The sequence below is a fragment of the Brachionichthys hirsutus genome, unplaced genomic scaffold, assembly GCF_040956055.1.
Source record: "Brachionichthys hirsutus isolate HB-005 unplaced genomic scaffold, CSIRO-AGI_Bhir_v1 contig_694, whole genome shotgun sequence".
Classification (NCBI taxonomy): domain Eukaryota; kingdom Metazoa; phylum Chordata; class Actinopteri; order Lophiiformes; family Brachionichthyidae; genus Brachionichthys; species Brachionichthys hirsutus.
The window spans coordinates 6,054-77,611 of record NW_027180389.1 but is presented as its reverse complement, the minus strand read 5'-3'; the positions used below and the strand labels follow the sequence as shown (position 1 = coordinate 77,611).

The window sequence follows — 71,558 nt, the reverse complement described above, 5'->3', positions numbered from 1 at the left end:
GTTCCAATCTGACTTGCGGCCTTTCTGTGAGGAGTTTGCATGTTCTCCCCGTGTCTGCGTGGGTTCTCCGGCTTCCTCCCACTACCAAAAACATACAACTTAGGTACAGGTCATTATTGGAAAGAGAGAATTAATTCTCAATTAACTTTCCTGGTTAAGTAAAATAATCACTGTAATATTAAATATTATTGCAGCTTCTATTGGACAAATGGTCAGCCTGGGTCATTTATCCTCATCGCTAGACACAGGAGTGGTGAGAATACTCCTCCTCCTCCTACTCACACCCGAAACTTTCCTGAAACTACATTTTGTTACTGCCTCTCTTTATACTGTCTGAATGCCATCATCCATCTCTACCTCCTACATCTCTAAATCCTCCTCATCTGTGTGCTTGCTTGTGTTTGCATGACAGAGAAGGGCACAGATAAGCACAACAGAAGCATTTTGCATTTGCATTTTCTTTTCTCTTCAATAAAATCCACAGACATACATTAGTGCATTTTCTTTCCCGTCTCCACAGAGAGCCAGACATCTACTTGGAAATGGAATTTGAGAACATTAATTTGCTGCAAAGATAAGATGCCGTTTTTAATCATTTTCACATCACGTGCACGAGAGTGGATGAATTGTGCTTTTCCCTTCCCTCGTTTTACAGTAAGGAGCAATCAAAGCACTGAAAGCCCTTAATGCCCATCCACTCATCCAGCCACAAGAACAACATGGCTGTTGCACTGGGCAGCATGCAGGTATCTACCACGATGCTCAATTATTCCAGTCTCGAGTGTGAAGCAGCCTTAATATGACCATATCTTTAAACATAAGATCATAAATATGTTTTAAAAAAACACAAATTGACCTTTAAATGTAATGAGACTGACGCAGAACACGCCGTTTCCTCTTTATGAGCAACACCTGGCTGCAAATGGCACACGCTGAGCAACGAAGCACAGTCACTCTGGGTGCCGCTGCCCACCCACTTCCATCTACATCACCCTGGAAACGGGATGCTTCCAGGATAATCCTCTGCACAGATCATTAACAGAATGCGGCTACGTTTACGTTTGCTGCAACTCTACTTTAGGTTTGAAGCACTTGACATTTGTTGACTGAATTCAATCACAATATGACCTTTTGAATCACGCAACTAACTAAATGGTTACAAGTCGTCAATTCCAGGAACCATTTCTAAAATTACACTTCACTTAGTCACTTATTCGGCATAGTAGCTTTATTTGAATGGCCATTTTTCACTTAGAACAGAGTCACCTTCATCTGAACAAAGGTTTCGGGGTTTTACAACAGCAAAGAACTCGTTTCACAATAGAACATAAAGGCAACAACAGTAGATCGAAGCAGGGAAGACAAAAATGTCCTTGTAACACACTTTGTAAGCCTTCTAGACTTGTACATTTATGTGGATTCATTTTAAATCTGCATGGGGTTGTTCAACGTTTGAAAAATAAATAAATTTTGAGATTCGTCTCACACTGTAAAAACATTTGCAGTTGACATACACCCATGCTCATAAGAACAATATGCAGAAAATAAGTGTAGAAATGCATAAACCTAATGGACCTTGATAGTTTACAATAAAATGTAGAGATAGAACCGATTGCTTCATGCAAAAAAGTGAAAATATGAAAAACGCAAAGCGGCAGATTTGCTCAGTTAAGGTGTAAGTTTAAGAAATTGCTATCAATGACTCTATAATGACTTAAATAATTTACAATATATCTGTAGAATTCTATTTGAAATTACAGCATGTACAAACTTTCCACGATATATAAAACATTTTAACATGATACTACACAAACATGAAGCACACAATAAAATTAAAAAAAAGACTTTACAGCTGATACTCAGTCGCTCGATCGCATGAGACTTTTCGAAATGGGACAGTTATTCACAAGACACACGTTGAAATTCCTGTTTTGATTTTACATTACCAAACTAGAGCACAATGTCATAACAGAATACATTCTCTGCAGAAAATGCCACACTGACCATCAGTCGTGCGGATGTTTGACTATCTTTTCTTTTTCTTTTTTTCCCCTCCATGCATAATGTTTAAAACGTTACAATAAAAATATTTCCATTGTCTCTCTGGGTTCCATTTCAACTGTAGTCTAGCAAAAGTAAAGAATAAAAATATTATATTTAGCGATATACATCATGATATTGAGAAATGTTGATATTCTGAATGCATTCAGAAACATGAAACACCTAATAAAAGTAGACACCTAATAACTACAGATAGATCTTGATAAACACAAAGACCTCTCGACTGTGAGGTGACCTCTTCGACCTCTGTGCCCTTTTCTGACTTCTGACGGGTCTCCGAGTGGGCATTAATCAACTGATATTATGAAGGATAACACCGTGACACATTTCGTGATGACTCATATATATCCTGTACTACAACAGTAGGTAGACACACAGAGGAAAGCGTTCAGCAGACACTCTTGCACCCAGATGTAATCTATTTTTATACTCGCCTGTCACGACTACACACCCACCACAAAACCTAAAAAATCTGTCACGTTGGATTCCTGCACGTTAGAAATGAGTCGTGTCACTGATTGCACTTCTAGCTGTCCTACACAAATTACTGTGTGGAAGGTAACTTTTAGTTAATGCATGTTTTGAAAGTTTAAAAAAAAAACACTGACAATGTGAAAATTATAGTTCGCTTTAGGTGCACCAAAGGCAAAGCCCGCTTGGTACATTTTTCTCAGCTTACCCCAGCTCTACTTTCTCGGTTTGGAATGACTGAATCAGGGATTTCTTTTTTTTTTTTTTTTTTATCTACAATTGGTGTCTGATTCTTTCCTAGCGAGCTGACTTGACGTATTAATGGGCTTCTATTGAAAGGAAACAGCTCTTATTTTTCAGAAACCCGTGCAGTGATCTGACTTGGGATGCATGTTATTAGAAACAGTGCTAGCTACTTACACTAGCCTACATTTTAACTGGTTTACAGCTACACAAACTTTTTGTTACGCAAATTCAAAAACAACTTCTGGAAAACAGTCAATGTCACTAGAGTACCAGGAATGTTGGAGTAACACGTTAACCAGAAGATTGATATGCTCTGAGGAATTTACCTTGAGCGGCGTGGCGGGACTGAAAACGGCGCATCCGCTCCGTTGAACTAGCGGTTATTTTTTTACAGCCCAAATAAACATCTCACTTGAAGAAAACTATTCTGATCCCTAAATAGGAAGCAAACAAAACCTCATTCCCTTTGTGCTACAACCAGACAACACCGTCGCGTCGCTTCGCCTCAAACCAGACTCTCTTCCCTCAACCCCCTTTCGTCTTTTGACGTCTCACTCTCTCACTGTAGCCCTAAATAAAATGAAAGAAGCAGTGCAGCTCCCCTCCTGAAATAAATGCCAACGAGAAAAGAGCGAGAGCAAAGTCAAATCTGACTGTGCTCCCCGGCGCCCCCTGTGGTCTCTCAGGTGGCGTCATCGTCATCGTCATCCAGGTGATAGTTGAGGGTGATGACGGCACTGATAAATTCGCCGAGCTCCACAAAGTCAGCTGTGATAATGTTGATGCCGCTCTCCCCGGGTCGCTGCGATCTGATCCACTGCATCATGCCAGGTAAGGCCCTGGGAGGACACACACATCACGCAAAAGAGAGAACGGGAGGGGGGGGTGAAGTCACTAAAGATGTAGAGATGAACATGTACAAAAGGACGATTCACGGTCGACTGGTTGAACAGAGAGGGTCACGCTGTGCGTAAAGTTCACTGCAACGCAGCGAGAGAGTTCTGAACGCCAGACGCCAGCTGCGAGGATGACACTGAACACACCGGACACACTGGTTCACGCGACCCACGCACTGGGGAAGGGTGCAACTCCCGCAGAGGCATCGCCTAGTTTTATTCACTCGCCTCCTCCTCCTCATGCCGGCTTCCTTGTTCTGTCAAGACCGTGACTTGCAGCCCGTGCGGCGAAGCGAATGGAAGGAATTTTGAAAAATGCCTACATGAAAGTGGTGAACGCCTAGTGAGAGTGATAGTGAGGGCTGATGGCGGAGTTATAAAATGAATAATTCATGGCAGGAAAACGCACAGTTTTGCTGCCGAGGCTTTTGAAATTGTGACATTAAGAAGGAGTGAAATATAGACAAAGCTGAGGGTAAATCAGGAAAAAGGAAATCTGAACGGGAACTGAGAAAGGGAAAACATGTCCAAAAAAAATACCGAGCATACCGCATAAATTAGTTTTAAAGACGACAATTAGTCTATGTGTTCATGATCATACCCATGACTGCAGTATTATGTTTATTCTATAGCTTTCAGTGTCTGAGCTGATGAGTGTCTCATCAGCATTGTATTGAATGTGATTATAATTATTCTCATTCACGCATAAAACAGGCGTACGCACCTTTCTGTGATCGTCTCTCTCAGTCCACTAGCCACGCCCTTCATCACAGTGCTGGCCTTCGGGGTCAGAACCACCTGAGAGACAAAGAAGGTCCCCTTCCTCCTGTAAAGGACAAAAAAAAGAACAGTTTGGTTATGTTGCAAGTAATTATTTAATCTGATTATATACATAAAAAGATAGATTTGTGTCATATTTTTCAGAACAATTTCCAGTTACTGTCATCCAATTTTCTAAAATCTATGAATGAATGAGTTTTATGGGATAACGAATGTAATAATGTGTATTTCACGCCACTTCTCATGGCTATTTTGATGGAACAGCAAATTAAATTGTTATAGTTGGTGCCATTATGGCCCATCAAGGTCGGGTATTTAGACAATTGTGGCTCTGTCACAGATAAAACCTCCAAGTTCAGTCAATAAAAACAGAATTTGCGCAAATGGCATGACAGCATAAAGAGCTTTTGTCCCATTTAGCCTAATGTGTTAAAGACTCAGAGTGGCCACAGAGGAATAAGGCAGACCTGCGATCAGTGACAGAAGCCTGGAGAAACTGAATCAGCTTCTCCGGGTCCGTCGTGTTGGCCCAGGGAGAGGGCATCATCTGGCCTGGCCACAGAAAGGGCACCTCCAGGGCCATGGGGTGGTGGTAGAAGACGAGCACCTGATACTCCTTCTCCCACAGATACTGCAGAGTCACCTATGAAAAAAGAGGCAGGAGGTTATAGAAGGAGAAATGACAAAGGGAGAAAATATGTTGGGGGGGGGGGCACTGTAAAGGGGTTGCAAGAGAACAGTAGAGTATTGATAGAAAAAGGAATGGAGGAAACACTGACTCTATTGAAAGGCCTGCGCTGGAAAACAGGTGCAGAGACACACATGTAACTACAATCATAGCGTGGTGGCAGCGGAGTGGGACACAATGACCTCAGTGGGAGGGGGGAGGGGAGTGGAGATGCGCCAGGTAGCGCAAGGTGAAAGGTAAAAGCAGCATGATGACAAGCCTGAGAATGGCAGAGCTTTCCTACTCAATGCGGCAACAAGCCGGGACGGGATAACGGTCATTTGCATCTCGCGGGAGCAAAACCCGGGAGCAAGTGTTGTAGAAAACAATAATCATCAAGAGCCTCGTCTTCCTGCGTCTTAAAGGTGCAATAAGCATCTGAAATAGGTGTTTCAGCGTTTAACTTAATAGCTTTGTTTCTTACGCACACACACACACACACCCTTTGACATTTAGTGTTTTTGAATTGCACAGTACCTCTTGAGCGAAGACAACTGGGCAGAGTTTCTCGCCAAAAATCACTTTCAACATGGCCACCAGTTTTTCATGGTGCATGTTCTGCACACCGTAGAAGTGGTTGAAGTCCAGGAACACCACCTCTCGAGCGTGAGCCGACAGGAAACTACTGATCTGCTCTAAACCCTCCCGCACCTTAGAAACACAAATCACAACAGCATTAATCGTTTACTTCACGGCCACACAGGCTGTTAAGGACGTAAAGTCTCCGGACCTTGAATCACTTGCACGCACACATAAATATGCTGACACATGCAGAAGAGCACAAACATCACCGAGCAACCACAGGCGGCGCACAATATTGATTACTTCAAAACGCCATGCTGACCGTTGCACTGAAGAGCCCGTGGGCGAAGAAGAGCTCATTGTCGGGGTCACGAGGTTTGGTGGAGATGCGCAGGTCAAAGAAGCGGACCCCGGCCTCCATTTGGCTGGTGAAATTCATCGTCTGCGTGGCTAGCCACTTCCTCATGAGCTTCTTGGCCACTGTGCCAAAGACAGAAACAAAGTTCTGCACGGTCTCCGGCTGCTCGGGGCCCACCGGAGACGACTCGTCGATGTAGAAACTAAAGGAATCATGGGAACCTGGTGGAGACAGAAAAACGAGCCTTCAGGCAGCTTGTTTATTTCATTGGGGGGGGGGGGGGGGACCTGCTGTAAACCTGTTTGCACAAATGCAAATATACACTTTACAGTGGCTAGCATGGCTTCGTGTTTTCCCAGTGATTCAATTAATCCATATCAAAGCCAATTTAAATTGAAAAGTAAAAAATATAGATTTTTCTGCACAGTCATTTGATTAATACAACATTAAGTCGGCGTAGGAAGTCCATTATTGCTATGATCAATTCTCTGGCATAGAGGGCCCATATTATAAATATCCTAACACAACAGTAACATGGAAAGGAGACGCTGGTCAGATGATTGAATAAAGTAAGGAAATATATTGTTATATTTATTGGGAAATAGAGGAATACTGTTTTTACTAATAGATAAAAAATAATCAGCCTTATGCAACATCATGTCACTGGTGGTGGTTAGGGAAAATGAGGCATCGACTAATGTTTAATGTTGTATTATGTCAGTGTCAAGTGTTTAGTGGTTTGGATGAACCCGTCTTCAGAGAGCTGCAACACCAGAGGCTGACCGACCCAATTTTTAGGCACCTTTTGAAAGAACACTTCAACGGTGCTTTCTCTCCTCTTTTTCTCTCCAATTCAAATCACTCCCACTGTTTGAGAGAAAGAATCATGAGCCGGCTCATTTAACCAAAGCACATTGTGTTTCTCTGATGCATTTGATTAACAGAACCACACAAAATTAGCAGTTCTAAGATGATATCTGAAAAAAAAAAAATAGCTGTAAAAAGCATTGATGAAATTTAGTTTAGGGGCGGATCTTGGGCAGAGGAAGCACGGAATCAATTTTATGGAAGCCAGGCAAGGATGTGGAATCTGGGTCACAAATATAGAAAGGTGGGAGTGGGACCTTGATTTAAAAGAAAAATATTTTAACAATATTGTGTAAAAAATATAATGTTCTACCGCGCTGCACAATTAAGATGAGCTTTTATTGTAATTTATATGTTTAACACTTTTTACAACAAAATTCCATTTACAACCTAGTACAAGGGTGCCTTGCTCAGGGGGACCTCAGCAGTGCTTTGATGGTAAACTGGCCCCTCCCTAGCAAGCCGCACACATTCCACATTTAGTCTGGGCTGGGAATTGAACCGGTGGACCCACTGAGCCACTAAACAATGTGATGCTATGTGATCAAAATGTATATTTGAATTGAGTGACATGGCAGAGACATGTCTGACACCAATATGTAGCTGAGCTAACATGCTAATTTGACTGTGTAAAGTAGGATCTTAAACATGAATGAAAAATACATCCAGATCCACCATCGTGGAAAACCCTACTTGTGATGATCACTATTGAAGCATTAATGATAGACAGACACAATTTAGAAGGAATGAACCATAAAGGAATCAAATGATATTGATTTAGCATCCGAGTAAAGCAATGCAATCATCATGACATCATCACAGTGTGTGTGTTACACCCTGGGCACAGTGACGCAGCAATCGATGATCTGACACACTGATTGTTCTGTGGCAGAGGCCTGTTCGTGTATTAGTGGCAGTGCTGTCGGCAGCGGTACGAGCTCTCCAAGTGCTTTCGAGTTCCATTTGTGGCAACCATTGGATCAACTGTGAGTATCAATAAATGCATTCCTTGGTGGCACAACAATAATTTCATGTCTGACTGAGAAGCACAGAGGAGCTGAAATGTGCCTGAAACCTTTCTGTCAATTAAGCCGACAGTAATTCTTGCATCCTGCTCTCATCACTTCAAATTAATTTCTCATCCACTTTTTTGTCCGTTCATCACATTGGTTCACGCTTTTACACAAATAAGCACACACTCACACACAAAGGGAGACAGCGAGCCGGAATTAACCTCCAGTGCCGGGTCTCTGTAATCGGTCCGGAGAATAACCATAAGCTGGGCAGACAGCTGCATCCTCGGGCGGGATGCAAAACAGCCTCACTGCAGGCTGAAGCGTATCGCCAGGGTCACGGCATCCCGGAGTCTGACTTCAAGCAGCTACAACCGCTGGCTACGCTATCGTCTTTGAGAGAGGCTCTGAAGGTTGTGTCACACAATTACTTTCATTGCCCACAAAACTATAGCAGTTTATTTCCACACTCACTACTCGGTCTACGAAATGTCAGAAAATTTGAAATCACAATTTCCTAAAAGGCAAACACGGTGTCTCCAGCTGCAGAGTACAAATTTCACAACACTGTTGTAATATGTCTAATTGTGCGTAATTGTATGATGCACGCTTGCGACATTAAAGCTTCTTCTTCTTGTTCTGCTACTTGTTTCAGCCAATGTGCCAATTATTTTATATGATATATAAAAAAAAGGAAAGGAAGACATTCCTCGTGTCTGAAAGGCTGAAACTAGGTGATGTTCCAATTTATTTCAAAAGAAAAGGCAAATCTGCTGACAAGTGATCTTTGTGCACAGGAAACAAAGCATACGTATCTCATGTTTAATCATGTTTTCTGTCTCTCTACACTTTGTATAACAGCAAGGTGTTTTTCCAGCATTTTTTTTTTTTTAATGGCACAAAACCCATTTATTTGTGCAAATATGTTGAAGTGTCCTTTCCCTCTCTATCAAATGCATATCTCTCCTTGATAAAGACCTGCAGAGTTATTGTGTTTAGATCTCTTTGAATGACTTCTTCTTGTAAACTGAACTGAACTGTTCACTCTAAGGCTGTTTAATGGTTTTAAACTGTCCCAGCAGCCACACAGAACAAGACCTGAACAACAAGTGCAGGATATGAACTCTACTGCAACACAATCATAGCCTCTATTAAGGGCATTCGGGGTGTACACAGCCTCCCCCCCCCCCCCCCCCCCCCCCCCCTCTAGATGGATAGAGCATACCGGTAAGACATGACGAAGGTGTGAAGATCGCTGAAAAAGAAAAGCAGAGAGACAGATGATGCCTGAAATCAACGGAGGCAAGAATGTTGTGACTCATTTAAATACGATGATGGAGATAATGAAGGCAACGAGGAGGTTGTTGGTGGTGGGTGATGACTCCTACCTTAAAGAGAGGAGTGGAGAGAGGAATACAACAGGGAGCAAAGGAGCTAAATGATACCGAATGACGGACTGCATCCTCTCTCCTCTGCGCTTTCCCTGCGTGGATCTCTCTATGTGATTATATTGTAATTATTCCACCTACTTTATCCATCCCTCTATTGTCTGAACTCTGATCGCCTGTCCACTTTCACTGTCTTCCCATCTCGCTGCTCTTTTCCATACAACAGTGCTCATATGCTTCTGACCAAATTGAATCATTAAAACAGAATCTCTACACTATACCTCAGGTCCAGACTTTATTTGCTTTGAGTTTCTTATTCCCTGCCTTTCATTGGCTTTCAGATACCAGATTTCATGCCCTTTTCCAGTGTTTATTAGGGCATTCGATACCATTCAACTTCCTCGTTGAGCAACTGAAGTGACAGCGGAATGATTCTTGAGAGACCGATGGACAGATTCAGCTAAAGGTCCCGCACGGGTCTTCCTTTTCCTCTACCTGCAGGGACTCCACAAGTCTGAAGACGTCTCTTTGGCACTGACTCGTTTTCATTAACTGCAGGGCCATCTTTATTTATTACAATACACATGCATTCCCCCTGGAAGGACTAAAAGGTATGATAGTCATCCCTTAACTCTGGTGAAGCCTTAAACTGTTACCATGATTCTTTAGAGAGAATAAGTACTCAGCATCTTCATCTCCACCACTTCTAGCTCCACCCCCTGTCTTTTCCTCAGAGCCACTGTCTCTATGCCGTCCATCATGGCTCTATTCCTTGTAACTTCACTGTTCCTCCTTTTCTAGAGCAGACCTCCACTTCTCTAAATTATCCTCTACCTGCTCTCACTGCAGATCACAATGTCATCTGCAAACATCATATTCCAAGGGGCTTCCTGTCTCACCTCATCTGTTAGTCTATCCATCACCATGGCAAACAAAAAGGGTCTCAGAGCTGATCCCTGGTGCAATCCAACCTTTACACTACACTCACTGTCTATTGTATACTTAATGGTATAAAGCAGTTTGTTAAGAAATGCTTCAGGCATCTAGGTCTGAGCACCCTGATGCTGAGTTCATACTCAGTGTGCAACTATGTTGACCAAAAATACACTCAAAAAAGTATACACACAAGTATACCTGCACATTTGTAGCTGTCACTCTGCTAGTAGAGAATCTGGTCGACCGTGCAGCTCGTACACGCTGATACAACTGATGCCAACACTGGGCTTATGAAGCTTTGTAACATCTTCACTTCTGTCCCACTCAGCATGCATTTTTTTCTTCCTCATCTTCCCTCTGAATCCAGAATGCGGCTTACACCAGGTTTTATTAGCCCAATAACGATGACTGAAGTTTGAGCACTTTTCTTCAGCATTTGTAAACACCTCACGGATTGGCTTTGACTTAAATGATAAAATGAAATCACATTTTTCTGCACATTATGTGCGTGATGTTCTTTAGCTCTCTCCCTCTAGAGCTACTGAGACCTGATACATCGATTAGCACTTTGAGGAGAAGTAGAATAAGCTTAAACTCAAAGTAGTCAAGCCAGACACGCTTGCTCCGAGCACCATCTGCTGGAGTCATTCATTCTGACTGGAAAAAGAGTAATTGTAAATACATTTTGTTGAAAATTGCAAGACCAGTTAACCCAAACAGCATTTAGAAATCTTGAATGCCTTTAACTATTGTACGGAAATATAGGACTCAGACATTTGCTTCTACTCCAAGTTGTACACCTGCAGGAATAACATTTTTTTAAAATAACATTAAATTGACATACTAGTGAAATTCTCATGAAATTCTGCCATTACTGTCTCCCCACTAAAGCTTGTTTCACGGTGACGAAGCCACAAACAATCTGACATTATCTCTGGCAGCACACCTTTCCCGGCCACCATGCAGTCAGTCCGTTTTGCAGCACTCACCTAGCAGATCTAACAATAGCCACAACAAAACAGATCTGCTTGAGGAAAGGAAAGCAGTGCCTGCCCTGCTCCCTCCTTCGTTTCCTTTAATGGCCTCCATCTTTGATTTGCAACCACTTCCTTTCATTTTCCACTCCTGCCCATCCCTTCGCCCGTTCCCCTGTTTGTCATTTGATAGGTATAACTACACACGAAGGGACTCAATTGGCAGCAGTCGTGAGGTGATGCTGCCTGATCAAAAACGAAAACCTCATCTAAATCTGACTGCGATCAATTACGGTACCTCATATCAGCCCTTCTTTATGGACAAATATCAGTCAGGCATCCCAAAGCCCTGCACAGGTTGAGAAGTCATGACATTTTAACAGAATTCAATTTCAAGGTCTGTCTATTGATAAACGTATTGTTACATAGAGTCCATGCTGTATGAAGGTTATATCTTTGATTATATGATAATAATAATACATGTTATTTAAAGGGGCCTTTCTCGGCACTCAGATTATATATATATAGTTTTAAGCAGATGTGTTTTGAGATGTGATTTGAAATGTGGGAAAGAATCGATGTTTCTGAGTTGGGGTGGTAATGAATTATATAGCCTGGAATATATGTGTGTGTGTGTGTGTGTGTGTGTGTGTGTGTAGCAGGTGTTGTACCTTGACAATCTATAATGTCTTTTGTCTGTAGCCACATATGGTATTTATTTATTTACCCGGATATACAGTTGCTGCTAAAACATGAACGTCAGATTATAATTAACTCCTCTCTGTCAGAAGGAGACCATAACTTTTATTTATTGCCAGTCATACAGATAATTATGTGTACTAATGAGTACATCAGGGCAATAAATGCCATACTGGCAGCACTCTAAATGGGGATCTTTTTTGTTTTCTCTCAACAGCTGAGAAATCACCAGGCATCACATCGACACTACGTGAGACTCCAGACTGACAGAACTCTTTGACCAGGATCATGGAAGCCGCTGGCTATTGAGGCATAAACAAGCAGGATCGTCAAGTAGGAATCTAAGGTGATGAATGAAATAATCATCCATTCAGGTGGAAAGTCGCATTTACTCGTCATCTACCCCAGATTAAAATGAGACAAATAGATGTGACATAACGCACTAATGAAAGAAAGTAAGAACATGGTTGTCACTAAATAAGAGATTGTTAAATGCTCTGGAATATGACATTTATTTCAACAAGGCTTGTGCTAAATGTACACAGAAAGTACACAGAATCGGAGAATGTTTTATTTGCGGAATCTGCGCCAGAATGGAGGATAAGAGGTGTGGTTGGGCTGTAGGGGGCGGGGCCAAACTCAAGTAATGACAACTAATTAAATGCAACAGATTATCAGTATGGATTAGCTGTAGCATGACACAGCACATGATCCAATGAAATCACAAGCATGAAGTAAATCAGGATGCACGTTTGTCCTAAAGCTGATATTTGATTCGAAAGAAAGGGACACTAAATTCCTGACCACATCCTTAAGAGCTGTGGTCAGTGCTGGTGGACGTGCCACGCCTCACTGGACTCAGATGCCATCGATGCACATGGCAAGCCTAAACCCGCGGTCCATCGGGGCAACAGCCAGAGAGTGAGGAAGAGAAGGGGAAGGAGGTGGAGAGCACATGTGATTAAAATACAAATGATTATGACCAGGCAGCGGATATGGAACCAACTGGCTGCTAATAAGCCATTCCATCAGTGATGGGCTTCACAAGCAGCGTTGGAACCGAGCTTATTGAGACCTGTGCACTGATTGGCTGAAGGTCCAACAGCTCATTTTCTATGAGACGCAGCATGTTAAATGTGGATGCACACATTGGACTCATCCCACTCAACATTCTCTTCTCATTTGGCCACCACCCCGGTGCAAAGAAGTCACACACTACACATCACCGAGCAGCGGCTCCTCTGTCTGCTGTCTTTGCTCTGGCAGTCGCCATTCTCCTCCTTTGGGGAAACTGGGAGAAGCCACAAATCATCCCGGTCATATTAATAACACCCTTCAGACGGCCGACCACAACTGAGCCAGCGTGCACTCCACTTGCGCAACAGGTCTGGCCAATTGTGCGTTTAAGGTTTACCATTGCATGACAGCAGAATCTGAAATTGCAGGAGTTGCACGGGGCATAAAGAAAAGCACCAAACTTTCAAATATTTAGCCTACTGACGCAAATGCTATGTATTTATCCCTTTACGCATGAGCGAGGCTACATGAAATCCACGCGGACAGAAACACGCTCCTCACCAGTCACACTGGGACCTACCGGGAATAGCCAGGTTGGTGAGCGGAGTCGTGTGCATGCTCCGGGGTAGACTCGCCATCCAGTCCGCGAACCGCAGGTCGCTTCTCCCGTGAGACGCAGCCATGCTGTCGCTGTGCACAACGCGCCGTTCTCCCGGTGCTCAGTGCGCCTTCAGTGCGCCTTCAGCTTCTCTCTCTCTCGTCACACACGCGCGTGCACACGCACACACACGCGCGCGCACACATCAGAGCGCCAGTCAGTCCACGCCTCTTGAGCTGAATCTGCGGGTAACACAATCATGACTTCTTTCTTTTTTTGACAGATCTAAATATGGAAACATTCCGAGGAAAGCTTCACGGCGATGACACTGCGAGGAGCACATTTCACGTTGCCTTCATTATACAACATGAGATTATTTCTGTGAAAGAGACATAACCATCGGTGGGGTTTACACCCTTTTTTTGGGGGGGGTAATAATCATTGTTATCGGTGATGGTTCTGAAGCAGCTTCGTGGGACTGTTTAATGTTCACGTTAACAGGTGACGCTTTATTGAGGTGTTGCTTTCGGGGCGTGCGCGGACAACATGCGTGAGACGAGACTGCTGGCCGTCTGCTTGAGCTCGCCATAATAATTCACTGGTTACTTTTATATTCATTAATTTTTTTACACATTGGACTTAAATAAGAAACAGGATCCTAAAATAGAGCATAGATTTTTAAATATAAATAGCATTAAATATGATTGAGCCAAACGTAGGATCAGTAGGTTTATTCAGTGTTTCATGTTGTATACTTCTACGCCATATTTGGTTGTTTGGTCTGCGTTTACCTCCAACCTATTACATAAACACACCCAGTTCATTTCCACCCATTGGTCTGGGATCTTTACTTTGTCGGTTTAATTACAACTCCTCGTATGAGCCCAGAGACCGGCCCGAGCTTTCTGTAATGTCTACAGTCATACAGAAATGATGATGATGACATTAATAATGTTTTCAGCACAATTCTCTGCCGTTTTTTATTTTACCTTTATTTAACCAGGTAATTTAATTGAGAATTAACTAAATAAATAAACATGTGTGCGTGTACTGTGTGGTGAATGTTGGGTGTCCATGGCATTTTAATTTCACCATTTGGGGATTAATAAAGTGATCTATCTATCTATATTTCTAATTATCTTTTTCAATAACGACCTGGACCTAAGTTGCATGTTTGTTAGTGGTGGGAGGAAGCCGGAGAACCCGGAGAGAGCCCACGCAGACACGGGGAGAACCCAGAGAGAGCCCACGCAGACACGGGGAGAACATGCAGACTCCCCACAAAAAGGCAGCAAGTCGGATTTTGAACCTACTTCGTGTATTCGTGGCATGAGAAAAATGCTGTGGGGGGGGGGGGGATCTCTGAGCCCCCCTCAGAGATCTGACCCTAGAACCACCCCTGGTTAGAACTATCCAATTTTATTTTTCTCCTTTACCCCCCATGGTGACCAGAGCAACCGCCAGCATGTTAAACAATCTTGTGGAACGATGCAGCTTGAAGGGTGCAGAGACTCGACGCCCACATCAATAAGAACTCTGTTCCTACATAAAAATCTACCTGTCAGACCCTGAAAGTACATGAATTCGTGTCTTCAGCCAAATACGCACACGTCCTCAGGTGAGACGCGTGTATATATAATTACACAGGCTGGCTTTACAAATGAAGGTCTCATTGAAAGCACTGTTAACTTCAGATGCTGACGTTAGATCGAATGAATCGACCAACAGGAGCACGTCAGGGGTGATGCACGAGGATGACTGAGATACACACTGCATGGTGCTGATTCATTATCACCACAATATCGTCGTGACAGCCACATAAAAATTCACAATGGTTCAGAGCAGTAGAATGTACTACAAATGCTTTAGGTATAAAGGTATGCTTCATATATTTGCATTTATGTAGTACTTAGTGTGAGAAGAGATATACTGCAGTAGTAAAGGTTTGTCATATTAAAGTAACCATCGGTGCATAAAATTAATGTCTCATGACCACAAATTAAACTAATGCTTTTTCTATAGATATCAACACTAATCACGGTTCATCATCATCACTGATCACCTTGCTGATCAATGTCTCAATACTGTAAATGTTCAGATAATGGCAAGAACAATGATACAACTCTGCAGAAAAGAAAACTCCATCCCTTCATCCTTTTCCTATGATGGCTCATCCTTCCTTGGTGTTTGGGTGTCCTACCCAACACCGGGTGATAGGTGACAAACACCCCGGACAAGTCGTCAGTTCATCACAGGGAGACGCAGAATTCAACCACCCATGCTTCCATGAGCAAGACGAGAGTTACAAAGTCACCTTTAATGCATGTTTCTGGGCCGCGAGAGGAAGCTGCAGCAGGCGGAGGACGCCCACGCGAACACGAGCACAAACAAACTCCACGGTGAAAGACCCTTGGGGTTGGACTCGAACCAAAAACATTCTTGCTTTGCAATGATTGTACCGTCTGCAACCCCCCAAAGCAAAAATCTCATACATAAACAAGCCTAAGAATGACTAAAGCCGGCCCTGATTGGGTGACACTAAAAATAGTGTTAGTGCTGGTTTGGTAACTTGCTAACAGTCCAGCAGTTTGATATAATTAAAAAAAAAAGTTGATGCCTGACTGACTATAATGGTCACAACGAACACCCAATTAATCAATCAATCACTTCAATCTGTCTGCTACTTCTTGTAGCCATTGCCATTTTAACCCTACTGCAGTTTACCATGTCTAAACATGGATTTGGCTATTCGTTTGTGTAAAAAATCTGTGACAGTTTCCTTTAATAAAAAAAAGGAGGTTAATAAAACAAGCTTAAAGGGTTACACTCTGTTTTGACTCATGAAAGGATGCGGTGGGCTAACATAACAGCCGGCGGCAACAGCCCCTGTCACTTTATTCAATTTTTCTGCTTGATGATCCCATCCAGTTGATCTTCTTGAGCCCAAAAGCACACTGGTTGAATCCTGCTGTTATGCAACGGCCCTCGGGTCATGGCAGTGCCTCTCTACTTGAGTGGAGAAATCACATCAAGAATGTCAATGCCAGTGCACCAGCCATATATAGAAAGCCATAACCTGTGGAGTGTCACAAGCAATCACCCTCAAAGTAATGTGCTCTCCTTTAGTGTCATTTGGTGAGAATATCAACTGTTGTTGGTTTTTATAATAATTTTCATTAAGAAATCACGAGTTAAAGGAAAAAAGAAAATTACTTGCTTCACTCAGGACACAAGATTGAATTTTATTTAATTCAAAAAGGCAAAAGGACAGCAAATGTCTCACAAAAGTGTGTCGTATAATCAAATTTGACGTAGTTGCTTGATTATTGTAAATATATAGTAACAGTCAGAACCGCAATTTTACAGTTACTTTATTTTCCAGAGAGAAAAGAAAATCCTGAATTAGGTGATCAATCGTTATAAAACATGGATCTTAGTTCACACGTGCAATCCCATTTTAAAATTACGGCGACTCTTTTGCATTTAACGTCACGAGCCGCATCTCAAGTAAATCCTGCTACTTTCATCTACAGAATCCAAACAGCCCTGAACGCAGCACTGGCATTGCTTTCTGCCTCAACCTATGACAATGCGACTTTACACCACACAATTCATTCATTCACTCATTCATCTTCTACCGCTTGGCGGGTCATGGTAGTTGCTGGAGCCTATCCCAGCTTGCAATGGGTGAGGACCCCGAATGTGTTGCCAGCACGTCGCAGGGACCACACAACCGTTCACGCACACACTCATAACCCACGCAGACACGTGGAGAACATACAAACTCCGCACAGATGGGATTCAAACCCAGTACCTTCTTGCTGTGAGGCGACAGCGCTAAAGTTGATCAATGCAGGGAAAAAATCTTGACAGATGATTGTGATTTCAATTCCACGCAAAAAAAAACTCATTTTGTTTTCTAAATAAATTAAAGCATCTCGTCAAATCCCGTTTCAGTAACAAGTCCTTCAAAATTCACGGTCAAATTATGTGTTTCGGGTGGATCACTTGGTAACAGCTGCAAAAATATTAGGCAAATCTTATTTGTGTAATTGGTGACAATGTTTCCTGCCTGTTAGCTCAGATCAGGGAAAAGAGGACAATGAGTTAAGTTAGGAATAAATCTGCTGATCACCCAGAACCCAAAGCAGCATGTATGTTTCATCAGCTGAATTGGGAATTGTTTGCTGATGCTTTTCATGAGTACATACGTATATATCTCTACAGTTATTATTACCAATTGTTAGTCTTCCATGCTGCTGCTGCACAGGCCTACAATTGCCCCTTGGGGATAAATCAAATCTTTTGAATTGAATTGACCGATGGCGAGCTGTTTCCAACGCAGATGTCTCAGCTCCATTGCGAGCTCCTCTAGGTCTGCTGCATGGTCCTCAGGTTTGGAGACACCTGGACGATGGCGGACAGATCACAAAGAGGAAAGACAGAACACACGGTTATGGTGATGGAAGTAAAGAAAATAACAACAACACTGTGCTGGGAGCCAAACTTACCTCAAAATCTGTGCCGGTGCAAGCCTTGATATCCTCAGAAGTAAGCCCCTCCCCCACTTCTATCAGAGTCAGGCCTTTTGTCTTATCTACATCAAACACAGCCTGGCAAACAGAAACGGGGAATAAAGGGAGGGAAGGAAAAAGGGACGACATGTTTAGAGCGAGACAGCGATGGCGATGGGTGACGAGACGGAAATACACAACAGGACAAATAAGTATTTATAGTAATAGTACCACGATGGGTGTTCACAGATTATTCAAGTGACGTAATGTGACGAAGTGACGAAATGTCAACCCCTCTGAAAATACAACAGGGGGGCAGAGAGCCACTTCAATGTTGCCCATTAATGACAAAAATACTGCAATAATATTGGTTGCTCCCCCCCCCGAAAGAGCCCAGAGAGCCCAATTACATTTTTTACTGCTGCACTACTTTCGGACAGTTTCAATAACAAGGAATAATTCAATCAAGTGCAATGGACTTGGAATATAAAACGTTGGATGGCTGAAAGTCATCTATCAACTATTCAGCTGTGGTTACAAATAGCATTGTGCATTTCCACGGTTACCTGTTAAACTGCGATCGCACTTTGCAACACTACAAACCAAGAGTTTGTGCTTCTGACCCACGAGAAGTTGTTCTCACTATTATTCCGTCACAGGCAGAAACGAGAAAGTGGAAATCATCCACCGTTGCGCCGGTGCGCTGAGGGCAGCGTCGGCTACGGTAAAGTTGCCGTGATGACGTCCCTGTGATGACCTGCCTCAGGCTAAATGAAGTAACACCACTTAATGTCTTGACTCAGTAAACCTGCTCCCAGCATTTGGAATGTTGTTCCCCGTTATCATGACTTATAAAAGTATTACTCTCCACAATGAAAGATAAGGATTTATTTTTCCTATTCTTATCTATTGCAGATTCATGAAATCCATTTGAATGACTGCATCGACATGATCACAGATGTATCATGTCTCTACCATTTCTATCAGTCAGATACGATACGCTCCAAATATCTATTCTGCTCTCCCAAATCTAGATAAGAAGAGAGTAGAGTAGAGCAGAGCAAAATCTGTCTGTGCCATTCTTTTTTTTTCCAATATTGACCGGCTTATCTTTGTTTGTCAAGATGTCAGTGAATATTTTCTTTAAAAATGTGTGTGTGGTTATTTTAAAGGCTCCATCTTGCAACGCGAAAAAAGTTATTCAAAATCTGATTGCGACTCAGATCCACCTCCAAAAAGTTTCATCAACTCTTGCATGGTCCAAGAATGGTTATCAGAATCTGCAGAAACTCTCTCAGTTCTCTTCTTGTTGATTCACCGATTCAGGATTTCTGCTGTCTGTACAACGCTGCAACACGCAGATAGCAGCAGGCAGAAAGCAAAGCGCCCACTCCCAAACTTACAATCATCCAACTAATCAAGACAATGCCAACAAATCAATAGAGTGATGTAGCCCAGTATCCGGCTATAGGTGGACTCGGTCCATTGTATTGTTAAATACTATGAGATGTAATGATGGTGTGAATGGAGACATTCATCGGTCATTTCAAATCTGGCTAACAGAGCATTTCATATTTATAGCTCTTGGGGCAGATCCCAAGTGAAGCTCCTACAATAAAACTTTAAATACATATCTGGAGCTGAACATAGAGCTGCACTGGTTCCTGCTGCTTCCCTCAGCAGTGACTGATAGGCTGAACCACAGTCGCATCCAGGAAAAGCCCGTAAGGACTCTGAGCTCATTATGACCACACACACACAGTAGCAGGGCAGGAGGCAGATCTCTCACTTCAATATATCAAGACAGATGGAATGTCACAAGGAGCAGGGGGCGAGGGATAACACAGACGGTGATAGGAATATCTCCAATTGTGACACATGTCATAGGTACAGGAGGAAAAGAAAATGTTCGTCCAAAAAGGTAGTCACCGTGGCTGCAACAGCGGTTTGGCTCATGATACGGCGGGTGCAACGTACCGCCAGCAGTTTGACATGCGGCTACTAAAAGGTAAAGACCAGACACAAAAGGGTCCGGATAAAAGCAACGAACAATCAACGTAACCTTGTGTGTGACAACGGAGCAGCCTTTCTGTTGTGAAACTGTCGAGTCACGTTTCTTCACAGGCATCATCATCATCATCATCAACCACACTGACGCAAGTCAGGCTTTGAGAAGCCGCCGGCCCACCTCGCGCCATCTGGCAGAAAGCGGTCACCTGACAGTAGCGTGCCATCGTCACACATTTAGGGCTACAGACGGAGGCGAATCTCATTCACAGAGGGGACAAAGATGGGGAACATTCTATCCTGCAACTAAATAGATTTCTTGAAATGCATTACAGTAGGAGTGGATTGTGAGACTTGTTGAGTTGCATGAGGACGTTTGAATAATCCTTCAGCTTCAGTCTTTTACTAAAACAATTCTCCCACAAAACTGAAAGAGCAAACACTTCATTGACTTTGCAGACAGACCTTTATGATGGCAGGAAATCACTGCACATATAATGAGCAGAAAACAATCAATTTCTTCAATGACAGTGCTGCGACTGGACAAACATGTGATTACGGGCGCTGTGGTTAAGAGAGCAGGATTAGTGAAATGGCGCCTACAGCGGTCCGGCTGCACGGGAGGGGCAGCAGAGACGCTGCCTGAGGCGACAGGTTTCCAACCACACCGGGCCTGAAATCATAGAAACACTCTTCAGGACGGAGCCTGAATCACTAACCCTGCTAGCCATCATCAGCCAACAAGTATGCTGCGTCTGTGATGATATATCGTGCATGTCAGCGTGGAAGGAAAGCAATGTTTCATTGGGGGGGGGGGGGGGGGGGGGCAGATTATTAGAGACTGAAGTTTTTGCTCTCGCTTTTGAAGATTTAAAGATGACAAACCGAAATGAAGGATGTTGTTGCGCAGGAAGGGACTTCGAACTGGGTTTAGAGTCCCTCTTCTCGCCGGCTGTTTCCTCCGGTGATCACACAGAGTTGTGCATTCGCTCAAGAAATAAAGCTCTAATTATTATGGGCTGTTCTGCTTGACATAAGACATACATTCCTAATTGGCTTTGTGGAATTGTGGGATATTGCAGCCAGTCAAATACTGGCTGGAATATCCCACAACACTTTTCCAGGTCTGTGATATTGACCACCGACCACAAAATAACTTACTTTCGTCAGCACACTTTCAAAAGCATGTGAACTTTTTGAGTTATCTTGCTAACAGACGGATGGATGGAAAAACGGCGATTACATAACCTCCGGCTCGCCTCGGCGGCGGCAACAGGCCATCGGGTAACCTGGGTATTAATTAATATGAGAGCCTCAATCAAATCAACATATTTGGGCTGTTTGACAGGAGAAAGAGAAACAAACAAACATTTTTTTTTTATCAGTGCAAAAGACATTTAATCATAGAATCAATTCCATGGAGATATCTGCGGCGGTGGGAAGAGCGGTATGGACAAAAGGATAAAAGGAAATTGTGTGTGGATAGAGATGGAAAGAAAGTACTCCAAATGAGAGTCGGTAGGAATTGAAGTTGTTACAAAGGCAGTAAAAAGCTGCAGATGAAATAAGAGAAGAGAGTACTAATGGACAGAAAGCGAGAGAAAGCAGCAGGAGATGAAATGGAGATGGTGACTGGGTGCTGGGGGGGCAGGAGAAAGAGCTGTAACCTTTATAAATATTGACTTAAGTCTCCTGGCTGAGAAATATTGCACAATCACAATGTCAGCTAAGCAGAAAAACACAGACGAGGGAAAGAAATAAAAATAAATAACTTTACCACCGACAGGAACCAGCAAATGCACGAAACATTAGGGGGATACAAGAAATTGGGCTGGGCACAAGAGGGCATGAAAAGCACATCTTGCCCATGCATTACTGCGTCGCTACGGATTTGATTTCTTTTCTCTCCCACACCTTTTCATTCCAATCAGCATCCTCTCTTCCTCCTTCAACACCCTTTCCAACCTTGTACTTCCGATTATCTCCTGATTATTCCAATTCACTTTGAGAAGAAAATTCTACCTATTTTAACACAGCAAGCTTCACCTTATGTTGGTCACAGTCGTTTATAAGTGGCAGCCTGGTGCTGCACATTCACTGTAAAACATCCGGTGACCAAAAACATTCCGCAAAGCAGACACAGAAAGAGTCCCTTTGCTCTGCTGCAGGGGTGCAAACATTATGTCCGACATTGAAATTGTACATTTTGGTTTCAGTCAGTCACTTCTGATTGGAAGGTGAACAAACCAGCCCGAAGCTCAAAACATTCATCAAGATCTCGAAATCAATGTTGCACCAGGTTATTGTTTCCAGTTGTAAGAACCATTAATGTCCTGAAGTTTTAACCTCAAGGCAAAGGCCCAGTAAGTCCAATGTGTTTAATCAATCAGACACAATGATTGATGAGGTGGCTTGATTGGAGGCCAGCCGCATCTGGATACATTTCCAAGAACATAGTATTATAATAATTTACAATATTATATATATATATATATAGTAACACATTGCTGGGCCCCGGTTTAAAAAGGTTCCAAACTTTAGATGAACTTGTGAAAGGTTGTTTAGGTGCATGTGCCTCCCCAGGGCAATATCAGGGTTAATGTCTGCATTAACAAGCACTGGCTATTAGAAACCAAGATGAAAGTACCTTTTCTGTGATGATCCGATCCACACATTGCTTCCCAGTCAAAGGCAGGTTGCATTTGTCCAATATCTTGTGTTTCCCCCCCTGAAAGAAAGCGATATCAGGTTAAGGAAGAAGTCTTGAGCTGGAGGCCCGTCCCCGAACTCGGCCAGTGAAGACCGTCAGTCTCCTTTAATCAGAATCAGAATACTTTAATTATCCCATAGGGAAATTATATCAGCAACATCGCTCCACTCAACAAAGAAACAGAATAATTAACAGTATGTACATAGTGTAAAAATAAGAAAGAAAACAATAACATATGCAATGGTAGTTTAATACTCTCAGGGATGCTTCTTAAATGTTTAACATATCCATGATGCAGCTAGTCCTCCTGTCTCGGGTTCCCAAACCATCTCTAAACTCCAAGAGCGGCCTGAACTGCACACATCATAGATCACACCTCCCCCCCGTCCTCATTATTAACAAAATACCGGCTTCAGGACAGCAAATTTAAGCTCACCTGCTGAACCATCTGGACAATAGTGGGGCACCAGACAGGCTCCCATGAGCTAAGAACAGCATGCTTCTGTGGACAATGTTATGATGCCCTTGCCTCATATTTTTCTGGACTTTTGAAAGAGTCAACTTGTTCCATTACCCTGTGGCATCATCATCATCTCTAGCTCCAGAACCAGCCCCGCTAATCAGCTCTTTCCAGTGGACTGAGCTTGATCCCAGGCTTGTATTCCATTAGCCATTAAAAAAAAAATATACAAGAGAAAGTTTTGTGTTCAAAAGCTCATCTGGATGAGCGCATGCTCTATGGTAAAGTGGCATTCAACAAGCCATTAGCCTAATTATCCCTAATCAGTCCTAACACAACCACTCAGCGTTGAAAGCAGATACAAGGTACGCTGTGGAAGGTACCAGCATGAATGGATTAATTATGGATTGTATTAATTCTGATTTCCTGAGAATGGAATCCATCTTTTTAAGGACATTTTGTTAACATGTAGTAAAAGCACACGCGACTGCTCGAGCATGAATACACACCTTAGCCGTGTGCTCCATGGTGACCACCACCTTGGTTCCAGCACTGGCCACCAAATCCATGGCTCCTCCCATTCCCTTCACCATTTTACCCTAAGAATGGAAGGTGACAATTTTGACAATGATGTTCAAAAAAAAAGCCTTTGCGTTAGGAACACGTGAAAACAATAGCGCAAAAACTAAAATGGCAACAAATAAAATGACATCAGAATGTTTTTCACCCCAATTATACTGTAGGTTTTCTGAAAAACTCCTACTTCATTAAATATACATAAATGCGTGAGAAGCTTAAACTCCTCACTTCAGTACAATTTTCTAAAGCTTGGTAGAGCTTAATTTTATTCTTTCACTAGTTAGACCCAGAAACACTTCACACTCTGAGATAACACAAAGAAGCGATTAGGCTGGATCTCCGCTCTTAAAACTGTGGCAGCACTGCAAAGGTTGAAGTCCATCAAAAATATAAATAGTATTTTTTTATGTGTTGTTTCCGCTTGGGGAAACTTTTAGCAGTTTTTGTCTGTTACTCCTATTCCAATGGTTTTTCCACAAAAGGTAAAACTTAATTGATAAGAGAAGTGAAACAACCAGAACATCATACAGACTAGAAACAACTTCAGGATAGCAAATTCAAAACAAACATTCAAAATGGAAAGGAAGACCGTGAACATATCCAGTATCGCTTAAAATAATCCACTACACTGCGAAACAGCTTCTAATAGGGTCCAATTTCTGCAGCAGAAAGTAATTTTGCGGAAAGCACTTTCGTTGACGGTATATTTGAGGATTAACCAGAGTAGAAATGAGGCTGCTTCAGGAAAATGTTGCTGTTTAATGTATTCAATAGATTTTATTTCTAAGGCTCGGATGCCAAAAAACTAAATTGCATTCGGCACCTTTATAATGAGGCACCAGCAGTAATGTCACGGGTAGACATGCGAAAGGCCGAGCAAATGAAACTAGAGTTATCTGCATGAATACGTACCAGTGGAGGCAGGTGAGAAAATACGCCTTACATGATTGCAAAACCGTATTTGTGTGAATAACACGGCTAAAGCTTGTATTTCTGTTAAAGGTAACAGTACTTAATACTATTCAGATGGATTATAACCATAACAGGTGCTTGGCGCTTTCCTGGAGCGTGAACTCAAATGCTTGTCACAAGCCATCGAGCATCTGCTCCGCACGAGGCATCCATGGATCGAGATGAACTTTTACATGCAAAGCTTGTGCACAATGTAGCCTTACAGACTGGGGCAACAACGGAATTATTTAATCCCACTTTGCAGATTTTTGGGAGCATATGCAACTAATGAAGTCACACCATGGAGCCCTTCAAAAATCGTGTTTAAAGATCAGCTAACATTCACATTTTAAATGAGTTGATTGGATAAAATGCTTAAAAAAATAAATAAAGGAATTCTGAAAGAGCATCGCAGCATCTGAACTGCGAGCAGGGTCACAAATTATTTTCAATACAGAAGCTTTCTAAATAAGAATGGCTGACATGCATATCTGGCTACAGGGTGACGGCTGAGTAACTGAATTAAAATCCCATTTGCTCATCAATCAAGTGAAGAGCCTGCTTTGCTTCCCTCGCCACTCCATAACCAGAGGATGTATAAGCCAAGCGTGGGACATCATAAGGATGCGGGTTTCCTCCAGGGAGGCCAGCTGGGTGGAGAAGATATCAACACGGTGCAAAATGAGGATTGGGAGTAGGGAGGTGTGGGGGGGGGGGGGAGGGTCGCAAAAAAAAAATACATGGAGAGTACAGGATATGAAACAGGCTACATATAATTTTCAACTAATTTGTTAATGAACTATCTTTATGAACACAAACTGAAAGTGGCCCCTGGAACATCCTCAGATACAACCACCAAAATCTGGGTTTGGCCTTTCAACACAACCTTTACTTTTTTTCCTTCAATTAAATTTAACACATTAACTTCTGAAAATAATATGAAATAAACTGATGCGGCTTAGGTCAATACACGATTGCGCCGATTGACAGCCTCTGATCTCCATCTGTGTGATGTAGAACACAAGCAGGATGAGAAGCTGCCATCCTATGCCATCCTCCTCACCCGAATTATTTCATTTAATCTAATCAAACCTTGGGTTGGTTGTCCTGGTTTTCGTCAGAATGAGCTTTGGTTGCTAGGTTTCTGTAAAGCGGGTCAGCCGACCGCCACACACTGGATCCCTGTTGTCTCTAAATATCAGAGGTTATTGGAATACTACTCTGCTAAATCAACAGCTGCACGGAGGCCGCGGAACCAGGAGACTGTAGGAGCATTTGGCTTTCGGCCTGGTCGGGAAGGCAAGTAGACATTTAATTAACACAACTTTGATGATGTTAACCTTTCTGGACTGGCTGAGGCAGCGCATGTTTTTAATCTTCCACCACTCTGATGTCCAATTGGCTGCTATAATCTGCACCACAGAGACCACCGAGAGTCTGCAACTCGGCACAGACGCGAGAACCAAATTAAAATGTGAAAACAAACTGTGGATCATTTTGTCTCCTAAGTAATGCAATCTTTTTCCTCATCGATGACATTCATGCCATTCCAAAGGGAATGTGATCATTTTTTAGTAATACTTTTTGATCTGGAAAATATATATAATATTTCATGATCAACTTCATTGATTACTGTATATATATATGCTTAATCTGAATTGAATGCCAAACAAAAATAAACAGATACATTGATGATATTATCAAAAGTAAGAAAGCGTTCACGAGGAAAGTTAGGGTGAAGCATGTAAAAAATCTTACAAGGATTCTGGCAAGTTTATCTAAACTGCTGTCTGCTATTAAATGCATTTTGTTTGCAATTGGCAGCATTCTGTTGTTTTTTTACAGTGTTTCTCACATTAGGGCTGTACACAGCTTATCAAGTGAGCTGTTGTATTCTTATGTAATACAACCTAGAAGACCTAATTCAATTTAAATGCACAAAATATGCTCAGTCACAGTTAGGTGAAATAATCCAAACACATTTATGCAAATGTTGTAGCTATTTATTTTTCTGCTTGACTTTAGATCCAGTAATGAGAAAATCTTCCACAGATGTTCCTTTTTTTTTCTTTCCGAAGCAGCAACAATTTCATTTCATTTCATTTTCATCATTTTTATATATATATCTTTGAATTAATCCTTGCCTACAGCGATATACAGTAGCCTACCCATATGCTAATTAAATGGGTGTTTTATAAAATTAACGATAGAACATGCTGTATATTCCTATGATGGCTTACTGATATGCAGTACCCGACGCGAATGCTAATCAGAGTTTGAAACGGTACATCCATTCTTATAATGATAATGTCGGGGACTGCAGGGGACAGCATCAGCGGCGCAGAACGAGGACAACGCTCTTCTTATGGTAAAGCTCTGCTCAGATGCCGCCTCTCATAACATGGATAACACAATGACACACACACACACACACCATAACTAACGTGGTGTGAGGCGTTTCATGGGCGTCAGAATGGAACAGAAATGAACCCATTTCATGCTGTGATTTTGTACTGTTGGTCTTTCAGATTGAATCAGAAGCCAATTGTTTCAGTGACATACAGCAGGACGAGCCTTCCAAGATATGCTGCTGCAGCACTAATGCATGATGAAAGCATCATGGAAAGCACAATTTGACTCGCAGAGCATTTCCCTCACTGGCCCGAGCGGTTGGATTCATTTCTTTTGTGTGTTGCCATGGTGACAAAAAAAAAAAAAAGCTTCCTCACTTGTTGCACAAGTGTTGACTTTACAGTCTGTGGTAGAAACAGAGGAGAAATAAAAGCCCCTTCACAATCCATTATTTCATATTCGCCAAGTGGCCTCCTTTCTGCCCCACATGTTCACTGACAATGTCTGTTGTCTGACGCGGTTCTTTATTTAATAACCTAGCGTTCCTTAGCCAGACAGCTAATGACAACAATTAAAAAAAATAGAGAGAGATACTAGACTGACAGGAAGATGGATGGAGAGTTCAAAGTAACTGGAACACTTTTCAGCATATGGCAATGATGACCAATGACCTTTAAATTAAACTGAGCCATGGTCATATTAACATTTCCTCACAAACATTAGAAAATATAAATTCTAAAAGGGCTGAAATGTGTAAAAAAAATAAAAATAAAAGACAATATAGATCCAGATTCAAAAGATTATTTGCAGGATTTTCATGTCATAAATAAATAAATGAACTTTGGTGTTAAAATGCTGCCTTCAAGGTCTTAAATGGTGAAATGATGACAAAGTAAGTGGGGGCAAAAATAAATAAAAAAATAAAAATCCTTCATCTACCAACTGGATCCACTAATATTCCAAAACACTCCCACCAAGTTTCACCAAAAGCTGTTCTTTGTGAAATCCCGCTAATAGTAGTCAAACAAGCAAGTAAATAAACCAAGCTGATTACTTCACCTCCTCGGAGGAGGAGGTAATTAGAGAAAGCGTCATTAAATACTACTGAAAATGATCTATCAGCCGATAACAGATCAAAATGTTTTCCAGGCACTAATAATCCTAGAAGCGTTAGTTTAGGCCTAAATGGTCAGTGGCGCTCCCCATGCACACACACACACGCACGCACACACACACACACACACACAACTCCTGTAATGCATTTAAAAATACACAGAGACAGTGATCAGTGATATTTAACTGATATAAACTGACAAACACGTTGAGGTAAAAAACATTTATGATGCAGAAGGAGAGCAAGTTCAGAGGCAAAAGGCACTTAAGCAGCTCCTTCATTGAAGATGCCATCAGGCCATATCATGAGCATCTGCTCAAGTAACTGCATTTTAATAGTCGGCAGCTCGAGCTATTGCAGCACTTACGCTGCAGTTAGACCGAGCCTCCGGGGACTGGAAATCTATGTCTTACGCAGCAGCTTGTTTTCTCCACCCCGAGACCATCAAGTAAATTCTGTTTTGTTAAAGACAAAGCTGGCATTTGACTGAGCAGACACAACTTCATGGTTTAAGTCAACTTAAATCTATTCAGTGTTCCCCTCCCTCACTGATGACATCTGCTTATTACTGCGGCGAGGGAGCAAGCGAAAACCAAAGCGGTCAGGAAAACAAAATCCAAGTCAATGCGCGTCAAGTGCAGTTCTGATTTTTAAGTGTGTGTGTGTGTGTGTGCTTGCAAGGCGGGATCCATGTTTGCCTCTCCAGTGAACCGCTGAGTGTGAAAGAATCCTGCGATTAGAACAACTCAATTCATCTCAGAACAGCTACAGGACAAAATAGCACAACAAATCCAAAATGGCACCCTTTATTCTATTATCCCTTTCCACCTATTGTTTTTCCAGATGTTTCAGGCTGAGTGGGGATGTAAAATCATTTCAAAGCCTTAAAATCAACATGATCACACTAAGAGTAGCGCATCCCCACCCCCCCACTCCCACGTACTGCTTTTCCAATTTCACGCCACGTACCCATCTATAGATAGTGGATAATTTTCATTATCAGGAGATGGCGTTGAAATATAATTCTCTTCATCCATCCTTTCAAAAGAGGAGACAATGAAGATGGAGCGTAGGTGCTGATGGGGGGGGCGTCTGTGCTGCAGCATCATTTTGCTGCTTGAACTGTCCGACACGAGAAAAACCGTATAAGAGCTTTCAGTATCTGCATAAATTGCTTATTCATGCACCGACCGACGTGCAAATGAAGAGGCAAAAAAGAACATAAAAACTGGCATTTAAATATTCAGAGATCATCACCTATTAAAGTATTCCTGCTTAAAATGATTCATACTAGATGTAAGGTTTAAATATTCATCTGAACATGATATTTATCGCCATGGTCTCTCAATGTTAGCATTTTCATCTCACTGTGTATCCACTTGGCTGCTTCGAGGAGATGCATTTATAAAATGATGTCCTGGCAGGGGCAACCTTGAATGCACACGTCAGTCAAGCAGAAAACAACTGTGTGCCGGGGGGTGGGGGGGGGGGGGGTCATTCTGAATAAGCCCTCCCACATTTTGAAAAGGCTTTTAATGGGTTATTGACCTTATTAATCACTTAGAAGGACTGTGGCCTAAAGAACAATTAACCTGATGAGACATTTGATGATGGCGTCCACCCATGATATTCTATACCAGCAAAGCAACCGTTCGAGGAGACCAAACGGAACCGCAGTGCAAGCCTAATATCACCAGAGACCAAGCATGAACTTCACAAAGATGCATGTGGAGCGTGTCTGTTCTAGTGATGATGCTTTTAGATAGAAAACCTGACTTTGGTAAAAAGTAATAGATTGTGTCATCACAACCAGTCTTACTGGGATCATCCAGTTGGCCAAGTCTCCGTATTTTGAAACCTGCATGGCTCCCAGCATTGTCAGGTTGAGGTGACCCCTAAAGAGAACGGCACACCAAAAGAAGACAGGTGTCAAATTGTGAACTCATCAGATCACTTTTTTTTTTTAAAAACAACAAAGTCAAACACACAGTACTGACCTGACAGACGCTCAAAAACGCACATCTTTCTCAATGACGACCCCTTTCCTTTATCTCTTTTTGAAATACTAGTTTTTGTGTGTGTTTCTTTACCATTACTCATCATGATAGGTGGTTGAAGTCTCACCTGCTCCTGTTGCTACATTTACATAGCAAATATACATGAACTGCATTAGCAAAATATGTCAGTTATTTCATCTCTGTTCTCATGTGAGCCGCATCCTGGGCAAGCAATTCCATTTCCCCATTTCTTCAAAATGGTATTTAGAACAGGCAGGGGAATTTACGAGAAAGATCTCAATAGAGTAAGGTAGATTTAAATGAGGCCCGATGGACCCTGCAGAAAAATCATAAGTGTTTCAGGATCTCATTTGGAAACACACAGCAGATGTGAGGCAACACACAAACAACACACAGAAAGACAAAGAAGTGATAGAAGAAAGAAGAAGTACACGTCATCACAGTAAGAGATGGCGCTAATGCAGTATTCAAGGGAACTTGGCTTACAATCAACCAAATGTTGACTTATTCTCTCTCGGCAAGTCTGGATTCTTTACCACGTTTGCAGACACACACACACGCACACACACACAAATTTCCGTTTGGACCCTGCCTGTGTAACTGGACAGCTCTATTTATGAGTACTATTGAATTTCCACTGGGTGGACAGACGGAACTGGTGTTTCAGGGTGTGCGGGTGGGCAATCCCAGACAGCTGGCAAATCAATGAGAACCAGGGACCTTTGGGCGTATTGGAAAGGCCGCTGTTAATTTGAACTGGTGACAGCAGGTATTTGTTAAGATCCAGTAATACAAAATCATGGATATGTTCTGTGGTCAAGTGCCTTTTATTATTACAGAGATAATTACTTCAATAAAAAGCTAGTTAATTAAAAGGAAACATGCTGTTAAATGGTTGTGTGTGTTTTTTGTTTTTAATTTTTATAATCCATAAGAAAAACGCATGTGCTGTGGTCTTACCCTCGGATCATGCCAAATGACTCATCACTGGAGAAATAGGCAGCTCCAGGAAGCACGGTGACGGTCTCCTTCCCTGCATGGTGGACATGTTTGATTTCAGATTTTTTTTTTTACTTTGACAGCACAATTATCAAAAATTAAAGGCAATATATAATCATAGATCAATGAAATGTCATAAAAAAATATGAATAGATGAATGAAAAAAGAGACTGAGTCCACTGAGTGTCGTTGTGAGTGGGGTGACTGAGATGCCAATAAAATGGTTAGTACAGAAAAGACATCATATTCATCTTGCCTCCCAGTTACACGAATGCTTTCAGAGCTTTCTCACCAGCGTTAATCAGGTCTGCATCCACGACGTCCTCAGTGGGGTACGGCCCCTACACAGGGGTAAATAAAGGTAAGCAAGTAGCAGGCAGTCACAAGAACACAGGCTAACCTTGCTCTCTGCAGGGAGGGAAGGACACACTAGGACTTTCTGATTAGATGGGGCATTGATTTTCTTAGTGTTCAGCGAGGAGAGGAGATCATTTAAAGCGACAGGCATAATTAAAAGAGTCTTTGACAAATAAGGCACTGGTGACTCCGTCCTCCTGCCAACGCGACTGGTGAGGCAGTCATTCCACAGCACAGTCAGCAGCCAGCCTTCGTTGAAGGCTCGGCCACAGAATAATAAGGATTGTGAGAAAGTAAAAGACAAGAGAAAAGATCAAAACGGCACCATTTCAAAACTACAAATGACATTGTTCAAATGAATGCCTATTCATCTTGCCTACGGGCTTTAAATGACAATTAGAAAATGTGGTTCTTGTTATAGAAGCTTCATTAGTTGAGATTCAAACCTGATGTGGAGCAAAGCTCTCTGTGACTTACCAGTCCCAAAATCCCATTTTCACTTTGGAAGTGGACGGTGATGTCTGGTTTTATGAAGTTGCTGGCCAGCGTGGGGATACCAATACCAAGGTTGGCTGGATGTTTATTTGTTAAAGATGGTAATGTAGTGGAAATCTAACATCAAACCATTTATAGTATGTAGAATAATTTAACAAGCGTTTACGCACACTCGGGCTGGTGAATAATCAGAGAAAATTTGATGCGTCTTTGATGCAACAGAAATTATAGATCTCCCATCGCTTAGAAATCAAATACTTCAGGCCGAATAATAGGGGAATGAGAATTAATAAAATAAGTTAAAAAATCAGCAGTTAATTACAGAACAGCCAGTCAAAAGCTAATCTTTTATGAAGAAGGATGTTATTTCAATAACTTATTGATGTAAAATGCTGAGAGAAAAAAGTATCATCTCCAAGACAATCCAGAGACTCTAATTAAATATTTTATGACTACGTTGTCAAAAATTCCCATAGATACGGTAAGTAACATTTCCTTTCATCGGGTACACCGGCTCGGAGCCCATAGACAGGCACCGTCCTATTATCGCTAAATTTGAACACTTTAAACATAAAGAACTGTTTAAGAGCAAAGGATAAATTATATATCGACAACCAGCTATACCGGCTTTCATCAGAAAAAAAGTTTGTTTCCCGTTTATGTGGTTATGCAAATCTACAAGGCTGTGTGCAGATGTAAATTTGTCGCTTGATAATCCTTCCCTGATTGAAGTTTGTCCCATTGTTCCTCAGTAAGATATTAATTCATAAAGAGCGGGGAAAAAAGGATGTGCATAATATTGTAAGTCCAAGGTTATAATTATTCATCGTCTGCATTGAAAATAATTTATGAAAAGCACAGCTCTCCTTTTTGTCCATGGCTTCCGGCCAGCACTTTCTTTCAGTGGACGTAAACACAAAGTTTTATAATTTTCTCATGCCTAGTTCAAAAGGATACCGTACATCCCATCCTCGAACTCCAGAGCGGCTCGGCGAATGATTCTCTCTCGAACAATGTCAGAATCCTTTTTTGGTTTGGGTTTCTCCTCTTGGCCTTTCTTAACTGTTCGTTTCTGGAAGCATATAAATATATGAGAAACAGGGAGGTAGCTTCAGGTCGAGGTCAGCCATGGTTAACAGCTCGTATGCATGTTTCTGAATGACTTACTTGTACCGGTATTTACTTCAACGAGGGTTCAGTCAGAAAGTGTTTATAGCTACAGTTTTTTGTACCTCTATTCTTTTCTCATAGCTGTCTCCCTGGACAACCCTGTGGACGTAGATGCTAGGTATGTGGATGTCCTCTGCAGCAAAAGTTCCGATATCCACCACCTCCTCCACCTACGAAGAGACAGAAGGATGAACTTTTTCTTGTCACTGTGAAGCGAGCGACTGAACAGCACTACCTGTGAGCTAAGCAGGCTAAGCACCAGGTATCACCTTAATTTTAGATCATCAGGTAGTTACTGTGACATCAGATATTTTGCGCCAAATATGACCTCACTGGTTTCACATTTTTATTCAAACCATTCATTTTTTTTAACAACTCCCCTCCCCTGACGAACCACGCATGCGGAATGTGGCTTGATCCTGGGCTCAAAGGCGATGGGGAGATTTCCCCTGTTTGGAACTTAGAGAACTCGGGGACAATACACAAACTACACACAGAAAAGCCTCTGGTGGATTTAAACCCGGGACCTTCTTGCTGTGAGTTAGCAGCGCCATCTCGGGTTGATTATTGACCAATGTTTATGGAATAGACACGGTCATGTAGGGTGGGGGGCCTCTATCCCACCACAGAATTTCATCTGAATCGGATCCAGAATGACATTAGGAAAACATATTACATTTTAACATTGAAAACTCCATTTAAGGATTCAAAAATAAACTCCGATTCACTTTCCATGGTTGGTGTATAAAGATAGCAAGAATAATTTAGAACATTTTGGTGCTGTTCCAGATCACCATGTGGACGTTTAAATCTAATTATGAAGGAAATGAGCTGCTCGGCGGAGGAGGTCTTCGCTCTCTGAGTGCTTTTCTACCTACTCCTGTATTTCACATAACAAAAGAGAAATAAAAAAAGCAAATAAAACCTCATGCCTATTTTATGGGGGGGTGCCCCACCTTTATGAATACCTACCAGAAGATTGGCCCACACCAGATTGGCCCTACCAGAAGATTGGCCATTACTGATATAGAAATCCCAGAGCAAATGCACCTGCTACCTCCCTCCTTAGATAACATTAAGAACTGGGTTAAGCCGAGCCTACAGCCTCCACTTATACAGATCTTCACGAGAGCTGCACTGCATGTGTGGGCTCCAGTGAAATCGTGCTGCTCATTTTAGTCTGTTTGAGCTCCAGAAATGTACAAGTCAGGTTAATTTTACATTAAACTGTATTATTATGCACAGAAGATTTCAGGCATGCGTCAAAATCAAAGTACGGTGGAAAGAAATCAGAGAGAACTGACTTTGTTTTATCAATCACGAAAATTCAAGAGGGATGAGCTTTAAAAAAAAAAAGATTTCTACCTTGAGCAGGGGGGGAAAGCGCTTGAAATGAAAATATTAGAAAGGAAAAAGAAGTACCATAATCAAAACCAAATGGGGACTACGATAACAATTCTCACGCTCGCTTCCGCGTCTCTGTGCGTCACTCCTGTGTTGCTCAGAGTGTAACCTATTTATTCAGTTTACATGAGGGGCAAGCAGCCATTCGGAGCAAATTTAATTGAATCCTTCCTTATCTCCAGTTCCTCCCCTCAGCACTGAGCGCTGACTGAGAGGAATCAATGGCTAAGAGTGAATCCCATCTTAGCGTTGTCATGGATACACAGGCTTTTGGTCTGCTGTGAGCTCAGGCCACTCAGGACCATAAAGTGATTTTCAACTCTTTCTGGTTCCTTCGGTCGGGTTATGGCAAGTCCCTGATGCCTCACGGTGAAAAGGAGGCCAAACAAGATGAGATTGGTGGCGCAATAGAATTGATAGAGCAGTCCCACACCGTTCTCTGGAGGGCTCACTCTGCCTTTTGTGAGAATCGTGATTTCCATACACATCCTCATCAAGGAACGCTGATCACATCTGATTATAAATTAGCAAAGAAGTGAGGTTGCAGGAGAATCGCTGCAAATATCTGGTGGCATTAAATCCAAGGTTTACGCTGAACTGATTGAACCCGTTTTTTGTCAAATTGTATGAGACCTTTCCCGTTTGCTGGTCTCTTTATATGACATACAAACAAACAAACCGTGTTTTGGCTCAATTTTCAATTAGATGCCTAAGTAAGAGCACAATAACAGGCTCATGCAATTTAAATGTTCTGCGCATATGAAAAAGCCTCCGATGCTTTCATCTAGGTGAGGCGACCCAGCTGCACTGCCGCTTAGATGCAACTCAGACAGGAGGATCAACGGACGAGGATCGATGAATCATTTAAATATAATGATTAAAAACACAGACAAATGAGCAGGTGTGGCAAACGAGTAAAGAGGCGCATGCACGCACACACACACACACACATTGATGGTCCTTTTTCTGCACAGGGATTTTCACATCAATAAGAACTGGGCAAGGCATGAAGTGAGCTGGTAGGAGGATAGAAGGAATCAAAGTGCTCTCTAGGGACAAAACCAGTTTAATTTCTTTTATTTATTTATTTTTGTACCTTTTTAGACTGTGGAGCTTTGTAAAATCTTGTTAACCCCACACTGATTGAATCACATTGCTCCCAGATTCCAGGAATAAAACCACCAACAGCTGCGCCGCAGACAGTGTTGTCTTTTCTAACCATGAAAAATAAGGTGCTGGAGATATGCCATGCTTATAACGGTTGTGCTCATCCAACACAAAAATAAATAGTGCTACGTTTACAGTTTAATGACTCTTTAAAAAAAATATTAATTTAAAAGCAAATGTGATCAGTCGATGAAAAATAGAACCATGCAGAAAAATTAAGAAGCAGAATGAATGCTCTCTGAGAGACGGCATTAATTTGAGCAGATTATAGACCGTCTGGTTTACATTCCAGTCGGTCAATTAATAAACAAGATCAATTGTTTGCGCCCCCCAAAATGGCAATGATACTGTAAGTTAAAATGAATTTTGGCAAGCCAACATCTCATAGCGGCTGCCATGTTCATAGCACTGCTGATTATAAAGGCAGCAGCCAGGATGGATTTAGAGCATCCGAGTGATGGGTGTAAAACTAAACGGTGGGGCCATCTGGTCACTGTAGTCACAGTCGCTCCTCAATGTTTCCTCCTTAAAGATCAGAAACAGGAAATGTAGGTCTTACATGATTATATTAGTGTGCCCCCCCCCCCCCCCCTTTTATAGCTGAAAAACACTTATGCCTCCCACCTATCAATATTATAATAAATTATTAAATGTGGTAGAACAGAATGGGGATTTATTTTTTTCAATAATGTGATGGAGTGTTTTCGCTAGGAAAATTCAACCGCTAGAATGTGGCAAGATGATAATTGGCCATTTTTATTTCTGACCAAGGTGTCAGGTTGACCCACTTCTCTTATAACTGACCTTTATTAAACTGAACTGCATACCATTTTTCATATTGTAGTTCAATTTGAAATCATATTATCATATGCCAGATATTGCAGATTGTAAAACTGAAGTCAGTAATAATATACGTACAGTAATTATGGTGTTTCCTGAGCTAAAAATAAAATCCACCCGGCCAACGTTTTATTTGTGTGCTCATATTTTGTGCACGAATTAAGATGCAATAGTCGAGAGAAAGAACGGCACGTCTCCAACAACATAGCATGAGGATGTCAGCAATGCCACACTCATTATCCTGTGTATTTTTAGCCTCCCCATCTTCCTCTCAGTGAGTTTCTGAATTCGGGCAATTGGCCATATACTGCCTCCAGTTTCGGGGCTCGTCTCTGGCTCTATACTCTAACCCAGAATACTCACAACACAAGCAAGCTGTTCCCTCTCAGTGGAAGCTCGGATGGTCTATGACAGCTTCTACGACATCGGGCGCCAGCCAGCCAATGCGAACCTTGACAGCATTACAGGAACTAAAAATACTTTTCTCACAAATAACACACACACACACTGCACAGATATCTGCACTCCCAGCCAAATCCTTACTCTCTGAATAACGCATGAAGCTCCGTGCAATGTGCTTCAGATGATAGGCAGTCTGAACTTTGAGTATACAACATGCACCCTTATTTTATGTTTATCAAGAGCACAGATTTATGCACCAAGGTTCATCGAAATAAATAATCTTAATATACTTTCAAAATATTTACTTTATTATTAATGTAACTCAACCAGCAAAGCAGACTTTCAGATATCAGAAATATTTCCACAAGTCATACTTCTTTATTCACCAGAGTAAATTCATGAGTGCAGCTATTGGTCACGTCTCTCTTTTTTTTTTTAAAGGCTTACAACAAATAAATTGTGTTGCCCTGTCTCGCCATCATGTATTATTTATACACGAATTGATCCGAGGCCTCACGTCTCAGTATGGTCCTGTTGGGATGTCTCAGCACATTATTGACCCTCTGTTTGACGGAGACACATCTGTTGCAGCAAGTGTCTTGCGGTTGTTGCCCCAACAGTGATGCGCTTACCACCGTTTGCTCTTGGAAGGTTTCAGCTCATAAATAAAATAAAAACACAGAACACGGACTTTGTCGCTGTCTAATGCTATACAGGTGCTCCTCGCTTACCGACGTACTCATTTAACGACAACTGGGGGGCTACGACGGGCTTTTTGGAATGTAAAAGTATGTGTTTAACGACAAGGAATCGCTGTTACAATGAGCGGAATGCACTCGCAGCGGAGTTATGAGTGTGTACGTATGTGCAGTATAAATGGCCTAGACGTATGAAAATATATATTTTTTAATTCATTCATCGATTTGTTTTCATGTCCGCTCTATCCGCCTTCCGGCCCTTAGGTGTTGCTGGAGCACATCCCAGCTTTTCTATAGGCAAGAGGTGGCGTCGCAAGCACACCGCTTTTTTTGATGATATTCATTCTGCAACTTCTGCACATTAATTCATAATTCGCTTCAGGTAGGAAATGATGGCGAGAATGAGTGGCTTTCTAATGACTTGCCAACAAAAGCTTGAGTAATGGAAGGGTACTGAAGGGCACAAGTCAAGAAGAAGGCACAACAACTAACAAGTAACATTGTTGTGAAATAGTATGAAAGGTGTGGGTTACTAGTACCAGAATTACCTTCAGGATAAATAAAGCCTCCATCCATCTACGTATCTAATAGGAACTATAGCAGCACACACTGTAAGCAATAAACGAGAAACATTATCTACACGCTAGTTCAAATTCACAATCAATGACTAAAATCCAATCCGTTTGAGTTCCCTTTTCTAAATATGTAGTTTTCTGGCTGCTTTTGTGTCGAGACAAATGTCCAATGGAGGCTGAACCCCCCCCGAGGCTAGAGATCATTCATATTCAATCAGGCCTCTATCCCGGTAAACAGAACGAAATGCACTCGCACATACATTCGTTCGACTCATGCGCGACTGCTTGGTTGTGCGTGCACACCAACGCCCACAGCAACGCTGCACTGTCACGGTAACAGAACACAGTCGAGTCATTTACGGTGACTGATGGTTGAACGACAGTACAGAAAGCACCGCTTTGATTACGCCTCTGGTGCATTGTAGCCCACAATGCACTGGGATCTAATCAATATATCTGCGATAAAGGAATATCTGGACCAGCTGTGGAACATTCGACAATTGAATAACAGGATTTGGTAGCCTAGCAACCGTGGCCATTGCTGGTGAGGATCTGGTACTTTCCAAAATGCTTTTTTTTGTTATCTCATGCAGTGACACCCCTTTCCTGCCGCTTGTAGTTTACATTCAGCACAAACATAAGTGGGGGGGGGGGGGGGGGGGGCAGTAGGAGGATGGAAATATTCATTCAGTCATTTTCTAATGCTTTTTCCGGGTCATGGGTGTTGCTGGCGCCTATCTCAGCTTGCTGTGGGCGAGAGGCGGGGCACACCCCGGATGCATCGCCAGCGCATCGCAGGGCCACACAGAGACAGACGACCATTCACGCACAAGCTACGGACAATTTGGGGCAGCTAATTTACCTAATTTGCATGTTTTCGGAAACCAGAGAAAACCCACGCGGACACGGGGAGAACATACAAACTCCGCACAGATAGGATTCGAACCCGTTACCTTCTTGCTGTGAGGTGACAGCGCTAACCAGACTAAACTAAAATGACCTGTTACCATGGAAACCGCTCATTCATAGATTCCAACTGTATTTACATTTTGATTAAGTTACTGTGTATAGTTTGTAAGATATGATCCCGACAACGATTACAGGCCAATGGACAGATTGATGCTACTCTGATAATTTTAATGTTGGGGGGCAGGGACGAGGGGGGGGGTGCAAAACTAATTACACACATAAATAACCAGAGATTGTAATGAAATTATGACTTAAAATCTGACAGTCCAGTTTGATATACTGTTAAATTAAAAGCCAATAGGACGGTGGTTGCCAATTGTATACAAGGATTCCGTGTTGCTGACACAAAAATAGTGACATACAAAATCTTCAAAGATGAGGCTGCACTCATGCTGCAGTTTGACACAAACTCACTACGGCATCACGTATTAGAGGGATTCATTTAAGGTGGAATGCAAATGCAGAGCTTTCCTTCCCCAAAATAACATGATTTGTGTCACACTCTGGAGCTGAAGTTAATTGACTGGCATTAATTCCTTTACAAAAATAGGCAACTTTAATGATGTCTTCAGGCTGCAAACATGTCTTTCACCAAAGAAAAGAGGCTGTTGGTACAGTGTCCTTATTTGAAAAATCAAGTCAGGCAATCAGTTCTGTGTTCCATGCCACTCTTCAAAGGCTGAGAAGTGTACGAAACTTTTCTCAGCCTTGTTAACTGAAGTGTGTCAGGTGAATCGTGGAAGCTTGTGATATTGTGGGATCTAAACCTCCCTTTTAACTTGTCGTCTCTTTGTTTCTGTCTCTTTCTTTTCTATCACTCCTGCCACGCCTGACTGTAAGCAAGAAGAAATGCCCCAAAAACTATTTTAGAAACGCACCTAGAAATTGAGAGAAAACGTCTCCAGCCTACTTCTCTAAACCCATTAAACAACTGTTTCATCCTGTCCACCCCCCCCCCCCCCCACCCCCTCAAAAGCAGATGATTTCGAGTGCAGAAAGTTCAGCATTAAATTCATCCAATTATTCTGGCATCTCATGAAGTGGCGCTCTGTGCAGAGCTGCATATCATTCATGTCTCAACCGTCTATGTCTCACGCATTCGTTGTTGCTCTCGCCGCTCTCGTTATACCTGCAGAAGGAAATTGGGTAATTTCTCCATAAATTAAATTTGGAGAGAAGCGACATCCATCACGGTCGTCATCAGCAAAATACTCTGGATTTTGGACAATGAATCTATTGGAGTTTCCACATTTAGATCAGACACTTATTCAGCAACAGCAGCCCAACTTCTCAGGTCCAACAACCATCATATAAATCGCAAATGCACTTCGTGGAACGCTGGTAGATGTGTGAGGAAGGCTTCACTACTGATGTATTTTTAGACGCCACCTGTGTTTTAATGCGTCCAACGTGTAGTTTTCCCTCCCTGCTGCTCTGTGAATCAAACAGCATCTACATGGGAGGTGTGAAGCATTTTGTGTGTTTGTAAAGGGGTGGCGGGGGAGAAGATGCACACACGCACGCACACACACACACACACACACACACACACACACACGGCTGTACGATTTAATGATGGACAAATTGAAAGACAATCGGTGGTAATCAGGCAGCCGAGGGACAGCAGGACATTCTCACTCCATTTTTGGACCCACAGACGGAGGATAAATTCTGATAAATGATCATCTATTAATAATGTTGGAGGTTACAGGGTTACTTTTGGAGGAACGGCAGCTATTAACAATTCGAGGGACATTCTTCAGCCCACTATTACAATCTGGCATGGAATCGATCGCCCATTTCTAACACTGCTTCTGACCTTGAGGGGGGTTCAGCTGCCTGCCTTGTCATTTGAGGACAGTTGGATTCGGTACCACTGATTTGAAATGTGTTTATTTGAGTCACTGGCAATATTGTGTTTTGGTGACTAGCAGATTAGAGTGGTTGGGGTCAAATGCTTGAATTCTTTACCCGATAGAGCCAGTTTAATTTGCTTGCATCACCGTGTGTAATGACAATAAAGTGCTATTCTATTCTAAAATGTGACCAAGTCCAGGAGGCTGTTCCAGGTGTTGAAAAATGGATCTAATTTGCACAGCACGTGGAGTGCATGAATTATTTGTGTTTCACTCCAGCCGTTTATCAAATTTTTACACTTTCCCTCGAGGCTAAAGGGGTCAAAATAACTCCATTTGAAAATTGAGTGAGTCAAAGTAGATATAATGCATGAAAATGGGTAAAGGACACCTCCAGTGAACACACTTGAGGTGCTGACTCGTCTAACTGATATGTATCAGTGGACACTTTCAAGGATTGTAAGCAAATCACAGTGCTACTGGAACTGCTTACCTCAACTATGGTGGTTTTGGCTGCCTTGCACATGGGCTGGTTGAAGTTTCTGGCTGTTTTCCTGGTACAAAAGAGCAAGAAAGACGTGATTTAATACAAGCAAAAGTTGAGGAAATAGAGCCTAGATTCCGAAAACTTTGGGCTACTGTGGAAAACAAAAACAGGAAGTGGTTATTTCCAGCATCCAGAGCTGGGATAGGCTCCAGTATAAAAACAGCGCAAAGATAACGTCACAGAAGTTGGAGAAATCTCCACAAATAAGAGGCAAGAATGAAGATCAATACTTCCCTGCATTAACAACCGACAAGAGTCCATAAAGTATACTGCACTACTACTTGAAAAACAGTCAGTAAACACATCTGAACAATGCATCCACAAAATAATGTTAAGTCTCTATCATGCAAAGAGTAAGTATTGCATCCACAACATCCTCACGCTGGTGTCCTCTGGGCTAAAGGCAAAAAGACTGTTAGCAGCACTAAAGTCAATCACTGATGATGCAGCTGATGGAAGAACCTATGGCCTGGGTAACTTTCGTAATTTATGCAGGCACCATTAATGCTGGAAAAAAATAAAGGTTTTGTAAAAAAAACAAAAAATCATGCCACCCAGACGACGCTTTACAAAAACACGGCTTCAGAGTAAGAGTCCAAAACTGACCTGCCCCCCCCCCCCCCCCCCTCCCCCCCCGGAAATATGTGGTGCTGTGGTTGCAGAACGACCAAGGTCATTCATCGATAAAGAATAAGATGAAATTCTTATTCAACAATTAGTGTCTCCCCCCAAATGCTTGCTGAATGTTATGAACAGAAAACGTGAAATGGAATGGTAAACGTGAATTTTCCCAAACATGTTGCAGGTATCAATTTAAGAATGTAAATGTTATAAATACACAGTATATAATGAAAATTCCAATTTGAATTGCAGATGTATTATTATACAGAGAAAGACGAGGGAAAACAGAAGCTCTGTATTATCCCTGAGCTGCCAGTTTACTGAAAGACACCGCCCTCTGGTGGAAGAAGACTTCACTCCATCCACATCCATCAATTTCCACCACTCAAATAGGTTACTTATTCAATCAGACTGCCTTACAAATAAATAATAACAAGGATTTCCATGAATGGGTGCAATGATTGTTTACATCTTCGTAACAAGTCTGGTGTTTGAATTGTTATATTTGGAAAAAAAACTAAATATTTCTTTCTGTGAATTCCAGTTTCATCCCATACCTGAAAACAATGTTTCCAGCCTTGTCAGCTTTCCATGCCTTGACTAATGCAAAGTCTCCAGTGATGGCCTTTTCCATGATATAGTGTCTGCCATTGAACTCCTTCACCTGCGCAGTGTGACAGCATATTAAAGGCTGAGCATGTTCTAATGGCGTTCTCAACGTGCCAAAGGAAACCAAAGTCACCCTTCACCTCTCTCTTCTCGCTGGCAATAGCGATGCTACCATCTGTATTGTACTTGATGGGAGAACCGCCTTCTTGGATCAGCGTGCCGTAGCCAGTGGCCGTGAAGAAGGCCGGAATTCCTGCACCCCCGGCCCTGATCCGCTCTGCAAGAGTACCCTGTGTAGAAGACAGGTGAATATTGATATATATATATATATATGAAAAAAGACTGATGTATTAACGGGGGATGGGCCGTTCAAGTTATTACATAATACTGAGCACTCATGTGAATTGGTTTAACTTGAGTGTTCTTAAAAAAAGACTAAAAAAGTCCTCTGGACTTCACAGGAGCCAACAGCAGCAGCATTCAGCATTCTCATAGCGAGCTTGCAAGTCTTTTCTGCTCTCGTAAAACACACGGCAGCGCATCCGTTCCACTGCTTGCTAGTGAGGTGGTTAAAGATGACCCGTTATCCGTCTCGCTGGTTTCTCCCCGTGCTCATAATGTTTCATCTTCAAACTAATTACCTCCGCCGAGGCCCGAGTGCTTTCCTAGTGAGTGAACGTACTATTCATACACAGTTTTCCAAATGCTAACCACTCTTATCTACTGGTCACCATGCTGCATGAAAAGATTGAACGTTATCTCGTGCAGATCTATGATTTTTGCAATATGGGTCAATTGATCTAAAATATATATTTAACAAATAGAGTACAATACGGTGGCTGAAGACTGACATCCAATCAAAGTCGCCCCACTTGTTTCCTGACTGACCTGTGGTGTTAGTTCCACTTCCAGCTCCCCGGCCAGATACTGTCGTTCAAACTCGGCGTTTTCCCCGACGTACGAGGAGATCATCCTCTTGATCTGCTTCGTCCGCAGCAGCAGGCCCAGGCCAAAATTATCCACTCTGAAGAAGAGACAGGCATGCAAAGTTCAATGAGGAGAGTGCACAAACCGATCTGTCGACCTCTAGCCCTGTTCCCTGGCAGTTCCCTCATCAGCATCCTTCTACCGATATAGTCCCCGTCTCTCCTCTGGACACGTCCAAACCATCAAAGTCTTTGTCTTAACTTGGTTAAGGTCATAAAACAGCTTTAATGAAATATCGCCTTAAAAAAAATAATATCGCATAAAATTTCTTATTAATCACAATTTCTGATGAAGGTATCTAGACCCAATGTGTGCAGGATGCCAAAGAAAAGAACACACACACACACACAACACTGGCTAATTAGAACACAACATAGGTTATGCAATTATTGTGTGCATGGAACTGGTGTGTAAATAAATGCTTTGTGCGAGTACTAAAACCCAGTCAACCAGTAGCTATTAACCCTTTCATGCTGACTCTCCTATCTGTCCTGAGGCAAACGTTAAACAGAAAGTTCCAGGAACTTCAGCTCGGCCACAGATCAATCATATTTTCTTGCTTACAACCACAATCCTTCAATTTCATACTATGCTGAATAAAGAGCCTGCTGTATTTGGGTCCTACAAAGTCAAACGCCAATGCATCTCTCTCTCCCTCTCTCTCTCTCTGATCAACCAATCGCAGAGAGACACAAAAGGAAAATATTTCCAATAATGTCACAAATTCAGTCTCACCCACTTGGCGAGGAGACCTTTTTGTAGAACACGCAATTGGGGAAAAACCAGTTAGATATCAAAATGGTGGAGCGACGACTGTTCAGGGGAAATGTCCCGGCTTAAGCAAACAATCAAAAAGAATCAACATTCAACAAAAATCGAAGTCCGCTTCAAAAATCCAAACGTGTCTTTGACAGACATGTTGTCACAGGTTCACACCCTGCATCCTGATATGGACGGACGCCACAAGCCCTTGTCAGGTTGGTCCCAAATTCCCTCCACAGAAGTGTTGACAAATGGATTTTTCTTTTCTTTTTTTTTTGAATCTCCACCCAGGCATGATATGTCTGGGTGGAGATTTGGTCTCTTCCACACCTTACCCTGCATTGTTGCTGACAGCAGTGAGACCCTTCACGCCACTCTTTAGCAAACTGTTGATAAGATTCTCTGGGATGCCACATAATCCAAAGCCTGTGGGGGGAAATGGCAGCAAACAAAGAAAAACAGGTATATAGGTGTAACAGGTATATAGTATTGTAGTAACTGTTGGCTCAATAAAAAATTTACTATATGTGTATAATGTGTTTATTTCAGTTGTCACAGCAAGAAGTGTGACCCTGGAAAATATTTTAAATTGATTAGGCTTGTAGGGGGGGGGGGGCAGCACGGTGGCACAGTGGGTAGTTTGCATGTTCTCTCCATGTCTGCATGTCTCCAGGTTCTCCAAGTTCTTCCCATCAACACAAACATGCAACTCAGGTGGATCGGACTCTCTCTTTGTTCCCCGCAGTCATGCAAGAGAGATTTGAGCTTCATGCACTGTGCGTGCGTGACCTGGATGACTAAACCTCTCCACAAACATTTAACAATGGCACTCCGAACATGCGGTGGAATCCGTGCGTGCTCTTTATGTGGATGCCACCATGACAGATCCTTTGGTTATAAAGTGGTCAATGTCCACACATTGCTGAACGTCTTGCAGCAGAAAACTAAACCGGTTTTTCCAGGACTGAACCCAAGGTGCATCCTTTATGATTTTGTCTGTGATATTACCTCCCACCAGAATTGTGGATCCATTTGGGATATCTTTAACTGCATCAGCAGGATCCGAGTAGAACTGCAAGCTTCGCTGGCTGGAGGTAGAAAAGTAACAGCCACAGGTCTGCAGGGAACAGAATACAAAGTTGGAAAACATCCTTTGTTTTCCTGAACATGCTCAAGCTGCAATGAAAAAAGGCTGAGACGACAATGGATGGACAGAATTTATAGTATATATAGTATATCTTTTAACACATCACTTTTTCCGGAAACACCTTTTTGGCCAGTTGTGTACATGACCAAAAGAGATGCATCGATGCAGAACAGGCAGTATTTACATCACAGAGCCGGTGTTTATCTTTGTTTGGGAGATCATTATGCAAATAGTATGATACTGTCACATTTAAAAACAGCAATGCAGTCATATTGAACCTAATAACTACGTATGAAGGTCCAACTATGGGTTTGACCAAAGTGCCTTTTGCGTCAATGGTCCATGCAAAACATGACCTCGAAAACCTGCAACCAAAATGTCTATTGCTGGCTCGATGAGGTTAAGAATCTCTGGGATTCGAAAAGTTCACTTGAGGGAAAACTACCGACAATTAAATTCCCTTTGTTCTGAAAAGTTCGACCTCGTGTGAAAAAAAGTCTTTATAATACAATGACCTTTAAATCTAGCCGAGCCTTTTCTCCTTTCATATTCATTATCCTTACACCCGGTGCTCTCTCCGTTTAAATACCTCACCTTGTTCGATCTGGGATATTCCAAGGTTAATTTGACTCTGCTAAAACCTGAGAGGTTTCTCAAGAATATATCCCGCGCTCTGTGTAACGCCTTGAAGGCAGCCATGGTTAATCTAACAGCAATCTAGATTAACGCCGCAGGTTCTCTGGCCGAAGAGCGGACTGCGCTGGACTGCATTTTACATACGCGCTACGTCGACACCGAGGCCCGCCCTCCTCTTCCTCTGATTGGTTGCGCATTGTTAATGACGTTCTAACTTGGCCACTCACCGCAGCCCGTTCACAGTTGTGTCGATGACCTTTGCACGACCGGAAGTGTTTTGCTGCTAAGCCACGCGAGACATTCCCGTTTTTACTTGGTGCGCGTTGTCAGGAACAAAATAAAAGTATCGTAATACGGAAACAGGAGCATAATTCGATTCATTTTGACTATACATTTGAGTTTTAACAAATTAGTGGATTTGAATCCGTTTTAGCGCAATCGCTTCTGCGATATCAACAATGTAATGAGTGCAATTTTAACTGAACTATGAGTCCATTCTGGCACTTTTATTTATTTACATCATCCGTAACATCTAACCTTTGCATGGTTCGGGAGCCTTGCCCATCTGGAGAAAGGGGAGGGGGGGGGGGGGGGGGTACATCCTGGAAAGGTCACCAATATGTAATAGAATAGTACTTTGTCATTACACACAGTGTAGCACTGAAATTAAAGGGGCTCTGCGCAGTGCACTGCAGGTCAAAACAATACAAATACCTACAACGGATAATGATAGGTACATATTAAGGTGCAGAGTGAAAAATTACACAGTTATTGAGGTAATTGTGTAAGGTAAGGTAAGTCCTTGATTGTGATGTGGATGAGTTTGATGATGATGATGAATATATGTATTAGATAGAGTGTTAGAGTACAAGTACAGTCAAACAGTAGCATGTATTACAGTACAAGTACAGTCAAACATCCTGTCTAAGAGGAGCATTTCAAAAAAGCCCTTGCGGTCTTGTTTCCATTGAAAGTCTTTCGTACATAAATCATCAATGTTTAACAATACCAATAAAAATAAAAATAAATTACTCCACAGATGCAAAATAACAATAACTTAAGAAGACACATATGTACAACGTAGGTGGACAAAAAAAAAAAGGGGGGGGGTATTGATCCGGAGAGAGTCGTGATGACTATCTCCGTTTCTGCCCCCCTGAAAGGTGAGTTTTCAGGGCCGTTCTGAAGGAGTCCAAAAAGTTGCATGTTTTGAAGGCAGGAGTCAAACAGTTCCACCCTTGGGGGGCAGTATTATAAAAAGATGATTTAAGTCCGAAAGGAGGCTGTAACCAGGTTGTTGTTTGAGCTCCCTCTAGTGTTGTGGCTGTAGGTGTCACTAAATCTTTATTCAGGTTGCATGGATTGAGGGGCCTGAGGGCGGAGCTGCATTAACTATTTTAAATGCCAATCCCATTTTGAGTTGTTTAACCCTGTCTTCTACCCTGAGCCAATTGTTAATATAATTAATTGTTATATAAGGTTAGTAAGTATTGGAAGGTTGGCCGTGAGGTGCAAAACACATTTACAAAATCCCGAAACACTTTTACACTATTTAGAAACAAAACAAGCACAATAAAACAACTTCAAAGTGATTCCGATTATCAAATGGCACGCGCTGTATCAATAGCCACGTCAGAATTGATAGATTTATGACGGGCCTCAGGTGCGTTGGACGCAGAGACGCTGCTCTCCGTTTTCACGAGCGCGTGAGCGATCCCGGGCTCACGTCACGTGACAGATGCCGAGTCATGGCCGACGAGTACAGGCGACAAGGTTTGGAGTTGGAGAGAAGGATATTTGAGATAGACATCAAGTGTTCTTCTCTCAGATCCGAAAAGCAAGGTATCGATAAAAAAAAAATGTTTTTCCTTTTTTCTGACTTGTCGCTATTCTACACACTTAGTTTGAGCGGCTAACGTTTTTCCATTTTTTTTTTTTTAGCCCGATAGCATCTCAGCTAACGATATCGAGCGAAACTTAACCGCCGCAGTCTGTTAGAATATTGCATGTTGCCAATAAATGCGTATCTATAATGAATTATCATTCGTTAAAATAACACGCTAGCGTTCACTCGCTACTTATACGTCTGATTATCAAAGTATTCGAGCTATTGGCTATCCGGGAGTTTGCTAACATTAGCCGAAATGTGATTGTTGACAAACCATTAGCCGCTGCTACTTATTACTGAGAAAATTTGCTATTACGCCTTTATATTTTCCGTTAAATGCTAACATCGTTACGTTGTAGCATAGCATCTTTGCATATTATGTTGTCGTTTAATTAATTACCGTGTTCGATTGTGGCGTAGGTTGAATTGTTTGTGTAAACAGTCTAAATGCGAAGCGAAATTAATCAAATTAATAGCAACATGTAAAGCCGAGGAGCGCCCTCTGTATCTAGATACGCAGGCGATAATATAATGCCACGTTTCTCCTTTGCAGATGATGACTATTTACAGAATGCATCTGCCATACTAGAGAAGTTGAAAAGCTATTACAGACAAGGAGTGGAGAGTACCAACCTTTCCAAGGTGCTGCAGGATTATACACAGGTATGTATATATTCACATCAAACTGTAATTATTGTATTCAGCTGCAGTAGATGACTTTAATTTGTTATAGATGTATAAAAACATCATTTCTATTATTTCTATTACTCATTTGGTTTATGAAACATCAGAAATGAGTGAAATCACCCACATCGATCCTGTTTCGCTTGATGAATGGTTAATATACACTGCCAGTAAAGATTACATTTTGAAAATCATTACCATGACTTTAAAAATGTAGAGGTCAGACAAGTTGCTTACATTGAGGAAAATTAATGCCAGTGGTGTATATGAGTCCATGGTTGGTAATGGTTAATAAAGATAAAATAGTGCATAGATTTTATTCACATAGTATCATTTTTTTGATGTGGGTGTATATTTGTTTTTCATCCTTTTAGGTAATTCTAGACATTACATTTTATGAAGAGAATAAACTGGTGGACCAGGAGTTCCCTGAGGATTGTTCCCCATTTAAAATCCAGCAACTGCTGCAGGACCTGACCGAGCCAGAAGTTTTGGCTGGGAGGCTAACATCAGCACAAGAAGTGTGTATTTCCAAACTATTTTCTATGGTGATGCAAATGTCTGTCGCTTTCATTAGCATTATTTGACAATGAGGGAGACCAACGGTTCTATTGGCCCTTTGAAAAGTACACCCCCCCCCCCCTTCTATATTTTGTTTTCATTGATTGTTGGGTATTTATAGTCTAAAACATCTGTTGTACTTCAGTTTTCTCATTTATGGTTTTACTGCCGTGTAATTGTGTGACAGCCTTACTCATGTCTCTGGTCCATTACAGGTACAGTCTGTGCTGGGACTGGAGCTATTGGAATGCCTCTATTGGAGACGGGGAGCTCTGCTGTACATGTACTGCCACACCCTTCATCAACGTAAACAATGGATTAAGAAAAACAAGGACACATTCCTTAAGGTATCACATTGTGAACGGTTGACCACTTCTTTCATGCAAAGTTGATGTTTTTGATGTACTGATGTGAGGTGTAGCGATCACCTGCCTCTCCTATTTTTAACAAAGTGTATTCAGGAAGGGGTGCGCTACCTGATGCGGATGCTGCAGGTGAGGAACTCTGTAAAACTCAATGATGGGGTAGTGCTCCATGACACTGCTACAGCAAACTTCCTTTCTGAAGGTAAGCATGTCATTTCATGTGAATTCAATTCTGTAGCTGGTGTTTTTGGTCATGCTCACGACCAGTTTGTGTTTTTGCCAGGCATCTTCTCAGACACACACCTGTTGACAATGATGTACATCGGTGAAATGTGTTTCTGGGCTGTCAAGTATGAGGACTGCAGTGCTGATACTAAGGATTGCAAAGGAGATCGCCTCCAGTTTCGGGACATTGGCACACAGATCCTCAACAAATATGTGCTTGCCTGTGAGGGCCCTCTGCAGGGTCAGGGTTGGAACACAGAGAATGCCAAGGAAATCCTTAGTATTTTACAGTGAAACAAGCTTTTGTGTTGATGTTGCCCCCAGGCACAGATCTAAGCTCAGTATTAAAACATTTGACAATACCCCCCCCCCTCCAAAAAAAATAAAAAAAATGGAACCCTTTACGTGGGGTGTAATGTCGTGGAAAGTTAAGGGGAGGCACAGGTATATGAAATAAAAGAGATTGGGTCTGTGTGTCAGCAGGCATCCTCTTCCCACGCCAAACAGCTTAGGCAGAAGCGGGTCAATAATAGGTCAAAGTGTGAGACTGATGGTGTAAACTGGCAGCGGCTGCAGGGGAGATGGTTGATTTTGTTGTTTGTTTGCCCTGTCCTGTTCAAAAAGCAGTTATCATCCTGACTTATGACTGGGGGACATATTTTGTTCTGAGAATGTTATAATAATAATATAAAATGTGTATTCATAAAAAATAAATTGACTTTTTATTTTTTAATATTGTTACAAGTTTGAAGATAATCCATCTGGAAATGAGACGTTGCACATTAATACTTTATTTATTGTTTTGTTGCCCTTTGTTATGCTTTTAATATAATTGCATATATTTTATATGTATAAGTATAAACATATGCTAATGGTAAGGAAAGATATTTACAGACAGTTTGACAACGCTGTATTAATGACCATCTTGAGTTTAAGATCTGTTCACACTAGCTTCATAACGCACCACTTGTATTCTTTTGAAAAGCCCACTTGAATAATCTCGATAGTATAACTATTATAGAGAATATGTGTTGTTTGGACAAAAAAAATAAAGTTCTTTTTTTTATGTCTTTGTTGACAATAAACACACGTTGTTTAAAAAAATAAAAAGTTCATTTTCACCACACTTCGGGTTTGGACGTCTGGCCTACAATACCCACAATCCTCCGCTGCCGCCAGCAACAAGGAAGTGACGGGACCAGAGAAACGTCAACATCGTAGACTCGCCTCGTCTGTCTCAACGTTGGTTTTTCCCATCTGAAGTCATGGCAGGAGAGACGCAGCAGCTCAAAATGTCTGTCGTTATTCGCGGACTCCAGCAGTTCAGAGAGAAATATTTCCGAAAAGTTGTCAACGATGACTCGAAGCCTCTTGACGTGCGAGAAGAGCTTGGATTTCTGGATGGTTTGCCGGTGAGACAAATACAAACACAACTTTTATTTTTCTCAAATGCCCAAAGTCTACTTTTGTAGAATTCCTTCTTTACTATCTGAAGATGTCAACGTCGAGTCGGAATTAAACGTACAAGTACAGACTTCATACTTGATTCATTTATTGTACTTCATACTATTTAAGAGGGAAATATTCTGCTTTTCCTTTCCTACTACATAAAGCGTTACGCTTCCCAAGTCTGATATTTGAGTTTATTATAAAATATAAAGTATTAAATTACCCCAGTTTAGTAAAGTCTCAGACAACGGAACCTAAATATCCAAACGGAGGCCGAGCAGTAGAGATATATTTGGGAAATACCAGATTGTTGTTACCTTTTCTATTTTATACTAATGGGGGATCACGTTTTTCATCCTTCAGGTGGAGGTACAGTTCCTGATACTGACCTTTCTGTCTCCTGCCGATATCTTCTGCCTGGGAGCCACCAGTCATTACTGGAGAGCCTTGGTCAGAGATCCATTGCTATGGAAGTACTTCCTGCTCAGGGACATGCCGTACTGGCCCTCCATCAATCATGTGACCATGCCCAAATTGGATGCGCCACTAATCAATGAAGATGAGCGTGCGGATGATAGAAAAGAGGGGGCAGACAAAGGGACAGACTCAAAATGCAACTACATGACAGAGTAGGTATCGTTTTCTTGCGAGCTGTGACCTGTTTTTTTATACTGCTGTCCTGAATCGAGACCATCCGGTTAAAATTTGTCAGGTAGGAATATTTTACCGCTGTTTTTTTTGTTTGTTTTTTTGCTGTGACCAGATACCTGAAAGGCTTCCCATCCTGCAGACAACAATGGGTTCCTTCGCAGTCAGCATATGAAGTTGTGAGCTCGTTATTTCAGTCTCTGGTGGCCTCTGCCAAGCCGCGTTATGCCATGTTTGGCCCTGGCTTGGAGCAGCTGGAGGTCTCTCTGGTTGGAAGGCTCGTTCATGCCCGAGATATTCTTCCTATGGCAGACGATCAACACAGACAGACAAATGGTGAGATGATGGGCAAAGATAAGTGACATTTAATCCTTTCCTCATCAACAGTATGCCCAGAACCTTCCTGAATGGTTGATTCTAAAGGTGCCTGCCTGCCAATCACACATAAATTCAATAAGAAAAATAAAAGAAAGCTTCCTCACTTGAGGCGGCGCAGTGGTAAGCGCTGTTGCCTCACAGCAAGGAGGTCGCGGGTTTGAATCCTGTGAGGAGTTTGCATGTTCTCCCCGTGTCTGCGTGGGTTCTCTCCAGGTTCTCTGGCTTCCCACCACCAAAAGCATGCAGCTTAGGTGGATTGGTGACACTAAATTGCCCGTAGGTGTGAGTGTGTGTTGCCCTGTTATGAACTGGCGGCTTGTCCAGGGTGTACCCCGCCTCTCGCTCATTGACTTCTGGGATAGGCTCCAGCTTGGCCCAGACAAAGTGGTTGGAAAATGAAATGAGCTTCCTCACTTGTTGCGAATGTATTTTTTTCCACCTCCAGTAGGTGGCAGTATCAGCCCACAAGCCTTTCAAATAGACAAGTTGACAAAGACAATGTAACCCGTCTCTCCTTTTTTCCAGTTCAAGGTATCGGGTCCGGAATCAGTTACATGTTCAACAACAAGCACCAATTCAATATCTTGACCCTGTACACAACCAACAGGTGAGCGTTCGGTCCCTGCAGCTGGTCCTTTGTTCTTTGTTCCCCCCCCGAGCGTTCCCGTTAATAAGGCTGAAGTCGTTCAACTCTTAATGTAGGGCAGAAAGGGAAAGAGGCAGATTTCTGCAGCAGTGGAGCGCCAAAAATAGACTGTTTACCTTTGAAGGAACAGATGACTCGGGCTACCCAATCTACAGCCCTGCTCCTCAAGTTCAGCAAGTGTGCCAGGTGGCGGACGGATTCATCTACGTAGCCAATGCAGAGCCTGGGAGAGGTGAGATAAGAGAACCGCTCTATTTCTTCGTCTGCACCGCTGCTACCAACCCTGTTGTCTCGTGTACTTTGAGTTATTTAAACCATCAGAGGATAACATTTGCGTGAAACTTTACGTTGAACAGGTGAGGGGGAGTCTGAGGTGGCCCAGATCCGGGCTGTGCTGAGTGTCGCCAATGGTTCCAAGCCTCTGCTTGTTCTCTCTTGTATCTCCCACGAAGAACCGGAAGCAGCCGATCCAGCGAGTCTGCAAATTATTACCCACAAAAAGAGGGCAAGAAGTCGAACTCCATGTGTTGACATTGCAAAGAGGCTCGGCCTGCCCCATCTGGTTAACCCCTGGATGGTAACTGGCTTAGGTTTAACCACCTGAAAGGCTTCATCCAGCTGGTCTGAGAACATCTAAACCTGAATTTATGTCTCTCTTACAGGTGCAGGATACGGTTGCACTGTCCCTGTCAGGCCTTTTGGATGGTCTTTCCTGGTTGCTGAGAACTTCTGGAGTCAGACTGTCTGGTAGCCGGTGACCACACGAGCTCAACCAACAGGCCTCACTGATGGGCCATCCTTGCAGCGAGACTCTCTGTAACACACTTTCCTGAGTAATGCACTGTTTATCTATGAGCGCTACGGGATCAACGCCTGGAGCAGGGGATACTGACAAGAGACCCGGTTTTCAGTTTATCATCAAAGGGGCTTGACATGATTTAAATTGTTTAATGGACATGTTGATGTTCTGCTAGCATCTTAAAATCATGTTGAAGGTATTTTTTTTACTTGCAGAATGTATCGTTTTTGTTCTGGGAATCCTGATTGCATATTTTTTTTTACAATGAGGTGTCTTCTTTCCAAAGGGGCAACTGTGTTGCAAAGATATGATTCACATGACTAAATATTATCACAACCAATACTAATTTGTGCTTCATTTCTTTGTATATGGCATGAAGAAATGTTTACTTTTGATGATGTTATGTATCGTTTATTTGTGGCGGCTGGGATGGAAGCACAGTCAGGGTTGTGCTGTTGCCTCACGGCAAGAAGGTGTCGGGTTCAATTCCGTCCTTATCTCCATAAGGAAGGAATTGAACCCAACACCTTCATGTTCTGCGCTCGTCTGCATGGGGTTCTTTCCGAGTTCTCTGACTTCCTCCACCTCCAGAAACATGCGGCTCAGGTGAATTGGCCTCGCGAAATTGTGTGTGTGTGTTGCCACGTGATGAGTTTGCATCTCATCCGCGCTGCTACTTAGTTCTATAAATATTTCAGATATATATATATTTTACTTGTGGTGAAAGAGTCACTCACAACTTGCTCTTGAATGTCTGTTAAATGACCAGGATGTGACAGAACTGCATGCGAGTCAAGTTTTCTTTAACTTGCTTTTCTTTCTGACTCATGCACACATTTCACACGTTTTAGACCCCGTGAGCCTCTCTTAACATCGGCACATACTGTCACTTTGTAAAGCAGTAAATGCAGCCCTTAAATGATGTTTGTGTGTTTGATGCTGCATTTGTGGCGCCTGCTTGATGGCAGCAGTGTTATATATAATGGCAGCATGTAAGGATGACAGGATAATGCGTTTCACTGGGCTGCTGTTGTTCTGACCCCCCCCTCCCCCCTCCCAGCAACCACACACCTTTACTAAAAAAAAAAGGTGCCCTAATCTCAACAGTAATTTTCGTGGATGTACAGATTTACAACAGGACCATGGTTCGTGTAATTTACATGCATTGACCTGAGCCGACTACTGGTAGAGAGGAGAATGGTCCTTTTTTGTAGTCCCTGAAATATGATCAGAATTGATGGGGGGGGGTAAAATGAAATCTGAATTTTCATCTCAACACATCTCTGTTCTCTGTAAACAGGACGCCCGTCTCTTTGGTCCTCCCTCCACATCATCCTCCTACATTGTGTGTGTGTGTGTGTGTGTGTGTGCGCATGCACATGCAAACACGTGCTTACACAGACTATCCAACAAGGGTATAGCATATAAATCATGCAAAGCTGTTCTTAGAGGCGGGATGTAGGTGCCACTATTGGACAATGATGTGATACTCTGTGCTCCTGATGGAGGCAGAGACTGAACAAGGACCATCAGTAATACAGAGGATCACGTTCATCTGTATCACACGGATGAAGATTAACTATGCACCAGTGTATGGAGAAGAGGAAAAAACAAACCAACACGAGGAATAAAAACTACAAACTGTAGATGGTTGCTCAGATACATGAGTAGATATAACAATAAAATGCAGAAACAAACGAGACGATCGTTCAACAACAAAATAAAAAACTGACGGGTTTGGAGCCAGATCTCTCGTATAGGATGCTTTCACAAACTTTCATTTGCACAAGCTCCTTACATCACGGTGGCGCTGGAGTTTGGTAGGGGCGGGCCATGTTTGGGAATGCTGAACGTGAACCAGGCCTCCAGCTGCCTCTTGTCTTACACAATCGAAGCGGGCCTCAGGGATAGGATATCGCCAAGAACAACCCCCCCCCCCCCAATCGTCTGCTTAAAGAGCTGTGCTGCCAGGGTGTGAGTTCATTGTTGAAAATCTTGACAATGTTTTAGTTTGAGGTGGGGGCAGAACCTTCATCACCATTGATGTGAGATCTGCATAGATAGAGGAATTGAAAGAGTGGGGGTGGATGTAATGATCCAAGTGGCTACAGATAAAGTAAAGCGCAAAGTGCCAGCCACTTAATCCAAGGTGTAGTTGTTGTCGCTTTGTCAATACCTGCTGAACTAAAAAAAAACAAGCTCAGGGGGTTAAACGCAGTAAACACCGGAGCCGGAGCCGAAGCTGTTGACTGTCTTTCTCAGACCTCATCTCCCATCTTCTGCCACCGCTCTTCCTCACTGGTTGTTTCATCCCGCTCTCTTCAATCTATCCTCCTTTTATTAAAGTTAAGTCCCTGATTTGTATTCTATGAGAACAAGTAACAATAAAGCAGGCATTTAAAAAAATAAATAAATGCATAATTTGCATGATGCATTCAGCGATTAGGCTAAGCGTCCTTCTTAATTGTGTTGTTTTGCGCATTGTGGAGCGCTCCCGCTGATACTCTGTGGATTTTACTCATCCCAAGCAATTTCATCAATTCACTTCAATTTCCTTCCCCACTTCATGACTTCCATTCCACCTACTTCTCCCCACCCTCCTGTTGTTATACATACATACAGTATATATAAGATGGCTTTATTGAATTTGAATGTTATTTTTGATGGCAAGTTAAGTTTCACAAACACAAGTAAATCCAGATGGAGCTTCTTCCAGTTCCAGCTCAGATCCATCTTTAATAATTAGGCATTTCCTATCAGCCTCTAATTGTGAATGACTCATTCCATGCACTAATCTCATCCAGGCTGGCTTCTCTTTAGTCTACAATCTTCTAGACTTTAGAACCCTCACAGCACGGTTCCATCGGATCCTTTTAAGATGGCTCTGGCTTATTTATTCAAACACAAAACACAGAAAGATGAAAGGCAAGTTGGGGGGGGGGGGGGGGGGGGGATAAGCTTTTTCTATGACAGTGCATTCCCAGAAGTTGCCTATCAGAGGCAGTAAAACAGGCAGCGCCTGTAGATTAGTTTGAATTTAGGCCCTGTGGACTGTTTGAATACAAAGTTCCCTTGCTGCAAACTCTCAACGGCACACTAAATCCAAAAGCAGTCCTAAATAAATAAACTGTTTACTTCAGAAAATAATGTTTGCTCAGAGCTGCTGTTAAAGGAAATGATTCAGGCTGAATCATTTAATTTTAGATTCCGTCCTTATATGCTCAAGAAAGAGTCAAAGATTTTTGGTTATGTTCTTGTCATATCCAGCAATTATAGACTACAGCCAGCCTTATCTTTAAATATTGATTGTTGTACAGTTGCAGTGAAAAAGCACAACAAAAACAACGCCACGACGATAACGACGACATGTTCACCGAGCGGGTGTAGATGAGGAAGGAACCCACATCAAGAGCTCCCACTGCAGGCCCAGTGGCATCAAGCTGCATTGTTCTGTTGTCACATTTAATACAGCATCGGTTCACATGATCACTCAGTGCACACAATCACAGGAATGAGTATTCCATAACAAAGGAACTAATTCAATGCACGCCCAGACTCTCCTCCAATCAGAACTCCCTGTCCCATAGCTGACCGCCACAGGGAACGTGGTCAGGGCTCAATAAATACAGATAAATTATTTGTCCGTGTGAGTGTATGTGTGGTCAAAGCATCCCAAGTCTACTAAAAGGACGTACATTTAGAGCAAGTTGGTATTGCTTGAGTTTTCCTTTTGTTGAAGCATGAATCTAGGAAGGCCTATCTCTGTCAAACCCTGACCTTCCCTTTATATTAAGTTAGGACAGAATTCAAAATCCAGCAACCATGAAAATAAAATGTCTTCCCTCAGGAAGCAATGATAATAATGCTTCATGGATCCAGCCCTGTTTTTGCCTTATTGCAAGGGACCTCATGGGGATCAAACAAGCAGATTATGTGCAACTGGCTAAACTGGTCCCTGTTTCATAATGTTCAAAAGGTAGAAGGAAAGAAAAATTCTGGACCTGCCCTACATCTGGATTCACTCCAAAATTATACGGGTTCTTTCCTGTTTTTATGATCAACCCCCCCCCCCCCAACAAGTTTCCTGTGTTGTAATTCTACAAAGTACAAACAGACAAACAAACATCAGGGGTAAAATTCCCCTTCTCGGCAGAGGTAACAGGACAAAGATGGTTACTATACGACACGTCCACACGCTTCCATATAACATGGTTCAATGATAGACCCCCCCCCCCCCTCCCACCACACCCCATTCCACTTGGGTGTTTGTATTCGCACTGCCATGAGCCATGCTATAACGTGTGGCTGGCGGGAGCCAGAAGGAGACGGGGATGCTTCATCTTAGCGCAGGCGGAGCGACTCCCATTTCTTTCTCTTTGCGTCACAAAGTCAAGTCAATTGTGCATTAGTGCCATGCCTGACCCCAAAAAATAAAAGAATACAACTTCAACAAGAAATGAAGGGGCGCCAGGCCCCATCCCTGTCGGCGCATTTAGCCTGTTTATCTCTTGGATAATATTTACATCCGACCATGTAAATAAGACCGTTCATCTTTGCTCTGTTTTCAGAGCTGCTATCCATCACGAACCGGAGTGGGTTGTTTGGTTTTTTTTGCTCCAGGTTCTTCAACTGGTTCCCTGCTCTGCAGAGTACGACTGGCTCAAGGATAATGGCTGTGCGCTCCAACATGTTTTAACTGAGATATTACATACGACGCCGTGCCAATGTGTGTTTATCTTAGGATGATTCTTGTGTATTCACTGATTTAAGCTATTATATAGACATCTGGTTTACAGACAGAGGGTCTTGAAGTTATATCTGTACTTTCTATTAGTGCTTGTTGTTTCCTTACCATTGTTGGTATATATGCTTATTAACATTGCTGGTATATGTTCATTACCATTGCTGGTATATGTTTATTACCATTGTTGGTATATGTTTATTACCATTGCTGGTATATGTTTATTAACATTGCTGGTATATGTTCATTACCATTGCTGGTATATGTTAGCATGATTGTTTAAACAGTCATCTGTTACCCTTGGTAACACCATAATGAAAGGAAAGGGGAAAAAACAGCACTTTTTTTTATTTATCTACTGTTTCATGTTTGTTGTATTTTGCAAAATCATAAAATCTCTTGTTGTTTGATATATTTTGTAGTTTGTAACAGTGCAGTTTATTATGTTTATATATTATGAGAAATAGGGGTGGGATTAAATACGTTTTCTTCTTCCTACTCCCTTTCAGGCAGAGTTGGAATACTATTTGTTTAAATGTTGTTCAGTCATCTGGTTTCGATCTAGCGATCTTCGGTTACTGCCCGATATAACATGTTTAGGTTTACAGCTTCCTTTTCGCGTGTCTGTTTGGCGCTTTGCGTTGTTTTCAGGATGCTTTTATATGTGCGTACCTTACGTACGGCGCAGGCTACAAGTTCAAGTTTCCACATTAGTACGAGAAGGAGGGACGGTGGGAGGTGGTCCAGTGGAACCTATTCATTTAGGTAGGTAGGTAGATAGATAGAAGTGTCTTCACTATAAATAGTCAAATAGTCCCATGGAAAAGAAACAAACATGAACGCAAAGGTCCGATTCATGTTTATGAAATAGGAGCAACAGCATTCTTGTGACTTGCAATCAAATTGAATATACTTTTCAGAACGGTGCGCAAACAAGTCAGGATATGCTGTATAGAAGCTTTTAAAACATATTACACACTCACTACCGCAGTGGGGAAGTATGTGCCGTGTTCTGGGTGCATCGATATTCAGAAACAACTAATGATTGTTTCAGGATCTCGTTTTGACATTGCGGGAGATTATATTACAGTTGTTCAGATTTTAGTAACAATGGCGACGTTTGTGCTGTCTTTTTTACACCGGATGCCATTCCTGACGCAACTCTCTGCATTTATCCGGGCTTGAGAGCGGCACAAGGGAGAAACTGGCAATGCTACGTTAGCTCCTGCTAACCGCATCACCCATGAGGCTGCATTAGGAGTAAAACGTGTGTGTAAATGAGAAGGTTTCAGGGGAAACAGTGAGGCTGCAAGGAATAGACGTGAAGAAGGTAGAGGACTTCAGGTACCTCGGGTCAACAGTGCAGAGTGATGGAGAGAATGTTGAAAGGAGGTGAAGAATCGTGTGCAGGCAGGCTGGAGGAAAGCATCAGGTGTGCTCTGTGATAGGAGAGTGTCAGCGAGGATGAAGGGGAAGGTCTACAAGACGGTGGTGAGGCCAGCCATGATGGACGGCTTAGAGACAGTGTCTCTAAGGAAGAGACCGGAGGCGGAGCTAGAAGTGAAGCTAGGAGTGAACAGGATAGGATTAGATATGAGCCAATAAGAGGGACAGCAAATGTTAGACGTTTTGGAGATAAGATCAGAGGGACCAGACTTCAAAGATACTGGTTAATCAAGCTATTTGCTGCCAGTCCAACAGCGGTGATGGAAACTGACAGGCTGAAATCGGTCCCACGCTTTTCAATGAAACTTTGTGAATCACTTCATTTGTCAATGAAGTGATTGACAAAAAAAACCCTGCCTTATAATATAATAAATATACAATAACTCACTGAAGGAGAAAACAGCCGAACATTTCATGTTGTCATCAATACAACTGAACAATAACGTTCAAACGGTATTAGAGTTGACTTCTGAACATTAATATAATGCGTAATGCAGTATTAGTCACTTTAACAAGTATTTCTGCGCGTGTTTTAGCCACATTGTAAATGTATGCCTCCCTTCCTTAGTAGATAAAGTGACTGCTCGCCGTCTCCTCCTTTACGCACTGGCTTTTACCTGAGAGCGCTGGGCGCTCCGTCGCCAGTGGGGGGTGTGGGGGGGGAGTTATTCTGGAAGTTCGGCGTGGCCACTCTGCGTCTCCGTGGATCGTCTGGGGTAGATGCGACTACTGTTGGCGGATGAGGGCGCTTCACCGCCATTTGAAACGCGCACTGGGTGAGACGCAGCGAGGACGAAACAGGCAACAGAAAAGCTGCAGTTCTGATCGGACAGATCTCAAAGCAGGACTTTCCGTGCGTGTCCGCGCGCTCTCGTCTCGCTGGAACGTCAGATGACCAACTTGTGAAAAGTCGATCTTCTCCGTCCTCGCGCTTTTACGGAGACTTCGTACCGGGTAAGTGCGCTCATGTTTTGTAAAGTGCATACTCTTTCTTGACAGAACTCCGCGGTTTAGACGCAACCTGGGGGGGGGGGGTGATCACTGAAACTGCGTGATTGCATGCTGGACTATTATATTACATTGCAGGCTGCGCGCTGCACACAAAGTGTTAGTGCGCGTAAAGCCTGTTGCTCGACGTCAAACTTCCAGAGACTCGAGGCTGACTGAATGCGTGCAGCAAGTCCGGGTAGTAAAACTCGGGAGAACTGCTTATTCCACGCAGTAATGTGAAGTATTGTTGCTCTCTGTGGCGTGTTTGTCAGTCGGTCAATATTTCTTGCTTGCTTTTATTACTATGGACGACATGACGAGTGCAGCTGCTTAAAAAAAATGTTTTTTATGATTATTGTAGTCGATTTTGCATGTACGGAATAAACACTTGTGTTTATTCCGTACATGCAAAATAATTATTATTAGGTCAGTATTTATGTTACTATGAAAACAGAAAAGTTGCAGGCATCCTTTTTTCTGGTCGGATTTGAAACCAGATCAGGTTTTTTTTAATATATAAAACCAATGACAGAATTTGCTTCCAAAGCGTTAGCTTGCCCCCCCCCCTGATTTATATTATTGATCTCTTAACTTTACAGCAGTGCTCCCCTCACATCCCTCCTCTGCGGTGGCTTCAGATCAATTACTATTCTTTTATATAGCATTTGATCTACAACCTTATGAATGTGGTAAATCACGAGAACCGAAATCCGGATTAGTCCACATGTGACTACTCAATTCCGATTAGTTTGAAATTATTAACAGATTTTTGTGGGCAGAATGTCACGTGACCGCTTTGGTTCTGTGACAAAGTGCTGCACGCCTCTGCGAACACAGTCACTTGTGGGGAATGCTGCAAAGCAGAGCTTCCACTAAGACCCTAATTTCAGATCTGAACCGCGCACACACCTTTTTGTCAATGCAGGACTCTTTTCCTTGCACTTTCTTGTTTCATGCGTGTATACTTGTCTCACAAGTGTATACTTGTCTCACAAGTATACACATCTGTCGGCACAAGTAGTTATTCTTTCGTTCGCTTGCTCCCCACTGTTTGGAGGGTTTGCAGATGTGTTGCTGATCTGCTTCCAGCACAGGCTCTTCTCATGCCAGCGTGCTGACTCGGAGTTTTCCACTCTCGCTTATGAAATAAGAGTCAGAGACACTGGAGCCATCTAGTAGCCAGATCTGAATGCCTGAAAGCATACACACGTGCACACAGGATAAAAATGCAACCTGTTTCTACACGCAAAGCCTCTCCAGCAACACACACACACAGATGCAAACGCTAGATTAATGTGCATAAAAGCAACTGTCAAATGCCCCTTAGCAGCAGCGGGTGGAGCTGCTCTGACTCTGTGTACTCTTCCTCACCATCTCTGATGTAACATGCTGACTCATGTCGAAGTCTGCATTATGTTTACTCTGATATACTGTTGATTTTACAGAAGATATTTGAGGCTAAGGGGCGGGTAAGAGGCATGAATCTATTTGCATAATTCTTGTGTAATTATTGAGATGCCTAACTGACGGACATTGGACACATTTTTGCAAACGTACTCAATCATTTTGAAATATTGTGTTGAAACAATCATTTTTTGTACTTTACCGTCTACAAGCATACAGCTTTTCAGAGGGCTCAGTAGTTTTCACGTTGTTGCTTTAAGATTGCAATGACAGATAGGCGTCAGGCAAAGTGAACACAAAAACACTACCAAAGAATGAACAGAAATAACTATGGGGCCGACTGGAATCCGGAACTTGAAACAACAACAACAACAAAACACAGCCTAAAACCAGGATAAGGATAACAATACTAAAAATTGATGGGCTGGTGCTGAAAACGGGAGAAACACAGCCAAAATAAAGTAAACCGAAGCACAGGTGAGTACGGACAACCTGGAAAAGGCCAATAACGAGGTTAGTCGCACAATGTGATGGGATCATATGGTAATTTAAGATGGGATAAGCACTTTTAGATTTAACCATCAGGGTATTTGCAGCATTAGACTGCAATGAACGAGGCATTACAGAAAAAAAAAGGTTCATAATGCAGAGTAGACAGTGAGCGAGTGAAAGGCATGAAAGATCAGGAATGCACTCACTAATGGTTCAAGCTAAATTAAAAGCTTGGATTCTTCCTTCAGGCACTGATAAGGTGCATTTACAGCGTCAGCCTCACTCCTGAGGTTCAAACTAATTGGAATGAGCATTGCGAAGATACTGGAAGAAAACGAAAGAGAAAAAAAACATCTCAGTTTTTAAAAAGTTAAATAGGTGGTTAGGCTCAAAAGGAAAATCGCACTCTTTTTGTGATAATTTTTTGCCGCAGATTGTAGCAGCAGTAAAATGCATGACCCAAACGAATGCATGCTTCTCTGCTGCAACTAGACTAACATGATTATGTGACCTTTCACCCCATACACTTTTTTTGTTTAGCTCCACCCTTTTATCCTCACCTCTAGTCCTACCCCCCCCCCCCTTTCTTGTTTGCTTTTGAACAAACTTATTAGAGACTAGAGGAAACAGGGCAGCATGGAAGAGCAATGAAGAGCCAAGGTATATATATGTATGTGTGTGCCTGTGTGAAATTTAGAGCAGAGGTAGTGCGGGGGGGGGGGGGGCTGGCGTTGACCACAGAGGCTTTAAATGTTTACCAAGAGACCCCAGGGGGCCTGGGCTGACCCTCCCTCTATGCTGATTGGCTTATGTCACCTTCCTGTGAGTGTAACAGCTTGTAAAGAATGAGAGGACAGGGATGGGAGGAAGTAATCAAGATGAAAGTGCAAACCTTGCCACAACTTTAAAATGGGGGGTGGGGGGGGGGTCAATGTTAGGGTAACATGAGGCCACATATTGGCGGTGATGTTAGGCGTCTTTTACGGTTTGCTTTTCAACTGATTGAAAATGTTTGAAGAAAAGACTATGGGGAAAAAAACCAACAACTTCAAACCCTGTCAGAGTTACAAAGACGGCTGGTTTGAAAGTGCTCATCTGAGGGTTATTAAGATAATTAAAAATAATGGTGCTTCAGCTTTTGTAGAGGGAGAAAAGCTAGGACTTTTGATGGATTTCGAATCTTGGGACTGAGACAGAAAGGGTCAGAGGAAATCCAAGGAAACAAGGGCAGAACATGTCACTTGCAGAAAACGAGCAATAATTGATTTAAATGGATAATTTTAGTCAAGTCAGACGAGTCTACTGTTTGACAGCTCTCTGCCAATAAGCCTTTCATTGTGTAACATTGCTTTAAGGAAAACTACATTAGGTTGTTGTTGTGGCAATCAAACTTAAGAAAGGATGACATCTGCAGCAAACCTAATCCAAAGTAAACAGACGGCAGCTGTTCTTATTGGAAGCAGGTGACGGTGTTAAACGAACAGCCATGTGAACTTTGCCCAGACACTTTCTTGCAACGCTCTTCCTAAAGGTGGCTGGCTTTGTGTGGCTGCTTTGTGCTCGTGAAAGTTGCAGTTCTGGAAGACATTCTTTTTTTTTTTTTGCTTACTATTCCTAGTGACCAAACATCTTTTCCCCACAAGACACAAAAGAATCCAGTGCGCTGCTGCACACTATAGTTAAACGGGTTGAAGGTCCTCAGATTGCGCCAGATCTGAGGGAAATGGTGCCAGCGTTTCCCTCAGAAACATAGCCTCTACATTTGGGGTTGTTGGGAGAGTTGTTGTGGAGACAACGCTGTAAATAGCCAAAGGGTGCAGACAGAAAGTTAAGCCTATATTTAGAAGTAGGCCTTTACTGCTAGAACTTGTCCACCAACACTACCTTATAGACTGCAAAAGATTATGTCGCAAACCACATACACTTTAAAACAATATTGCCACAAGGTGAGCTGAGACTTTGGACACAGGTGTTGGAGACCGCAAACAGACAGGATCAATTCGCTATTTATTTGGAGTAACATGCCTAAACCGCAGAAACAATGACTCAACAAAGAGGACTCATAAAAGTTGAACTGAAAAAGTTGAATGAAAAATAGAACTGAAAACCGATGGGGTGGATAACGGTTAAAGCCCAGGGGGAAGAAAATGAGGTGTTGAAACAAGGATGGTGAAGACAGGACAGGGCTGACATGGCTAATGCACGGCTAGTGATCGGGACCAGGATGGTGAGGGGAGGGAGACCAGAGGCTCACGAAAAGCACCGGCGATCACAATGAGGGAACAGCCATCGCATGACACATCTTTTTCTGTTGTGGATAAGGTTGATGGGCCTGGATTGGATTTGCAGACAGATCATATATAGACAGAAAAAGATGTGTCGAATTTTATTCTTACAAATACTGCAGGATCAACCAAACGTGATCAATAATGATGCCCTGTTCTTTGTCAGATCTAACAAACTGCAGCTAAAAGAATAATTCACAAATCTCAATCGGTCCTCCTCGTGGGGGAAAAGAGCGAAAGAACGAGCAAAGGAGGCAGCGAGATGTGAAAGAAGGAGGGTTTTCATCATGGAATCAAACTGGTAATAATGTCTCCCTCGCTCATTCTGTCTTTGGTCCCTCTCCCCAGCATCATGGCTGCCCCATCGCCCTCCAGGCTTGTGCTCCTCCTGATTTCCTCGCTGGGTTGGTTGTCTACCCCTGGATTTGCATTTCTGATGAACTGGGACCAGATGACAACGACAGGTGATTTTTCTGCTTTACGTCAGGGCAAGGAAGCAGAAGGAATCGATTGAGACAAATAATTCTTCCGTTTATCAGCCCCTCTACTTGGAGCTCATCAAATATTAACAAATGCGATTCAGGTTCTTTGCTCGACACGCTGTTGACACTTGTTATCACATCTTATGTCAGACATCTGTTGCAGAATGCTGTGTTTACTCAGATATATGTAGAAATGTTCGCTATTGAGCAAACGCCACATTTTCCTGGTTTGGCTGGTAAAACAGGATGGTGATCAATAGAGCTAAGGTAAATATGTGGTGACGTCTTTTCTGTCAAAGTCCAGGGACAGGATGTCGCAGGATGTTCAGCCAGCTAATCCACCTGTCACTGAACTGTCATGAGGGAAAAGAAGATAAAATTCTACTTTGATTTGCAACTCAAAATTGTTTTTGATGTGCTGTAGATTGGCAAAATAGGAATTAAAATGCTGAGATTTAGCATCTTCCTCTCTAGCGGGTGAAGCCGCTCCTGCTGGAGATGGGTTAACGTGTGCAGCCCTGCAACCTTAGCCACAGGACTCATTTAAAGGTCCCATATTATTCCCTTTTTCCACAAGTCAACGGAGTTCCCAGACACTTGTATGAAATATCTGTGACAGTCTTTGGTCAAAATAGCAAACAGATGCTGCAGGACAGCGTCCCTCATTTCTGTCTCAAACAGCTCTGTCAGAAAAGCCTCTGAAAACAAAAGCCTCTTTGTGGTCGATTGCCCAGACTCCTGCATTCAAAAAATGGACTGGTCATGAAATAATAAAACAAAAGCTTCACCAACAATTAGTTGGCTAAGTCGAGTTTTCGGGAAAATCGATGTGGCACTGAACCTTCAGAGCGGCGGTTAAATGAAAGTGTTTCACGGAGCGACCGCGCTGTTCTTTCACCGCTGCGGTTTCTCATTTTACATTCATTTTGGCCTTTTCAAATGAAAATAATTATAGTGCTGGTACAGAAGCAGCCAAAAATACTTATGCTGTTAATCAACCTTTCTCCTGTTTGTTGTTCGAGAGTGTCAAAGTAGATCCGTGTCAACATTGTAAGTGGATTAAGCAGTCATGGTTAACGGCCACGTTGGCATTAAGATCAGCAGTTACTGACGAAGCTGTATAGCTTCGGTTTTTGAACAATATTATGGACCGTATTATGTTCGACCACCAAGGTTCCACTCTATTTGTATAGTGATGACAACAATAGGCTGGATATCAGAAAGGTATTGTGAGTGACTTCTTCATTGCTATTGTCTTCTTTGCAAAGCTGAACAGCCCTGAACCCAAGGACAAAGCGCTGCTGGAGCGGTGACTAATTTACCAGTCAACCACAGCGCAGAACACACACAACCCCCATTAACTGCTGACTCAGGTAGCCTTTTTGCACATTGATAATGGCTGTGTTTGAGTGATGGCTGTAGAGTCGCTTACTTGTGTATTCACTGATGAATGCGGCAAGCCAGCTGCCCACGCATACATCCCGGCTGGACCTACAGGGCCGTGTGTGCAGTCACAGGGTATGTTTGTGTCTTTATAAAACCAATGTGTCTGCATTGCACAGTGAATTGATAAGTAAAGCATGCGAGTTCCATGTCTTTGCCCCTTTTGACGTTGTATTTGCTCACAAAGTGTGTATCTCTTGGTGATACGTTCTGAGACAGGCAAACCATCGGATACTCTGACTGGCACAGTTTCCTCAGTATTCCCTGTCAGGCATAATTGGTAGGGGATCAAAAATGTTTTTCATGTCATGGAACCCCAACAAGAGAGTTTTCCTCATTCAGTCTTTGCGCTCAGTCTCAGGTTACTATAAACTACAACAAATCACAATAGCTAATTCGGTATCTTTTCTTGTTCCAACTTCAAAACATTTTGGATCATAAAAAAGATCCTTTCACTTCTTTTGCTTGGGATCACTGTTGGTTCCCGTTCCAACCATGGCATCATGGTAGTCCAGCCCTGGCTTTCTTCATCACAAAGGAGCGACTGATAACATAAGCAAATACAAAACAGTGCCTTTTTAACCTTTCCACTGTATAAACCCCAGGCCTGACACTGGCTTTCCACTCTTCAATGAGCTCTTTGTACTTTTAGCGGAAACATTTCTCTAATACGCATCTAATTGGTTGCATATATCATTCAAACTTGCAGTGCATGTTGTCCTTGGTCAACATTGTCCTCTTAGTCTTGTTAAAGCCGTTTGGCTGTTCTATCTCAGGACTCAGCAGAATCCACCAGAAATGCTGTGGGTAATTCTGGGCCTGTAGTATTTTAGGCCTGTTGTAGCACCAGCCGCATAACAAGCCAAGAGCAGAAGTTTGGAGTCACTCCTATGTATTTTAAGGCTTACCAGAGCGATCATAGCCTGCGGTAGTTTGTTTGTCTTCATTTGTCCTCAAACAGGCACACTTTCAGTTCTTCCCTCAAGCTTTCCTGAGCGTCTGACTGCACGTCTGAAGGCCCATAGATTGATCGTGTTTTTGGCCACAGAGGTGGGAACCAGCGGTAAAGTGCTGAGGTTTCCATTTGGCAGCCACATCTGCTTCTAAGACAAACAGTGGGTATATTTGCTCTGAGCAGCAAAGTTGGTGCCTTGTGTGAGCTATGATGTCTCACGTTAAGGATAGTTCAGCCTTTTTAAGTGGTTGTTTGGTGCTCTAATCCATGTTCAATATATAACCAGTGTAGAACCTACAGTAAATGGTTGACATGCCTCCAGATTGGAGTGCTGGAAAACCGGTGCAGGAATAAAAAAAAAGACCCACATAAAACAATTATTTTAAGCAGCATTCACACGCTGTCCATGCTGCCAAGCCAGACACCCCAGAAATAATTTGACATAACTAAGCTGATGTCATAAACTGTAATTGCATTAGAGGAGCTTAACATCATTAGCTCGCTATGGCAATAGTCCCTTGCTGTGACCTAAGAATGCTGTTAGATTTCAAAGTGGTGAACGGAGTCATGGGGATGGGATGGACTGAGCCATTGTCATTCTGTGATCCAGAACAGGGAAGAAACACCACAGGACCCGTTGTGTAACTGGGAGGAAAGGCAGAACACATTCAGACAACTGGACAATGGCACTTTGAAAATCTTTGTCGGTTTATCTTTTGAAGGCACAAGCTCTCGTGTGTTACCAGTTATTTATATAACTTGTTTCCACTCCCTTGTTTGTACTGTATCATGTTGCAGTATCTCACCTTTCTCACTATCATTTCTGGCTCTGTCTGTGCCACATGACCTGCTGACTTGATCTTTAGTCTCCACTATGAAGCTCTGATTAAAGGTTTTTTAGTTTTTGTTAATTTCTCCACATGTAAATAAATGCATGTAAACAGTCTTGGTGCTGCAGATCATTTGGGATGGGTGCTGCAAAGGCAGTCAAACGTTGCTGCCTAAGATTACCTATTAAAAAAAAAAACCGTAATAAATGTTCACAAGAAGTATTTGCCTCCTATATAGACATGAACCAAGCCTGAGTTGTTGATTTGTGTGATAGTATTACCATGAAGATGCATTTTACTCTACACGTTGGGATGAATACGTGGCAATCGAGCATTCAGTGTCTTTTTATTGCGTTTCCTTTGTCAGCAGGCAGAGTACAAGTTAGTTGAGAGAAGTGCTCAGGGACATCAGGTTCTACTGTTAAGCATCCCGGTGTGTGTGTGTGTGCTCTCACCCAACACAGGGCAATCAAGTCAAATCAAATCCATTATGTGCTGCACCCTAGAGGAAGAGACACTCAGAGGTCACGTTAGGTGTGTTTATGTGTCTCTGTTCTTCTGTATTTATCTGTGATATGGAACACCATGGTAACGCAAGCAAAAAATAAGATAAAAAAAACACTCCCTGAATTCTGCACAGCACTCTTGAACTGGACTCGCAGTCCGAAAGTAATAGATAATCACTTATGTAATCCTCTAAAAGCAAAATCAGTCAATCAATCAATCAAAGTGCTTTACACTCAGGAAAATCAGCAATTGATGTGAAATCTTCCTCCGTCCAGACGGCACTCCAGCAGCAGGGGCCTTCTGCACTAATAGAAGACAGGAAATACCACTCATCGTGTAATGGGTAGTCAAGTAAAGGATACGAGTGCAATGACAACATTCTTCATGTAGGATGAGGGAAGGAAATGTCTATTTATGGAATTGTATGTTTTTTTTTAACAATTTTGTGTGTGTCTGATTTTAACACACCCTCTGATGTAGAACTGCAACGGCTGTGAAAGGTCCCCTTTCTCTACGGAAGATTCAGAGTAGTGTGCACCATTCAACCTTTCGTCTTCCCAGCTATTTCTGTGCTGAACTGAGCTGGTTGTTACAAATGGTAACACATCAGGGACACTTCCTTCTACCCAACAGGGAGAACTGACTTTGTGTCTGATCTTAAGATCCTTTAGCTTGTATAAAAAGAACCTGAACAGACCCACCGTTGAACCCTGAGGGAGTGGCTTGTGTGTGAAGACAGCATATTCTGAGATGTGTCAATATTTGTCAGCTGAAAGTGTCTTTTTTTCTTCTTCTTTACATCCCCTCCCTGCTTTTAGCAGCCTTTTGAAGCATTATTAACATCAGTGTTAACTTACTGTCAGCTGTACTCTAGTGGATTTAAACCCAAATAACTGAGGCGCACGTGTCAAACTCGCGGCCCACCCGAACCAACGTTTTATTTTAATGAGGAAAACAGAGTTGTAATCTTTTCAAATTGAACTTTTCAGGTCGAAATATTGCAGGTAGTTCACAGTACAATAAATGTAAAAAATCTGCTTGCCCCCCCCCCTTGTGTGATCGAGTATTACACCCCTGGAAGGCTCAGCTTGAGGCAGACATAATGGTCTCCCAGCTGCTAGGTGTGGACCAGCGATGACCCTCAGCTGCACACGAAGCCCACAAGGCCCAACAGATGCATCTAAACATTTCAGGATGTGACCACACATAAACAAACACACGATTAGATTGCTTCTTCTCGCCAAAGGCTCTCAGTTGCTGATCATTGCAGTGGCAGGTAAAGCCTAGATCCAGCTTCCACCAGTTAAACTGGATACATTAGAGTGCGTCTACAGATAAGGGAGCAAGGCCTTGCGACAACATTACCAGCTTACGCATGACAGGCAATCAATATCTAGCTGTCAGTGGCATAGGAATGCAATAAATTATGAAGTTTCACTGCTGTCAAATAGAAAGCAGGAAAAGTAATTAAAGTAATGTTGTTGCCCCCCCCCCCCCCCTTTGAATAAATGATGAGTATTTTCAGACTGCTCTGCTGCATTCTGGGCGTATTTGTGTTTTGTTGTGGTTAGATGTGTGTTCATGCTGCTGTTGTGCTTTCTCTTTTTACAGTGAGGTGGAGCAGCAGTCAGTGAGTCAGTGCAGGGATTACAAGTGTTCCTATTGTATATAAATGCAAGGCTTGCCTAGCCTATGACCGAGCCTCGCTACGTTTGCAGAGCGTCGCTCCGGCACGTCTTTAAATCCCCGCTCTGTGTTGTGAAGCATCTTTATGTTCTGGGTCTTTGTGAGATTTATGCTGCAGACACCGCTGGAGGAGAGCAGGTGGAGAAGAAATCAAT

General features: G+C 42.4%; 5 protein-coding genes across 6 annotated transcripts in view; 3 read left to right on the top strand and 2 right to left on the bottom strand.

Moving 5' to 3' along the window:
- Positions 1-3,460: 3,460 nt before the first annotated feature.
- Positions 3,461-13,638, bottom strand: LOC137914479 (PI-PLC X domain-containing protein 3). Its single transcript, XM_068758017.1, has 6 exons — positions 13,536-13,638; positions 6,026-6,282; positions 5,659-5,832; positions 4,922-5,097; positions 4,399-4,500; positions 3,461-3,617 (listed from the first exon to the last, which is right to left on the bottom strand). The coding sequence occupies exons 1-6, from the start codon at positions 13,636-13,638 to the stop codon at positions 3,461-3,463; spliced, it is 969 nt and encodes a 322-aa protein (XP_068614118.1).
- A 3,137-nt stretch (positions 13,639-16,775) lies between these two features.
- Positions 16,776-46,562, bottom strand: LOC137914472 (succinyl-CoA:3-ketoacid coenzyme A transferase 1, mitochondrial-like). The gene is made up of 17 exons (XM_068758010.1): positions 46,458-46,562; positions 45,725-45,833; positions 45,052-45,142; positions 43,856-43,991; positions 43,108-43,257; positions 42,916-43,022; positions 41,684-41,744; positions 33,342-33,449; positions 33,067-33,181; positions 32,092-32,186; positions 31,550-31,598; positions 31,219-31,291; positions 30,060-30,135; positions 23,754-23,843; positions 22,722-22,802; positions 18,065-18,166; positions 16,776-17,960 (listed from the first exon to the last, which is right to left on the bottom strand). The coding sequence occupies exons 1-17, from the start codon at positions 46,560-46,562 to the stop codon at positions 17,925-17,927; spliced, it is 1,584 nt and encodes a 527-aa protein (XP_068614111.1). The 3' UTR covers positions 16,776-17,924.
- Positions 46,563-48,247: 1,685 nt separating this feature from the next.
- Positions 48,248-51,292, top strand: LOC137914471 (RAB7A-interacting MON1-CCZ1 complex subunit 1). 2 transcript variants are annotated; one of them, XM_068758009.1, is made up of 6 exons: positions 48,248-48,341; positions 48,941-49,050; positions 49,530-49,592; positions 49,848-49,979; positions 50,085-50,199; positions 50,281-51,292. In XM_068758009.1, exons 1-6 carry the CDS (start codon positions 48,248-48,250, stop codon positions 50,514-50,516), a joined length of 750 nt encoding a protein of 249 aa, XP_068614110.1. In that variant the 3' UTR covers positions 50,517-51,292. The 2 variants fall into 2 exon arrangements, with proteins under 2 accessions (XP_068614110.1, XP_068614109.1); XM_068758008.1 differs by having other exon boundaries at positions 49,446-49,592.
- A 195-nt stretch (positions 51,293-51,487) lies between these two features.
- On the top strand, positions 51,488-54,471 carry LOC137914470 (F-box only protein 4-like). The gene is made up of 7 exons (XM_068758007.1): positions 51,488-51,634; positions 52,035-52,300; positions 52,435-52,655; positions 53,229-53,304; positions 53,400-53,575; positions 53,700-53,920; positions 54,006-54,471. Exons 1-7 carry the CDS (start codon positions 51,488-51,490, stop codon positions 54,099-54,101), a joined length of 1,203 nt encoding a protein of 400 aa, XP_068614108.1. The 3' UTR covers positions 54,102-54,471.
- Positions 54,472-65,843: 11,372 nt separating this feature from the next.
- The window catches only part of LOC137914477 (growth hormone receptor-like), a 10,906-nt gene continuing 5,191 nt past the window's right edge, over positions 65,844-71,558 (top strand). The window contains exon 1 of the mRNA XM_068758015.1: positions 65,844-65,964. Coding sequence (XP_068614116.1) covers positions 65,853-65,964 — 112 coding nt within the window. The 5' untranslated portion in view covers positions 65,844-65,852. The remainder of the gene's footprint in view (positions 65,965-71,558) is intronic.

Coding starts and splice junctions, on each gene's coding strand:
- LOC137914479 (XM_068758017.1), bottom strand. CDS start 13,638: ATGGCTGCGTCTCACGGGAGAAGCGACCTGCGGTTCGCGGACTGGATG. Junction 6,283..13,535: donor CACCAACCTGGCTATTCCCG/GTAGGTCCCAGT, acceptor TGTCTCCACCAG/GTTCCCATGATTCCTTTAGT. Junction 4,501..4,921: donor GCTTCTGTCACTGATCGCAG/GTCTGCCTTATT, acceptor TGTCCTTTACAG/GAGGAAGGGGACCTTCTTTG.
- LOC137914472 (XM_068758010.1), bottom strand. CDS start 46,562: ATGGCTGCCTTCAAGGCGTTACACAGAGCGCGGGATATATTCTTGAGA. Junction 45,143..45,724: donor ATCCACAATTCTGGTGGGAG/GTAATATCACAG, acceptor TTCCCCCCACAG/GCTTTGGATTATGTGGCATC. Junction 23,844..30,059: donor TGGCCAACTGGATGATCCCA/GTAAGACTGGTT, acceptor TTCCATTCTTAG/GGTAAAATGGTGAAGGGAAT.
- LOC137914471 (XM_068758008.1), top strand. CDS start 48,248: ATGGCCGACGAGTACAGGCGACAAGGTTTGGAGTTGGAGAGAAGGATA. Junction 49,593..49,847: donor GGCTAACATCAGCACAAGAA/GTGTGTATTTCC, acceptor GGTCCATTACAG/GTACAGTCTGTGCTGGGACT. Junction 50,200..50,280: donor AGCAAACTTCCTTTCTGAAG/GTAAGCATGTCA, acceptor TGTTTTTGCCAG/GCATCTTCTCAGACACACAC.
- LOC137914470 (XM_068758007.1), top strand. CDS start 51,488: ATGGCAGGAGAGACGCAGCAGCTCAAAATGTCTGTCGTTATTCGCGGA. Junction 51,635..52,034: donor GATTTCTGGATGGTTTGCCG/GTGAGACAAATA, acceptor TTCATCCTTCAG/GTGGAGGTACAGTTCCTGAT. Junction 52,301..52,434: donor AAATGCAACTACATGACAGA/GTAGGTATCGTT, acceptor TGCTGTGACCAG/ATACCTGAAAGGCTTCCCAT.